Here is a 72,089-nt window from a genome sequence, read left to right as displayed (position 1 = left end):
AAGTCTTTCCAGATTCTTCTGAAATCATGTTACTAGTTATATAACAATGGGCAAAGACACTTCACTTCTCTGAGAATCATCATCATTATGATCATCATATTCATTATCATTATGACTGCTCCTCAGGTCTCAGGTTCATATGTGAGCATCTCTTTCTCTCCTTTAGAAACCTACTACCTAGGGACATTTTCCTCACCAAACTTTCTCTACTGAGTGCCAATCCGGTTTCACATGAACCTTATTTTTTCAACTCTTGGAATTCCTGTTAAAATTAACAGGCTTTTCATACCTGCGAGCTCCTAGAGGCATAAGGAAAGTAAGACCATTATACCACTTTTTTGTCTTTTAAAAAAAAATTATTTTTTTTAAGGCCAGACCGCAAAGAATATTGGCCTCAGTGGTTAAAGCTCAGACAGCTCCAGTTTAGATGGGACAGATCCCAAAAAGTTCAGATGCTTTCCTGAACTTATCCAAACCTCGGGCGGTCTCTGGCTTTTCCTCAAGGAACTTGAACAGTGGAGGATACATCAAGTATAAAACACTCTCTGAAAGTCTCGTCAGGAAATCTTTCATCCTGAAAAAAGGGTGAAACTTTTAAGACTTCATTGAACACTGCCAGAGTCCTTGTCTTTTGGAAGAATCTTTGAAGGACCTCGCTCCTGGGAAAATGAAATTCCAATCACAAGAGGGAGTATAAGAAATTTGTGTCTGGTCACACTATCCCCAAACTGCAGAAATCAAGGAAGCATGATTGGTGAAAAGGGCTCTGGATTAGGAACAAGAGACTTGAGTTTTAATCTTGGCCCTGTTATTAATTATGTGACCTGAACTAAGTTACTTGTGTTATTTAGAGAGTGACTTCTCCTCTCTGTGCCTCAGTTTCCCCTTTCTGCAAAATGAGTGGATTGAATTAGATCATCTCTTAGATCTCTTTTGGTTATGAATCACATAAGGCTAATCAGCTTCATCAGAAATTATATTCTCAGGTTGTGGGTTTTTACCTCTTTGCTGGAAGTATCTTCTCATCAATTCCAAAATCACGGGGTGGCAGACAACAAGGCTGGCAGGCATTTCTCATTCTCATATGGCAAACACAGGCCTGCGGCAGTCAGCCTGCTAGGGCATAGGTCACTGGGCTTCAGGCCAAGTGACTGAAGTTAATGAGCTCCGAGAAAAAAGAGAACCACTGACTGGTTGGGCTCTCTGACAGCCCCATCAGTAAAGTTTTGACAAGATAGACTACAGTTTAAATTCATGGATGACCTTGGTAATCAGAAATAAATCAGGAAGAAAATCAAAATTGATGCCTGTGCCAATTCCATAAAATTTATATACTAGAACCTCATAGAATCACTTGCAAAGCACTATAACTTGGGGCTTAGAGGAGGTTGTGGTCCCTTTGCTGTAGTAATTTAAGCCTGACTATTTACTTTGGCTTCTGTCTGCTCAATGACTTGGCCTAATCAAAATGCTTTGATGATACGTACAAAAGGAATTTTTTTTTCAAATGATAGAAAACCAGAGGGTAATATCTTGGTTTAGGACAACTGTGAACATGAACTGTAATCCTTGGCTAGACCAGAGGGAATATACAAGGCTGAATTCAGCAAAGTCTTAGAAAGGCATTTCTCAGTTCTCAGATTGGTTCTAAATGCACCAGACTACTATTTTTCAAAAAACAACATATTTCTATGTATCTGCCTCTTATAGCTGCTATGGGCTGTTAAGTGCACATTTAACATTTAAAATCACATGTCCACTCCATGCCAGATCTTCTCTCTCAGTCCCTATCATTAGTAGTCTGAACTCATCATTAAAATAAGATAAATTGTTAGATTCTGTTTTTGGATTATCCAGATCAAAGTCAGTCAGCAAGCCATTATTAAAGTGCCTACTATGTGCCAGACAGCTGGCTAAGCCAAGAGGATATAAAAATAGGCAAAAACAAGAAGCTCACCTACAAAATGTGTATCCTACACATAGAGATGGATGTGTTTAATTCCCAGCATGGACTGTTTATGTGTCTGAACCGCACAGCAAGTCTCTCTCTCAAGGGGACCACGTCATGCCTACTCTTTTAACTCCTCATTCCCGTAGTTCTTAGGAGAAAAGGTGCCAAATGCTGGAAAGCAGATGAATAGTGAGGGCAGAAGAGCTCCTCCACAAGGCTTCCTCAGGGCTATTGATAAAGATGTTAAAACGCAGGATAAACCCAACAGAAAATGCAGCTTCTGCCCATCTCAGCAGCCCACCTGTAGGCTACCAGCTCTAAAGCTGAGGACTCTGGGGTGTTCTTTTTATGACAGTATGGACTGTCAGCCAACACTTCAGAGTACAGAAAGGAGGATACCCTTCTTCTTCCCAAATCCTTAAATTTCAGGGTCAGATCAGGCCAGTTTCAATCAGCATGTTATTTTATTTGTTATTTTCATCCAAAAGGCAGCATGGTTCAGTAGAAAGATCAGACCTTTCTCTAAAAGCAGGATCCAGGTTCAAATCCCACGCCTGAGGCTAACTAGCCATGTGAACTTGAGCAGATCTCTTCACTTTTCTGGTCCTCATTTTCCTTATCAGTAACATGGGGCAGGTGGCCTAGTCAAGGGGTTCTTAGTATTCTTTTGTCATGGAAACCTTTGGTAGTCTAGTGAAGCCTATGGACTTTATATCAAAATAACATTAAGTGAACAAGCATTTATTTAACACTTACTGTAGGCCAGGCACTGTACTAAGTGCTGGGAATAAAAAAATACATGCAGGAAGAAAGACAGATCCTGCCTTCAGGGAACTTACATTCTGATTTGGGTAAAATACACATAAAAGGAAGCTGAAAAACAAGATGTTATGGAATGGGGAAGAGAGGAGAAGATAATCAAGAGGCAAAGTTGTAAAATGGCCAGAGAGTTAGGAGCTGGGACTGGAAAGGAATGAATAAGTGAACATGGATGGCTTCTGCTCTTCCTTAAAATGGAAGCACTGGGAGGAAGTGACCAATCGGAGGAAGGTGCCAAGGGATCTTCCAGAGTGAGGAGGCTGCTGGATAGAAAAAGAAGTCAGGGGCAACTAGGTGGCACAGTGGGTAGAGCTCTGGCCTTGGAGTCAGGAGTATATGAGTTCAAATCCAGTCTCACACACATGACACTTACTAGCTGTGTGAACCTGGGCAAGTCACTTAACCCTGATTGCCTCACCAAAAAGCAAAATTTTTAAAAATTAATTTAAAAAAAATCAGAATGGTAATGCGGAGAGACACGAAGGAATGTTTTTAAAAGCACAAAATAAAAGGAATTACAATAGAAACCAATTATATTGTAATCAATTGTTTTTAAAGTTCCTAAAATCTCAGATTAACACCCCCACCCAGACTAGATGTTATCAAAAGTCCCTTCCGGTTCTAACTGTGTGATCCTATAAAGAGTAGATATGGGCAACTAGGTGGTGCAGTGGATGGAGCACCATGCTTGGAGTCAAGAAGACTCGAGTTCAAATCTGGCCTCAGACACTCACTAGCTGTGACCCTAGGCAAGTCACTTTACCCTGTTTGCCTCAGTTTCCTCACGTGTAAAATGAGCTGGAAAAGAAGATAGAAAAATACTCCAGTATCTTTGCCAAGAAAACCCCAAATGGGGTCACAGAGTCAAACATGACTGAAACAACTGAACAACAGTAACATAAAGAGTAGCTGGAATGTGATCCGTAAACAAATTATCAGAGAACATCAGAATAAAGAGTGACTTACAATGACATCCCTGTCCATTGCATCATCAAGTGTACACACTGTTGTTTAGATAGTCCAGTGTCTGAAGGGGTTTTACTGAATTTATTGAATATTTGCCTCATATTACACTGAAAAAATTGAGGATGCTCACCAAGAGCTCCCTCTTCTCCCCTCTTCCTTACCTCGTATCACCCAGATGCTTTCTGCCACTACCTGCTCCTTTACCCCTGTCTCACATGAAGAGATAGCTGTTTTCCTTGCTAAGGTAAACCCCTGTACATGCACAAGTGATCCCATTCCAACTAGTCTTTCCCAGGAAATTGTTCCCTCTACCACCCCCAGTGTCTTACTAATTTTCAATCTTTCTCTAAAAAACCTCACTTTAAAAAAACTCATATACATATATAATAATCATTGCTATTATTATTCTCTCCATTAGCCAGTGTCCTATATCTCTTCTTTTTGTGACTGACTGCTTGAGAAATCCACCTACAATCAGTGGTGCCTCTACTTTTTTTCTTTATACTATCTTCTTAACTCTCTGAAGTCTGGTTTCCACTTTAATTACTCAACTGAAACTGTTCTCTCCAAAATTACCAATAGTTTCTTAATTGCCAGTTTGAATGACTTTTTCTCAGTCCTCGTTCTTCTTAACCTCTCTTAACCTTCCTTGAGGGAAGGGGTGTCCACTCCAAGCATGTGAAGATTTCCCCCAGCAGAAGAGGCAGATGAGGACAATTTGTTACAATAGCCATGAAGGCAGCTGAAAGAGGTCCTGTGGAGTGCTTAGAGCCTGGTTAGACATCAAAGATGTCAAGGTCATCCATTGTATCCCAGGCTATCTCCATTCATCCTGACTTTTGTCTCACCACTGAACTTCAGAGTGAGACCCTGCCTCATTTAAATCCAATTCATGCAAGAGTCAAGACATCACCCTGCGATGTCATTGCTCCTCTTTGAAAATGAAGGTCGGGGTAGTTAGGTGGCACAGTGGATAGAGCACCAGCCCTGAAGTCAGGAGGACCTGAGCTCAAATTCTTTCCTGGTTCTCTGTTTGACCATTCTTTCTCAGTCTCCTTTGCTGGATATTCATCAAGTTATAGGTGTCCACCAAGGCTTTCTCCTGGGCCCTCTTTTCCTCTCCTATATTATCTTACTTATGATCTCATCAGCTCCCATGGATTCAATTATCATCTCTAAGTTTATGATTCTCAGATCTATACATCAAGCCCTAATCTCCAGTCTTCTCACCCCTCCAACTCTCTATTGGACTTATCAAATTTTAAGATATCCTATAGACCTTTTAAAGTGATCATGATCAAAACTCATTATTTTTCTCTCCAACCCCTTGCCTCTTCCATTGGGGTTATTAATATTCTCCAAGTCACAGAGGCCTACAATCCTGACACTTGACTATCTCCTCCTGCTCCCCCATATCCAATTTGTTGCCAAGTCCCACCAATTCTAACAGTTTTGACACTGCCACCAGACTGGCATCAGCTTTCATCATGTCATACTTGGAGTATTTTAACAGTCTTCTGGTTAGTTACCATTCTAGTCTAGTCAATCCTCCACACAGCTACCAAACTGATATTCCTAAAATATAGGTATGATCATGTAAATTACCCATTGCCACCCTCCTAGCCCCAACACACACACACTCAACAAATTCCAAGGACTCCCTTTTATCTTTAGGATCAAACATAAGGTTCTCTCTTTGGCATTTAAAGCCTTTCATAACCTTGCCCCTTCTACCTTTCCAGCTTTCTAACACTTTACCCTCTTCCATGTACTCGATGATTCCTTGACACCCGACCCCGCCTGTTCCTCCGCCAGATACGCCATCTCTAGACAGGACATTTTCACTGGTCCCCATACCTAGAATTCTCTTCCTCCTCCTCTCTGCTTCTTGGCTTCCCTATCTTCCTTCAATTCTCAGCTTCTGAAAAAAGCTTTTATGCTGGTTCCTTCCCTCTGGGATTACCTCTATGTATATACATATATATGTATGTATGTATATATATATACACACATACAAAAACACATATATAATGTATATATACATATACAACAATAATGGCTAACATTTATATCATACTTACTACATGCCAATAACAGTACAAAGTAATTTATAATTATTATTTCATTTTATCTTTTCAACAATTCTGGGAAGCAGGTGCTGTTATCATCCTTATCCCCATTTTACAGATGAGGAAACTGAGGCAAATGAAGGTTAAGTTACTTGACCAAGGTCACATAGTTGTTTGCATGTTGTCTTCCCCATTAGACTATAAGCTCCTTGAGAAAAAGGACTGTACTGTTTGTTTTTTATCTTTCTTTGCATTCCAAACACTTAACACAATTCATGACACACAGTAAATACTTAATAAATGCTTATTGACTGAATGATTGGCAGAGGCTTATATGTTGCTTCTGAGAAGATGTTGAGAAGCATTTGGCTTGAGATGCGGAAGTCCTGTTGGGGCACAAGGAAGAACCAGACAAGCATTGTTGAGGCCAGGTGGGGGAGCCAGGGAGGAGGTTGCCCATCCCTTTCCCCACCCTGTGCCCAGCCATGTTGCCCCCCCCAGCATCTCTTACTGCATGATCACATGTAGCCTGTCAATGAGAATAAGCTGATCAAAGGTCAAGATAGAGTCACCGCCCAGGAAAATCCTTCAGGTTTTACCAGAAAACATTCAGGTTAGAAGAAAGAATGTTTTTTTCCTTGCTCATATCTGTGAGACAATTGCTGGGAAAGTGGGAAGTCTTGTGATCAGAAAAGCTGAACAAATGCTGAAAGTCTGAAGTTTTCAGAAGTTAATGTTTATCTTTCAAGCTTCCGGGGGAAGAAGCTGGTGTCACTGTTGTTGTTGCCATTTAGGATGATGTAAAAACACATTGTGAAGAATTTCACACTGCAGAGGACCCTCCTCCCATGTTGGATGTAATCTCTTTGGTGCTGCCTTACTGATTTAGGTCAAGCTGCTGATCTTTGGTGACTCCAAACCAACCACCAATTACCAATGAATGTGTTGAGCCGGCATGCACTTGGAGTAAGTCTCCCTAGCTTGAACAGACTCTTGGAGCACATGCACACAGGGAGAATGGATCTTTAGCAGTTCAAACTCTGGTCATGCTCAGGCTTGCTCTTAGTGCCATAAGTTTCTGGCAGCCTGTCAATTCATTGAGCAGGAGGCTTGGCTGGGTCATAGCATTTTTTCTGTCTGAAGGATGACCTTATTAGCAAAGGACAAATCCTGGAGCTCCCAAGAAAATACTTAAGTTCTTGGACCCCTTTCCCCAAACAAAACCCCGCGTGAGGTTTTCTGGAGCAACCTCAGTGGCCTGTGTTCCACAGGCCAAGAAGCAAGATATACCATGTTCATCCGCCATCCAAGTTCTCCCCATAAATAGCAACTATTTCTGGTCCACCAAAAAAAAAATTAGTTTTAATAATGTACTTTATGACATTAGTCAGGTGACGGTTAGAAATAAAAATAGCAAATGCAAGAGTTGGGCCAAAGGTGAGGTCAGAGTAGGCCTGGTTATTGCCGCTGACCAAAAGCAGTGGTTGTGAGATAGAAGCAGAAGAGTACAATGCTTCATTAAGCCAGACAATTTCAAACTATTTGCAAGAATTTATTCTGATTCTTCAATTGTCTGATTGAAAGCATTACTCACTGTGGGAATTAAGCCCCAGATATGAGAACCCTGGGAACAGAAGGAAGAAAAAAAGAAGATAGAAAAGGAATATCTGGTTCTGCCACCGGCTCTTCTATACCTTAACGGATACTACAAATTATCAAAAATGAGCTCCCAAAGAATCTCTTAAGAATCAAAGCTGCCCCAAAATGCAGTGGGCTGCAGAATTGTCCAGATGGCAAGAAACATCACCCTGAAACATCCCTCTGCCATCCTGGCCTCTTTCTTCCACTGGTAAATTACTCCTGGTGCCTTCATTTCGAGGAATGGCCCAGCCCAGCCAACCTTCATTTCCCTCCCAGATTTCAAACCCCTTCCCCCAGTGTCTAGTTCTCCTTTGTTTGTTGTCTTTCCCCATTAGACTATAAGCCTCTTAGGGTAGGGATTGTCTTTCTTTTTAACTTGTATTTGTAATCCCAGTGTTTAGCACAGTGCTTGGAACAGAGTGTTTAGTAAATCCTCCTTGCCTTTGCTTGAGAGGCTGGGTGGAGATAATGTTTTGAGGCCATAGAGGAAAATGTAGGTTAGCCCTCTAACCATCCTTCTAATGAGATAGTTTGTTGTTGTCATTACAAAAACAACAACGAGATAAGGAGTATGAAGCACTTTGTAAAGCTCAATGTGCTATATGTCAGCTAATAACGTATTACTACCACTTTAACTTCCAACAAAATAGACAATTACTAGAAAAATCCATACCTAATCCCTAAAATCCCACTGGGTGAGAATTATGGGAAATCACTTATTGGAAATTTCAATCAACTCAGAAACATTGTCCTTTCAAATCTTTTTTCTTTCTTTTTTTTTTTTTGGAAATTGATCCAGAAAAAAAAAAGAGGTAATACTATCTCTTGAATCTGGAATATTGTGCTAAGTTCTGGGCACTGATTTTTAAGAAAAATATTGATAAGCTAGAGAACATCAGGAAGGACTGTGACTAGCATGGTAAGAGGACTCAAAACCAAGTCATATGAGACGCCATTGAAAGAACTCAGGATGTTTATCTTGAAAAGAGAAGATGTACTGGTGCCTGTGTTGGGGGGTGGGATTGGGAAGGGGCTGAAGGACATGGTAGCTGTCCTAAGTGTTTGAAGGGTTGTCATATAGAAGAGATAAACAAGAGAGATTGCACTTATGTTGTTTGACCTCAGGGGGCAGAATTAAGAACAATGACTAGAAGTTGTGGACAGGCACATTATTGCTTGATAGGAGGTAAAAATGTTTCAACAATTAGCTCTGTCCAAAAGTGGAATGGATTGCCTCAGGAGGTGTGGGGGAGGGGAGGTCCTCTTCATTAGAGGTCTTTAAGTAAAGACCATACTTTGAAGAGATCAAAGAAAGAGGAAATGTATATGTATATACACAAAAATATTTTTAGCAGTTCTTTTTTTTGTGGTGGCAGAAAACTGAAAACTATGAGAGTGTCCATTAGTTGAGAAATGGCTGAAAAAATAGTGGTTTATGAATGTTATGGAATATTTTTGTGTCATAAGGAATAAGGAAAAAGCATTTCAAAGAAACATGGTAAGACACATGAAATTATGCAGAATGAAGTGAACACAATCAGAAGAAAAATTTGTACCATAACATCAATATTATAAAAACAAACAATTTTGAATGACCTAAAAAGACTGATCCATTGAAAAATTAACCTTGATTATACAGAGGATTGATTTTAAAAAAAAAGAATCCTCTCCACCTCATGAGAGGGAGAGAGATGATGCACTAATATACAGAATAAGAAAATGCATTTTTGGACATTACCATTGCAGGAATGTGTTTTGCTTTTGCTGTATTAGATGATACAAAGCTTCTGCATTCTTTCCTTCCTTGCTTGCTTGCTTCCTCCCTTCCTCCCTCCTTCCCTCCTTTCCTCACTTCCTTCCCTCTTTTCATCCTTCCTTCCTTCCTTCCTTCCTTCCTTCCTTCCTTCTTTCCTTCCTTCGTTCCTTTCTTCCTTCCTTCCTTCCTTCTTTCCTTTCTTTCTTTCTTCCTTCCTTCCTTTCTTTCTATCTGTCTCCCTCCCTCCCTCCCTTTTTCTTTCCTTCCTTCTTTTCTTTCTTCCTTTCTTTCTCAATGGGCAAGGGAGCTAAGAGAAGAAAAACACAAATGCTTGATTATTGAAAAAATAAAACATTTTTTTAAAAATAAAAGACAATGCAATAATCTTTCTCATTATACATACTCAGAGAGAGTAAGAAGAAGACTCCAAATAGGACACAAAAATGACTTTAAAGTGTTATTTTTTAAAAAATGAGTGACTGTGACTATTTAATATCATTTCTACCAACTCATCACAAAACTAATTATTATAATATCTAGTACAAAACAACAACACTCAGGTGTAATTTATAGGGTAGAGTTTTTTTTTTCATTTTAAAAGCTTAAATTTACAGATTTTTCTATTAACAAAATTGCACTAATGGTATTAACCTTCTTCCTAGAGTTGCGGCAACAATGAATAAAATTAAAGAAAAAATAAAGATTAGATAACTGCTTGTCCAAGAATGCTTTAGAAAGAGCTACTCAGGATGTAGGAGTTATATCAGATGGTCTCTGAGGACATTCTGCAGTTCTAAGGCACCACATGAATGGGTGTGCGCTTTCCTCTACTTCATTTGGAGGGAATCTGGTGTTTGTAAAGACAATTAGGTGCTTAAAATGTCTTTCTTCCAGATGATGTGATTTGTTACATAGACTGTCAAGCAACTATTAACCACACCTGCCTCAAGCCTAAATTTCAGTAAGCATCTTCATAAAAAATTAGAAATTTCTTTACATTTCTATGAATGGATGAAAAATCATTTATTAATCATTTACTATAAGCCAAGAAATATGCTAAGCACTGGGGATACAAATAGAAAAAACAGGATAGTCCCTGATCTCCAGGCACTCACCCTTTATTTGAGGGAGATAATACATAGAAGAAAGTACAGCTGCAGGGCAGATGGAAAGACCCAGAAATCCTAGGAGTATACCAGTGGTGGATAGCAAGGCTCAGAGATCTTTAGGTTACATCATAAGACGATAAGGCCTAGAGGATCATGGTATGCTGATAGTAAGATGGTAAAGCCTCATGTTACTCATCTAATCAGAAGAAATGTGGACAATGAAGCAGCCAGGTAAAAGGAAAAGATATGATGGGAGGGTGTTCTGGATTGAGGCGGATCTTTCCATTCCCGGGCCAACCAGATGGCTTCTAAGAGAACCTGAGATTTGGAAAGGGGAGTGTGGCACTCCCAGTGATGGCGGCAGAGCCATTGAGCCATCCCAGACTCTACATCAGTTGGAGATGGGTGTCCCAATGGACTGCTAACATTATATAGCTTCATTGCTTCAAAAGTCTGGGCCACTGAGTCCCTTCTTAAACTTCCAGAATTTTGAGGTCATGATAAAAAACATTACCTAGGTAGTCTAATGTATACACATCAAGAAAAGCAGATGAGAGAGAAAGGAAAAATAATTTATTCATTTCCTTTTAAAATTATATACACAGAACAAGTTAAACTTTTGTCAGACTTTCAGGGAAAAGGAGCGGAGGGAGGAGGGGAGAGAGAGAGAACAGGGCAAGAGGATGAATTGGGGGAGAGGATCAAGAAGGGAGGAGAAGACTTAAGCATTAAGCAAGTGATGTAACCTAAACTGTGGGGATTTATTGGTTAGGAACAAGGCCCTCCATACTTTACAGTCTCTTCTAACCCAAAGATTGATAATTTAGGATGAGTCAAGTTTTAGCCCAGAAGAAATAAATCAACAGCAGGGCAAAGGGTTTAGAGGGAAGGAAAAAAAAAAGCATCATTCCGAGCATGCAATGCACTCCACATCCAAAGTTTCTGGGTCAAATAAAATGAGGAACTAATGTGGGAATGGGAAAGAAACAAACTGTGGCTTTACGGTTCTGTCTGTTGTGTGAGACTCAACAAATCTCCCCCCCATCTGCTGGTCTCCTCCCAGGCACTGTCCAAGCCTCCAACAAATTATCCCCTTAAGAGACAGAACCTCAAATTTCCCCTCCCTAACTCTGTTGAGGAGGGGATTTCTTGAGTCTTATCCATCGTTTAATCTAGGAGATACTGATCTTTTCTAGGATAAAAACAGCAAGAGGGAGGATGAAACCAGCAAGGGGCTCCTGCATTGCATGAGGAAGCTGCAGGGACTAGAATGCTCAATTCTTGTTTGCTCACTGCAGCTCTGAGTAATTTAAAGGGGAGGGGAAAACCCAAGAAAATAATTGATTACATGCCAATTCACATAGCTCTCCTTGTCTGCTTTTTATTATCAGTGTTTCTTTAAAAGGCTAATAGATCCTATTCTTGACAAGCATGAAGCCAGGAGGTGGGATCTTATCCAGTGTTTGCATTTTTCAGCCCACAAGAGGCAATGATTAGATCTTAATATTGTATGCACAAACCACACTCACTGTGTGAAGTTTCTTGAGATGGCTCCCAACTTCAGGATAAAAAAGGAGTTTTTATCAGAATGATTATAAAAGGAAGGGGGGAGGGAGCCCTTCTGGTCCCTCTAGGCCAACTGATTAGAGATGAGTTAATTTTCTTATAAATATTGTAAGGCTATTCTCCCTGTGCAAAGGGAAACCTGAGAAGTCTGGATTTCAGTGATTTGATTCCATAGCTAAGAATAGCTAAACCTAAGTGGGGAAGGGGAGGAGAGAAGAGGAGTAAAAGCCAACCAGAATTAAAGGAACATTTGCAAATTAGAGTCTTTTGTACCTTAGCTAATAATTGGGATCAGAATTTCTCCCCTCCATATCCCATAAACTAGAAATGAACTTAGTAAAACATGCTGACAGATACTCTCTACATATTACATGATCTTTCAAAAGGACGATGAACAAAACAGGATTAAAGCTTGCTTGCCAGAACTAAGTTTATGTGACCATGCCTCAATATTTAGTATCATCAAATGCGCAGGTTTGAGTTATTCATTGCAGTGTGGCCAAGGGGACATGGCCAACATTTTGTGCCTCTCTTCAAATACGGTATCTATGAGGTGCTGTGCAGACAGTCACTATAGACTCTCCTCACTCCTTCCTGATTAATGATTGGATGAGTTGATTAGATTGTCCCTGCTGTGCCAGGGATTATTAACATCCTTATAAATAGCATCACTTTCTCCTGGTTTATCAAGGGAAGAGATGATTCCTAGGCCCTTTCTCTCAGAAGCAAAAACACCCATCCCTGTGTTCTCTGTAGTGATCTAGGCCTGGGGTTAGCTCTCAAGAGACCCTGGCACCTCCTAGTTATAAAATCTATCTATAAAGTGATAGAATTCACAGGTCAAAGAGGCTTAGGAGATCATCTGGTTTGTTATTGTCATTGTTGTGGTTGTTGTTTTTGAGTCATGTCCAACTCCTTGTGACCCCATTTGGGGTTTTCTTAGCAAAGATACTAGAGTGGTTTGCCATTTCTTTCTCCAGCTCATTTTAGGAAACTGAGGCAAATACGGTTAAGTGACTTGCCCAGAGTCACACAACTAGGAAGTGCCTGAGGCCAGATTTAAAGTCAGGAAGATGAGTCTTCTTGACTCCAGGCCTGGGATTATCCACTGTGCCATCTAGCTGCCCCAACAATCACATCTACCCTTACCCTTTAACACTCTGAGTCTACTCCTTGCCTCACCTTTGTAATCTCCCAAGCTTTACCTACCCCACTTTCTGAACCATTATTTTTCACTCATGATATTTATAGCCTAATCACTACCTAATCCCATAGCAATAGCTGCATGGGAGCAATTGAAAAAATTCTCCTCCACGTTCATCTCCTGGTAGGTAAGTACCCCTGATCAAGTTAAGCTCTGTGCCTTGGGCAGTCGTGGGTAAGTAAGAGCCCTGTCTGCTGTCATAAAGTTTTGAATGGGACAGAATGAACTGAACAGGATGGGCAGGCTTAGATAGATTGTGATCTGCATCATAGATCATACTGTGTGATCTTTCTCCCCAAACCCATCCCTCCAGTCACCCAGATCTGTAACCTTGGTATCATCCTTGACTCCTCATTCTTCCTCACCCTGCACATCCAATCATTTAGTTACCAAATCTTGTAATTTCTATCTTCAGAACATCTCTCTTCATCTGTCACCTTCTCTCCATTCACATGACCACTACACTAATTCAGTTCCTAATTATCTCTCACCTAATTGATCTCCCTGCCTTAAGTTTCTTCTCTCTCTAATTCATCCTTCACATAGCTGTCAAAGGGGCTTTTCTAAAAGCTTAGGTCTGACCCTATCATTCCCCAGCTCAATAAACACCTCCAGTGGCTTCCTATTGATTTTAGGACAATCTGTTATTTTATCTTTATCTTATCCTTTTAAAATTTCTATTTTTGTATAAGTTTTATGATGTATATAATTACTACTACAGTGATACATGTGTATAATTTGTAAACAAGAAAACACATATATGTTAGGGATTTGTGCTTAAAAATTTCTGACTGATAGGGGATACCCAGCCAAAACATTCTGTAGACCATCAAGTTAGCCTTTGCCACACTGTCTCTGACAAATTTTTACCTTTAGTTGCTTGAAGTCAGGTAAAACTGGAAGATCAAGGCTGAAAAGAAGAAATCATAGAAGAGAACAAGGGTGATGCCATCTTCCCCATCTTTTCAAGCATTAGTTGACTATGGAATAATTCCTTTCCCTAAACATTGAAGGGCAGTTTAGAAGTCAGAGAAGGAATAAATTCCACTGGAAAAGGCTACAGGCTTTTGAGCCTTGACAAAGGTGTGCATATAACTAAAGCACAATCATACGTAAAACCCACATTATTATGCTTTGCCTCCCGTGTTTCTCCTATGGCTCTTAAAATAAAAACTCTTCAGTCCATTTCTTATCCTATTGTGACCCAACAGAATGCTTATTTTTATAAATTAGTATGAATTTTGGAAAGGTAACTTTTATACACTAAACTTTTAACTAGAGCTAAGTTTAAATAAGTTTAGCAGCACCTACTCTCTCTTTCTCTGAGGGGAAGGGAAGGGAATAAGCATTTACACAGCACCTATTATGTACCTAGCACTGAGCTAAGTGTGTTTAAACAAGTATCTTATTTGATCCTTACAGCAACTCTGTGAGGTGAATGCTATTATTTCCCCCATTTTACAGTCAAGAAAACTGAGGCAAACAGAGATTAAATGACTTGCTCAGGGTCACACAGCTATAAAATGTCTGAGGCTGGATTTGAACTCAGGTGTTCCTAATTCTAGGCTCAGTAGTTTATCTACTTGCCACCTAGTTGCCTATGTCTTAATATGTATGTATGTATGTGTGTGTGTGTGTGTGTGTGTGTGTGTGTATATACATCCATATATCTTACAGAGAGAGGATACATTTATGTGATGTATGTTAAACACATATTTATGCATATTATATATAGGATATCCCAAAAGTCTTAGTACAGCTTTAAATGATTAAAGCTTAAAATATCTATTTAAGCTATTAAAGCTATTAAGCTAAGACTTTTGGGACACCCTATATATCTATATTCAATAATTCAATTCAATACATATTCGTTGCTGTTCTTTAATCAATTAGTCAAGTCCAACTTTGACTCCATTTTTTTTCAAAGTTACTAGAGTGTTTGCCATTTCCTTCTCCAGCTCATTTTACAGATGAGAAACTGAGGCAAACAAGGTTAAGTGACTTGCCCAGGGTCATACACCCAGTAAGCGTCCATGCCGCACATTCTATCCACTGTACCACCTAGCTGCCCTAGTGAGTGCTCATAGACAGTTATCTAGGCAATGAGTAACAATAGTCACTAGGCAATGAGTGACAGTGAGGGGGTGCTAGATGTCTTTAAGCAGAGTCTGGGTGGACACTTGTTATAGATGTTTGAGAGGGGATAGTTTTTTAGATGCAGGTTGTAATACATGGATTTGGAGGTCCCTTCCAATTCTGAGATTCATTGGCACTAATGTCATGCCAAGAAAGTTCAAGGAAAGCCCCAGCCCATTGGGCTGACTGAGTGGGAGAATGTTGGTGACATTTGCTTAGGCTGAGATAGCATCAATAAGTTGTGATCTGCATCCCTGGAGGAAGTGCTAACATCAATAAGATCACAGATCTATTGCACCAAAATCCAAGTATCAAAGCCGATTAAGAAAAAAAAAGGTGCTCAACAGTTTAGAATAAGGATTTGCCCAAACCAAAACAAGTAGAATATCATGTAGCCTGTTGTTTCTGATGGCTGTCAGCTATCAGAGATGCTTAATACTTCTAGACAATAAGATCCTTCAGGGTGTTTTTGCTTTAGGAAAAATCAGCATGGTTGCACTGGGGTCATAAAAAGCTGCTAATGTGTTTTCTCATGGCACTGAGCCATGACATGAGTCTCTGCACTGTGATACTCTATACTGCCAGTAATCATAAACAAATGTATTACATGAGCAGATGAGATGTTATATGAGAAAGTGCTATAGGTTATAGCTTGGTCTTGAAGTCAGATAGAAGGCTAGTCCCACTATACTCAAGACACCAGATGCCATGGACAATGACAGTGCTGGGGAGGCTCCAAAAGCAGATGAGGTCAGAGAGAAAAATAAATCAGAAACTCTGGTCTTCTGTTGTCTGAATGAAGAATAATACAGAATAATGCAGACATATGAGGAGACTCCTTCAGAAAGAGGTAAGATCAGGGCAGCTAGGTGGTGCAGTGGATAGGGCATCAGCCCTGAAGTCAGAAGGACCTGAGTTCAATTCCAGCCTCAGACCAAACACTTGACGCTTATTAGCTGTGTGATCCTGGGCAAGTCACTTAATCCCAACTGCCTAAAAAAAAAAACCAAAAAGAAAAAAAGAAAGAGGTAGGATCAATGGTCCTCACAGCGGCTATTGATGCCGCCAGTGAGTCAGGAGATGATACTACCACCAGACAGCCAGTAAAACAGGCTGTCTGCTTCTCCTATCTGATAATTTTGATGCTAAGTGATAGATGATGATACAGTTTCCTTTAAAAAGAGATTTTGTTGTTACCTTCTCTTCTTACATTGCCTCATATTTCTCCCCCTTTCCTCTTCCTTCCCAGATAGCCATCCTTTACACAGAAATTTTTTTTAAAGAAAGAAAAGAAAAAAAATCAGCAAAATAAATTAACATTTAAAAAAACCCTGATGTTATATCTGATGTTCCACATTCATGGACTCCCAGTTCTGCAGAGAAGTACAGGATGGTGGAAGACATAGCTTATTAGCTGTTATTAACTTATTAACTAAGATGGCCTTTGAGGTCTCCTGCAGGGATATATGATCCTATAGATAGAGGCAGAGAGATGGCACAGTAAATAACATCTGGGCCTGGAGTTAGTAAGATCTGAGTTCAAATTTGGCCTTAGACACTCACTAGCTGTGTGACCTCAGGCAAGGCATTTAACCTCTGTTTGCCTCAGTTCCTCCAAATATTATTATCTATCTCTATCCATCTATCATTGTGACATCAAGGAAATATGAACCCTATGGAAATTTTTCCAATCGTGCTCTATGTATTTGCCTTGGTCATTTATAAAATGGGGATAGTAACAGCACCTATCTCCCAGGGTTGTTGTGAGGATCAAATGAAATAATGTTTATAAAACTCTTAGCATGGTGCCTGGCACATAGCAGGCACTATATAAAAGCTAACGATTAGTATAATTTTTTTGTAAAACTTTACCATCACCCCAAATTTGGGGGTCTGTTTCAGAGACATGATGTTTCATGGTACCAGGTGATGCCAATATGCCTCAGGTACTGTTCTGAAAATGCAGTCTTACTCAAAAGAAAGATATTTCATCTCTTAGCCTCCCCAAGGAATCTGTTTCCTGACATCTTTGTGTAAATTAAGCCAGTTACACACAAGCAGTCTTCAACACTAGCACTGAATGTTGTTTAACTAAGATAATGCTGGGTTATGACAAGCAGCAGGATGACATTCTAGCCTTCAGGGTTGTCAGGGATGAAGCAATGTACATAACAGCCAACAAGATCCATAGGTCAAATGATTGACAATGATCGATTCTAATGCATAGAGCAATGAGCAAAACGTATCTATTACAATGTTATCTAAATGATGCTCCAGAACTAAAAAAAGTGTGGTTTGAGGGACTCACCCAAGTGTTTATGTATGACCCATTCTCACCATAGCTGTCTCTCCATATGATAATCCTTCAGAAGCTCATTGGTCATTCATAGACTATAATGTGACCAGAACCAGGTGAGCTGGTCAGGCAGCTGGAACAAGAGATAAGCAACGGCCATCCTGTGTGTTGCCATGCCAACAGATCCAGAAGACCACCACTGAGTTGGTACCATGTCAAGAGATGGTGAGAAAGGTCACCACCACGTTGGGTAGATATCTGTGGAGGACAAACAATAGTCACGAAATGAGAAGGTGTGGATAGGTTGTTATCTGTCCCTTTGGAGGGCATACCACAATGATGAAATTGCAAATACAAATAAAGAAAGAGGGTTTAAGGATGGGAAAGATGATCAATAATTACACCCTGGGGATACTCAGGCCAAACCAACCAGAAAATTTAAAGGAGTCATAGATTCATAGATTTAGACATGGAAGGGACCTTAGATGCCTTAATGCCTTAGATGCCATCTCATTTTATAGATAAGGAAACTGAGACATGGAAAGTTAAGTGACTTGCTATAGGTCACTTAATTCCAGACCAAGAGCTGTGCTCATTGACTTTTCTTTAGTAATATCCCATCACCTTGTTTTCTTGATATTTTTGAACCTTTTTTTTTTTACTACGTATACCCTTAGCAGCTAAGTGGCACAGTGGATAGAGCACCAGGTTTGGAATCAGGAAGACTCTTCCTGAGTTCAAATCAGGCCTCAGATACTTATAAGTTCTTTGACCCTGGGCAACTTATTTAACCCTGTTGCCTCAGTTTCTTCACCTGTAAAGTGAGCTGGAGAAGGAAATGGCAAACCACTCCAGTATCTATGCTCAAAAAAACACCAAATCATGTCATAAAGAGTTGTGAATAGCTAAAATGATTGAACCACACCACTATGTACACTATATAAATTTGTTGCCATTATTGTTATCTTTATATAGTTTTAGCCAGTGTATACTATTATCCTGGTTTTGCTTTCTTTACTTCGCACCATTTCGTGTAAGTCTTCCTCTATTTCTTTGAATTATTCATATCTGTAGTTTCTAATGGCATAAAAATATTCCATTTCATTCATAGACCATAATCCATTCAGAGTATGAGGAATAGGAGGACACTCAGTTTATTTCTACTTTTTTTGCTATTATAAACATTGCTGCTAGGAATATTTTTATCAGGATAAGTCTTTTACTCCTTGCCCCTCCCCTCATAAGCTTCTTGGAGTATAATCCCGGTAGTAAGACTGCTAGGTCAAAGAGTATGCATATTGTATAGTTCCATTTTGCTTTCTAAAACTTTTTAAAGTGTTTTATAATTTTTAAATAAATTTTTACAAATTTTAAATTTAAATAGTGTACTTGTTTTACTATAGTCACGCCAGCACTAAACGCTGTCCTCTTTTAGTATCACTGCAAATTTGATAGGTATCGGGTAGACTGTCCAATTATTTTAATTTGTGTGATTATTAGAGATTTTGAACATTTTTTTCTACGTGGTAGTTGATGATTTTCATTTCCTCTTTCAGGAACTTTCAAGATTCATACCCTTTGACCACTTAACTTCTGCAGAGTGACTCTTTTCTTACAAATTTGGTTTAATTTGTTATGAATTTTTGATAATGGACTTTTATAGAACTCTTTGTTTCATGTTTTATTATTATAAAATCATTGTTTTCTTCCCTTCCTTTCAAAAACTGCTCCTGATGTCTTTGTCTCATGCCAACTTCAAATGATGGCCACACTGTGATCCTGTGAGATTTCCCACCCACAAGCAAAAACTTCAGGTTGGAGCTCAAAGCTAGTGCCTCACATCTTGCCTTGCACCTTAGTAGACACTCAAGAATGTATTGAATGAGTGGGTAAATGATCTGACCAAGAGTAGTAAATGAATCAAGTACATAGTAATCCTGTAAACTAACATTCTTTATTTCTCTTTACAGTTTTTATTTCCTCATATTGGGATCCCTTCAAAGCGAGAAGAAATCTTTCTTCACCCCATGGTTTTACTTGGATGGGAGGGGAAAGCGGTAATTTCTTTCTTCCACTTCTTGACTTTTTCTGTGTTTTAAAATTCCTTATTTTAATTGATAGGGCAGCTAGGTGGTAAAGTAGATAGGATGCCTGGCCGGGAATCAAGAAGACCTGAATTCAAATCCAGTCTCAGACAATTAGTAGCTGTGTGACCCTGGGTAAATCACTTAACCCTGTTTGCCTCAGTTTCCTCATCTGTAAAATGAGTTGGAGAAGGAAATGGCAAACCACTGCAGTATTTTTTCAAAGAGAACTCCAAAGAGGTCATGGAGAGTCAGATACAACCAATAACAACTGAACAACAACAACAATTTCATTGATAGAATGGACTCAATTGCTCTCTAATCAATTACCAAGCCACACTCAGAGAAGATACAAGAATTGAATGATGTTCAGCCAGTTTCCCAAAGTTACAGTTTTTAGCCATTTTAATTCTCAAAGTACATAAGCCCCGAAACATTACAATATCCCAGAATATTTAAGCAGCATCTTCTCATGATGTGTTTTGGGTTTTAGTTTCATTGGAGTCACATAAATATAGTCAAAAGGCAAGTTAGTAGTATGGAGAGAGCATTGATTTATATTTAGAAGATTTGGGTTCAGATTCCATCTGTATTATTTATTACCCATGTGACCTTAGGCAAATAACTTAATCTTTCCAGGCCTCCATTTCCCCATCTACAAAATGAGAGGGTCAGTAGGTGCTTAATAAGTGATTATTTCTTTAATTCATTGGTTGATTCAGGAAAAACAGATGAAAGTAACAATCTGATTACAAATCATACAGAATTTGTATTCTATTGATAGGCAGGATAAAATAATTTATTGTTGTATTAGTTATCAAATGGTGGGTTTACTTGGGTCCTTATTGGAAGATTCCCAATCATCTATCACAAATGATTATTTACTGTTGCCAGTCTCTGGCTTCTGCCTGTTTCCGGTATTCCAACCTTACCTTTCCTGAGTGCCTTCAGTGACTCACCTACTACCTAACTTTGTCTGCAGGGACAAATGTTTAATGAATTAAATATACTTTCTGTGAACCATGCCTGGAAAACTGTCCCTCCTCATTTCCACACCCTGGCTTCCACTTCCCTGGCTTCTTAAAGTCCCATCTTCTACAAGAAAACTTTCCTGTTCCCCTTAACATTAGTGCCTTCCCTCTTTTAATTCTTTCCAATTAATCCTGTATATATCTCATTTATACATAGTTTGCATGTTGTTTCTCCAAGTAGAGTATGAGGTCCTCGAGAACAGGGACTGTCTTTGCCTTTCTTTGTGTCTCCATGGTTTAGCACAATTGTTCAGTCGTTTCAATCATGTCCAACTCTTTGTGACCACGTTTGGGATTTTCTTGGCAAAGACATTGGAGGGTTTGCCATTTCCTTCTCCAGTTCTACAGATGAGGAACTGAGGCAAACAGGGTTGAGTGACTTGCTCAGAGTCACATAGCTAGTGTCTGAGGCAGGATTTGAACTCGGAGATGAGTCTCCTGACTCAAGGCTGGACACTCTAAGCACTGCATCACCTAGCTGCCCACTTAGCACAATGCACGATACAAAATAAATGCTTTTGGACTGACTATACTACATTACATGAAAAACTTATGGCCTTATTCATTCTGGCCAAGTGCACAGGGGTAGATGGCTAGTTTGTTTTCTTTTCAAAACATGGAGTAACAACAACAACAACAACAACAACAAAAGTCTTAGTTTACCCATTAATTTAAGTGGGTAGGTAAGAAAATGTCTAAAGGTATATGAAGCAATAACCCCAATCAGTGAATTTCAGTTTATATTGGACATTTGAGATATGAGTTTTATTCTATCCGTGACCTTCAGCAATAGCACTGATAACAGGAACATTGCTTTGGAAAACCAGAAGGTTAAACATTAACCAGAAAAATAATTCATTTTCTTCTCCCTACCCTGAATTAGCAAGACAAACATTTTGAGCATTTGTTTTTAAAAAAAAATAAGAGATGTGTATTTGGTTATAACATGTCACCCCTTTTCTGTTGCCTCCTGCCTTGCTCTTGGTAACATGATAGCTCAGGTTACATTAGAACTTCCAAAGAAAACTTGCTCCTCACATTCTTCCCGACAGTAATGGGTAAACCTCAGCAAGTTCAGAGATTCAGAGAATCCAAAGTTGCCAATTATCTGGCCCTCTTGGGTGTCTGGTGTCAAGCTGAAAATTTCACAAGGACAATTTCACAAGCAGTTTTTCAAGTAGTTCCTGTTAGTGGCAGGAAATGATACAAAATGAACATGGTTTCACCCCATGATGTGGGATTCCTACTATCTTTCTGTGTCTGGATTAAGGCATTTGAAAAATTTTTAAATATGAGTAAGGTGTCTAGATTTGCTAAATGTATAAAAGAGAAAGGATAAGCTACCCCATTATAGATTTGCCTCCCAGTGTGACACAGCTCTAATTTCATAAGACATTTCCTAGTACAAGTCCAAAACTAATAACTACATTAGCCTATGAAGAAGTATCCCTTCCACCATGAATTCAAAATCTAACATTCCTGGAAATATGGCAAGTGATTCTTTTTCCTAAGCCTACAATTCAATCACTCAGTCATTTCAGTAGAGTCCGACTCTTTGTGGCCCCATTTGGGGTTTTCTTGGCAAAGATACTAGAGTGATTAACCATATCCTTCTCCAGCTCATTTTACAGATGAAGAAACTGAGGCAAACAGGTTTAAGTGGCTTGCCCAGGGTCACACAGCTAGTAAGTGTCTGAGGTCAGATACAAACTCAGGAAGATGAGTCTTCCTGACTCCAGGCCCAACACTATGCACTTCACCACCTAGCTGCCCAAGCCCAAAATTAAAGAAAGACGACTGGGCCAAAAAAGATTAAAAAAAAAAAAAGACAAGACTCTTTGGACAGCCCAACACTTCAGATATGAAAGATATACTATAAAGGAAATGTAAGTGCCTTTGCATTCTAAAACAAAGTCAACTCTGAGCACCAGTCTTTGATGGGTAGGTAGATAACATTTTAATACAAAATTGTTATTGTTGTTTTACAATGTTATAAATTTTCTCTGAAAACAGTTCAGTAAAATTGCTGATTGACCTTTTTTTGTTGTTGTTATTGTTGACCTTTACAAAATTCAAATAAAAATCTCCACACAATACACGTTAATTTAAATCAAACAATATATCTTAACCGTATAACTACTTTGACAAAAATAAATAAATAAACCAGGTGACAAGCTATCCACAAGCTTTGCTTTAAACACCAATTTTTTTTGTTTAGAACAAAAGCATCTAGCCAGCAAATAGTCAGTGTAACATAGTACTCATCGTAGTTGATATACACATTGGCATCTAAAAAATTCTATTCAAAAATTAGCATTTATACAATGCTTTAAGGTTTGCAAAGCAGTTTCTAAATATTTCTTTGGTCCTTGCCACAATCTTACAAAGTAGGTGCTATTATTATCTTCATTTTACATATGGGGAAATTGAAGTAGACAGAGGTTAGGTAACATGCCCAGGGCCACAGAGCTTGTAGGTATCTCAGGCTGGATTTGAACTCAGGTCTTCCTGACTTCTGGTCTAGCATTCAACCCTCTGTGCCACCTCATTGCTAACAAATCATCATTCCACTCTTCAACAGACCTACCACTTCATTAGTATTTCATCTGGTGGGTTCTCTATTCTCTGTTGGAATAGATCACATTTCCCCTGTGCCTTAGCAAATAGTCTTCATGATTTCTTGTGGCCAAAAAAAATATATCATCACTTGGTGGCCAACTTTGTGATGACTAATATTTCCAATCTGAAAGAGGCTGGCTCTTGATTGACAGATTGCTCAAACCATTTCCGGGCTCTTACTTGAACCTTTTCTGGCTTAGTAGAAATTGTCAGCATCTGTGCAAGTTTGTCATAGTCCTTTAGATCCCAGAGCCAATTCTACATGCATGGGTGGAGAACTTAAGTGGAAAAATACATAATAGATCCATGGAATTTTTCATCTGGCAGGAACCTTAGAGACCTTAGGTAGTTAAGAAATTATAGACAATGGCCAGTATGGTCTTTTTTACTTCATATTCCATCATCACATCCTCTTTCCCCTTCTTCCTTTGACTTCTCTTTTCTCCTTATTTAATCGATCTTTATTTTCATAACTCTTTCCTTCTTATCTTTATTTGTCACTTTCATTCTTGCCATATTCCATCTCTTCTTATGTGTTTTTCCTTTATTTTCTTCCTTTCATCTTTGATTTTTTTCCGTATTATTTTTGCACATCTATCCTTTTGTTTTGTCACTCTACCTTTTTTTTTACTTTGAATTGAATTTTCTGATCTATTAGGCCATATTGATATGACTTCAGTCATGTATATAGATAGCCATGCTAGAGTTGGTGGCAATAGTTGGTGGTAGGGGTAGGGCTGGAAGACAGAAAGAGTTCTGTGTTTCACCTTATCTATTATACACATATATATGTACACACATAAACACACATACATGTACACACCTAGATATTTGTGTACATATATGTATGTATATGAGTGTATGTATACATACATATATGTACACACACATACACACGTATTATGCTTCTGTATATATCTAAGTATGCGTGTATGTATGTCTGTATATGTGTGTGTATTTGTATGGATGTATTCCTTCTCTGCAAATTCCATTTCACACTCTACACCACCCCAAAAATGTGGAACTGTGCTATTATTTGCTCTTGCTTAACTTTCCCTAACTAAATGACTAAGAGAAAATTAGTGAGTCAGATCTAAAGATAGAAAAGAACTTTGCAATCCTCTAGTCCAGGAGTGTCATGGAGGACTCCTTTGGCAGGCTGGGGAAGCCTATGGGCTCATCCACAAAATAATTTTTTCAATATATTTAATAAAATACATAGGATTAGAAAAGAAATAAATTCTAATGCGATATAATAAGAATATTTTTAAAAACAAGTTCATGGATTCCAGATTCAGAACCCTTGATCTAATCCAAATTCTTCATTTTTCAAAGATGAGTGGGAGAGAGGTCTAGAAGAAATCTTTAAACAATTGAAAAGTTGACCTGCAGTTTATTAAAATCAAGGATAAAATTAGCTTTTCATGGTAGTATATTCCAAGTTTCCATCATCCTCATTAAAAATGTAAGTACTTTGAAGACAAAGGAAGTTTAATCCTTTAGGGAATCCTATAAATTCATAAAAATAATTTTTCTTGGGTGCTTAGCTTCTTTCAGAACAAGTTTGAGAATTATCTGTTGCAATACCTGGAAATACCATTAACAAATGTTTTATCTAAGAATACTCAAGACCTTGACTATTTGTGTCTTGGCTACTCTTTATTTAGTTGTATGAGAAGTGTCTCAGTATTGATTAAATACAGTCATGATCATGGTTATCATCATGCATTCAATTAAGTACCTACTTGTGGTCAATATTCAATGAGTTGTATACAAAGAAAACTGCACTGATCTGGGCCCTGGTCTAGAGGAGTTTATAGTGTAGGTACTAACTACCTGTGGCTGACACTCATCTTACAACTATCATAAGACAAACTTAAACCCAGAGCCAAAGGAATTTACGATTATCTAGAGAAACAGAGCATTTACTCTGACAGCTTTATGTGGTTATAAGCCACAGCCAGGCAACTGTCTGAAGTTTCATCTTTGTTGAGAGTAGGCCCTCTGATGTAAGCCCCTGTTCTACATTCTTGGTCCCAGAGAAGTTAAAGATGTTGACTCACAAAACGAATTTTAAAAATAGAATAAAACAGAACAAATACAAACTTTCTCTCTTTAGTGCTCTACATCTTCCTAGTAAGTAATACAAAATAATGCAGTAGACAAATACCCTTTCCAACTTATCAAGTTCATGTTCTGGGGGGTCACTTGCATAGAGCACTAACATATCATAGTAGTTCTGTTCTTAAGCTTCAAAATTCCTTCTAGGGATCCCAAACCCCTAAATAAAAATAATGGCCTCCTTATCCCATCATACTAAGTGATCCTTCCCATTTTCACATAATTCTAGCATACACACCACTCATTAGCTAATTTTTCAAAATCCAAGTTCTCTAGTACTAATATAGCACAGCCAATTCTTACAGTCAAAACAAAGAAAGGAACCTACCCAGACACCCTGAAATAATAACTACTTTATACTTTTTAAGCATCTACATACTTGAGACTCTCAGAGGGCCTTTGCAGCTCTAAGTTATGAATTTTCTACTTGCGGATTTTTTTTAATAGGAGGATGAGGAGATTTTTTGAGAGGTGGGAGGATTTTTGAGAGGTATTTGAGAGGTGGGATTACAATCTCCATTTATTAGCTGGTAGCTCATAGAATCAACCAAAGAGAACACAATCCATCAGTGACAAAAAAAGAAAAGTCCCAGATTGGAGATAGAGTAAGAAGAGCTCTGGTCTAGGAGTCAGGCAACAAGACATGTTGTCCCAGTTTTGTCTTTAACCACCTGTTTCCTTAGGGAGGGAAGGAAATAAGCATTTATTAAGTGCCTGCTATCGGCCAGACATATGCTTTAAGAGTATTATGTTATTTGATCCTCACAACAACCCTGAGAGCTAGTGCCTTTCTTATTCCCCTTTTATAGTGGAGTAAGCTGAGGTTAAATGACTTGCCCAGGGTCATGCAGCTAGTCCTCATCTGAGGCTGTATTTGAACTCAGATCTTCCTGTGCCAAACCCAATACTCTGTGCACCATGGAGCCACCTAGCTACCCTTGGGGAAATGACTTAATTTCTCTGAATTTTCCTTATCTGCAAAATGAAGGCATTAAACTACACTAGATGATCTACGAAATTCATTCCATCTTCAAAATCCTATGATTTTTACTTCCATTCTTCTGCCCCTTAGTTCTAGGCAGTCCAAGGGCATAAATGAAGGACATTTTTTATAATAGTTTATTTTTTCCCCAATTATGTGTTAAAACAATTTAAAAATATTTTTAAAAAAAATTTTGAGTTCCAAATTCTATCCCTCCCTTCCTCCTTCCCTTCCTCCCTCCCTGAGACTGTAAGCAACCTGATATAGGTTATATATGTACAATCATGTAAAACATTTCCATTTTAATCATTTTATATGAAAAGAAAGAAAGAAAGAAAGAAAGAGAAAGAAAGAAAGAAAGAAAGAAAGAAAGAGAGAGAGAGAGAAAGAAAGAAAGAAAGAAAGAAAGAAAGAAAGAAAGAAAGAAAGAAAGAAAGAAAGAAAGAAAGAAAGAAAGAAAGAAAGAAAGAAAGAAAGAAAGAAAGAAAGAAAGAAAGAACAGAGAAAGAAAAAGAAAATAGCATGCTTCAGTCTGTATTCAGACAGTATCAGTTCTTTCTCTGGAGGCAGATACTATGCTTCATCATTAGTCCTTTGGGATTGTCCTGGATCATTGTATTGCTGAAAAGGAGCTCAATCAAGAAAGGTCTCATTTCAAGAAGGTAGTATGGCCTCATGAAAACAGTGTTGGAGGTAGCCCTGGGAAGGCCTGGGTTCAGAGCTTCCCTCTGACACATACTAGCTGTGTGACCATGGGCAACTCATTGAACCTCTCTGAGACTCACTTTCCTTATCTGTAAAGTGAGGATGATAATAACTATCGTGTCAACTCCCAGAGTTGATATGAGGATCAAGTGGACTAATGTATACCAGATGCTTTCAGAGCTTTTATAATGCCATATAAATGTCAGTTATGGTTATTTCTACTATAGAAAGTCCCATCAACTGTTCTTCAGGTTGACATACAAAAGTCACATATTCATTAGTTTAAATCTCTATTTCCCCACTTTACGTATTAGTAAGGTAGCAACTAGCTACGAGTTTTGTGCTCCATCTCTAACCCCCACCCCAACAAAAAAACCCCACCTTGTCCTACCAACTGACTTGCTGACTGCCATTTGATCATTAGTATGTCATGCTGTCCCATGAAAAAGATCAGATACGTTTATGTGAACTGTAAGAGGCAGCTCGTTCATTTTCATCCATCATTGAAGCCCCTCTTTCAATGACGTTATCAGATCTTTCCCCAAGGACTAATTTTGGTAGCAAGAATAGCTAGAAAGAATCTTAGAACAGTCGGTCCGAAGGATAGGGAGTCCCATCTAGGAAGAATCATGTATGCTTAAGAGCACGAGAGTCAGACTACCTGCGTCTGGATCCTGCTTTTGTCACTTTGTAGTGAAATGTGGTCCTGAATGAGTTTTCTGTGCCTCAGCTTCCTAATTTTAAAATGAGGTGGTTAAGATCAATTAGTAGCCTCTAGGAGTTCTAGACATTCTATGATACTAAGAAAGGGAAAAAATGAAAGGGGTCTAAATTCACCTCCTTTCCAGTTCTGCCCAATGTCCTCTCTGCCTCCCACTTCTCTTCCCCCAATAACCTTTCAAGGATCACAAGAATACAGCTCTCAGTTTCTAAATGTAGACATTTAAAAACCAAAAAGCAACAAAGCAACATGTGTGTGTGTGTGTGTGTGTGTGTGTGTGTGTGTGTGTGTGTGTATTTCACACCAGCCATTGGAGAGAAAGCCCCACACTAGGGCCTACTCCAGGGTCTTGTGTGTTTGCTTTATGGGTCTTTGTTGTCTCTGAGAATGGAGGAGCCAGGGGAATGTGATGTCACTGTATAAACAGGAGGAAGGGTGGGGGGTGAAAGGAGCCAAGGAAGGAGAAGAGGGGGAGATGGAAGAAGTGGTGGGAGGATGGGGGTGGGGAGCAGAGATGAAAAAAAAAATGGGGCCCTAGACTGGGGGTCGAGGCGGGCGGCACTGGGAGAGCAATAAAGGGAAAGAGACTTTTCAGGCCAGATAAAGAAACATAATGGAATTGTCAGTAAAGTCCCTAGCCTGGGAGCAGGGAGGGGACGGGCCCCCATGAGAAGGGCTTTGGGGAAAACAATCCCGCCCTTAGCTAATTCCCCTGATTAAAACTGCATTAGTTTGGAGGTGTCAGGGACACGCAGCTGTTTTCAAGGAAACTGGCTCCAAAAGGTCGTCCCATGCAGGGCAGCTGGCCTGCGCTATCTGGAGGTAAATGTCAGGGAGACACACGTCCTCTCCCTGACAGGGCCCTGGCCAATGTCCTGCTGCTGAGGGTCGCGGTAATTTACATCCACTCTGTGTACATTAACTTATCTACAGCTGAGCTGGCTGGGCTCTTTCAGTCAGCCTGTCTCCTCGGCAGGCTGCGAGACTTCCCTGACTGAGGGACTGACTGAAGTGGGAACTGGCTGGCCTGCTCCTGCCAAGTTCCTGATCGAGCCCTGTGAATAACAACAAACACAACTCAAGGAGCCCCGGCCATGCCAGACCTGGCTGGGCCCTGTAGCTTTAGATGGGGACTGGAGGCTGCAGTGGCTTCAGAGGCTGAAGGGATAGAGGACGGGGCTGGGGCTATGGGCTGTGGCTCTACAAGGGCTAGGGGCTGATGCTGGGTCTGGGCCTGGGGACTATAGGAGCAAGGATTGGAGATGGGGCTGGGGACCAGGAATTATATATGTATGGGCAGGAATTATAGCTGGAAGCAAGATCTGCAATGGTGGATGGGGAAGAAGGAGACGGGGCAGCTCTGGGAAGGGAAGAAAACTGAGTGAGGGCTATGGGGAGACAAGGAGAGGCCAGACTGGCCAGTGGCTAGAAATGAAATACTAGAGTCGCTAATTCATGACTCATGACTCATTTTGGGTTACTCTTCCAGTGACAGGCAGGACAGTTACTGGTTAGTTGTAGTTCTCTGGCTTTCATTCTGCTGTAATTAAGCAGTCAGATGGAGGTCATTTAATAGCAGCCACAGGTCCCTGTGTTCTAATGATGTTTAAGTTTCTGTAGGGTAACTGGGCGAGGGGTGGGGGCTGGCAGGGGAGAAGAGGAGTGATGGGGAGGAGGGCAAGAATATATATCTATATGTGCACTTTTCATAACTCTTTCCATGACAGGCTAGGGGAATTAGGCGGGGGGCAGGAAAGGAGAGGTAGAGTTTCTCTGAGATGCCCAATCTGTTTGATTGCTCATAGACCAGATTCTTCTTTCCTGACACTAGTAGTCTTCTTGTGAGAAGTCTAGTGGCTCTTGAGTCGTACATTGGATTTTCTTCTTTCTCTCATTTAACACCAAACTAATCATTGCCTTTCATGGCTCCAGTGTTTTAATGAGCCCAAGAAGGTATTTATGGAGTCGTCTATTCCTCTGACTTTAAAATTCGATAAATTGCTTATCAAGTGAGTTTGAAAGAACCAAAGACTCAAGGAAGGAATTGTGAATAAAATAGAGACTGTGAGAATACCAAACAAAGTTTACCATGTATACTCTATCTCCTCCATGAAGCCTTTCATGACTGCTCCCAGTCAGAAGTGGAACATGGTGCTCACTTTCACATTCTACCTTCTGCTATATAATTAGTTACATCACACTGCCACTATTAGGCATATCCTCCATGAAATCTGCATCCTTCCTTATATCCTGGCATAACCGAGCCCATTTCTTTGATGTATTAAGTCCACAATAAATGTATGTTGAACTGAATGAAATGAGAAAAAATGGAATATTGAAATCCTGTATGATAGAGAAACACTTTGTAGATAGTGTTCAATACATGGGATTCAATAATATGAAACACAATATGTATAAAATATATGACATTTCTCTGGTCGTGATTCTTGATTTTCTACTTGGTTCATTTATTCCTTTGATTTCTCCACACAAGTTTTAATGCTGCTTCCACAGTAGTTCCTCTTCTGTGGAGAGCCCTTTGTCACCAGCAAAAGAATGAATGAATCAGGTATGTTAATGGGACTACTGACAATTTATTTTGAGTCCATCATTTAGATGATAGCTTTTTAAAACTAAAGTACACGCTATCAAAACTAAGATAGCTGTGATTTTGAAGTCTTTTGTTTTATCCATAATTCCTCTTTCCAAGAGAAAATCCCAGAAACAATTAGATTCACTTTGCTCAAATTATTATTCCACCTGTACTAACAGCCCTCTACTGTACTTTCTCTCTGATAGTCCTTAATACAGAAAGAACTCACTCCTATTCTTTGATACATCTACCATGTCATCAATGGGTACCCACTCCAATGGTGTAAAAGGGTTGGGGAACCTGTGGCTTCGAGGCCACATGTGGCCTTCTAGGTCCTTGGGTTTGGCCTTTTGACTGAGTGCAAGTTTTACAGAACAAATCCCTTTATTAAAGAGATTTGTTCTGTGAAGTCTGGATTCAGGCAAAGGGCCATACTTGAGGACCTAGAGGGTCACATGTGGCCTCGAGACCACAGGTTCCCCACCCCTGGTGTAAAACACAACCCACCAATGTCTTTTCATCCTCTGCCACTCTGGTTCATGTCCTCTTCCAAATTCTCCATGAGGGGAGGGGATGTCAGGTCCACACATGGGGTGCCTTCCGTTAGAACTCTTGACATGGTCTGACTACCAATAAAAGATGTGGGCTTTCCATGACATAAATCATAAGCAACACTTGTTACAGCACTCCTCTTCAGCTCATATAGCTTTCTGATGATTCCCTTTATGCTGTTTCTCCCCTATAATTCTTTGTTTATAGAATGTTGAAGCCTATTCATGTCCACAATGCATCTCACTACTATCTTTTGGGAGAATCCACAATTTTAACTCTTCAGGGACAATATCATATCAATTGACTTCATTAAAAATGAAGCCAGAAGCCAGCCTTGCAGCTGAATGCAAGGATGGCTCAAAAATTCTCTTCAGAGAAGCAAATTAAGGAATTGAAAGAATTTATATTATTAATTGGGCAGCTAGGTGGTACAGTAAATAGAACACTGGGCTTGGAGTCAAGAAGACTCCTCTTCCTGAGTTCAAATCCAGCCTCAGACACTTACTAGCTGTGTGACCCTGGTCAAGTCATTTAACCCTGTTTGCCTCAGTTTCTCATCTATAAAATGAGCTGGAGAAGAAAATGGCAAACCACTGCAGTACCTTTGCCAAGAAAACCTCAAAATGGGTCATGAAGAGTCAGCCACAACTGAAACGACTCAACAACAACGTATTGTTAATTATCTAAAGCCAACAATCTCATTTTGTGGGCATTTGGCTATAACTTGCAGCGATCGTGATAAGCATTTACCAAAAGGACCTCTGTGAAAATAATTGTAGCTTATGCATCGGTATCTGTTGCAGGGGTTGAATAGATAGATAAATTTTACAAAGAGTTCAATAAGATCCTCCAAATTAAATTAATGAATGCTTTTATTTTCAGTGACTTCGATGCAGAGGTGGACTTACAGGTCTTTCCTGATTCTTTTCACTGTCCATACTTTATGCACCTCTCTCTCCGCCCCTCCCCCCATCCAATGGTCTTGTGCTTCTTTTCTCTCTATTTACGTACATGTCTTTTGTCTCCCCTGACAGAAGGCAAACTCCTTAACTTTTTCATTTTGCTTTGTACTGTTCCTGGCACATGTGATTGTTGTTGCCCAGTTGTTTCAGTCCTGTCTGACTCTTCCTGACCCCATCTGGAGTTTTCTTGGCAAAGATACTGGAGTGGTTTGCCATTTCCTTTTCTAGCTCATTTTACAGAAGAAGAAACTGAGGCAAACAGGGTTAAGTGACTTGCCCAGGGTCACACAGCTACTAAGTGTCTGAGGCTGGATTTGAACTCAGGAAGAGGAGTCTTCTATCCACTTTGACACCTAGCTGCCCCCTGGCATGTAGCAGGTGTTTAATAAATGCTTGTTGATTAATTGTTTTAGACTGGAGATAGTTGGTGAAAAGGCCTTTGGAAACATGATTCAGGATTAAGAAAGACTTAGAGACTAAAGATATGGAGGGTGCTTAATGTAAATATGGTTATGGCAAAAGCCAGTGCATTAGATTAATACACATAAAGAGAAAACCAAACTATCTGGAAGTGAAACTAAACTAGCCAATTTGGTTTTTATATATGAAATGCATAAAGGGTTAAGAAACCTCAGTTTCTGTGTTTATAAAATGAGGGGGATGGAATAGGTGATTTCTAAGGTTCCTTCCCACTGAAACATTCCATGAGTCTTCTCGAAGCATCAAGGACCTCATTCCTGAGCCATTTCAGTTTTTGTACAAGCTATGCAAGCACAAAAAACCCTGTGGTATTATTGATGCAACTACAGATTGTTTATTAAAATAATAGGCTCATTGGTAAGTCAGTCAAGAAACATCTAAGCACCTACTATGTGCCAGGCACTCTACTAAGTGCTGAAGATACAAAGGCAAAAAGAGAGCTAGTCCCTGCTTTCAAAGAGCTCACAGACAGCATTCAAACTACTATGGACAAATAAGACATATACAGGGTAAATCACTGACAGCCAGCAGAACGCGCTAGCATCAAAGTGGACCAGGTAAGGCTTTTCATAGAAAGGAGGACTTTGACTGGGACCTGAAAGAAACCCAGAAAGTTAGGAGGCAGAAATGAGAAGAGAGAGAATTCCAGGCGTGGGGGACAGCTAGTGAAAATGCCTGGAGTTGGGAGAAGTAATGTCTTGTGTGAGAAACAGCGAGGAGGCCAGTGTCATTGGATTTTATGGTCTGTGTGGGTGAGGAAGTGTAATGTATAAGCAGACTGGAAAGGTGGGGGAGGGATAAGGGAGGGGAAAGGGCTGGTTATGAAGGCTTTGGATGACTAACAGGAAGATTTTATATTTGATTCTAGAGGTGATAGAGAGCCACTGGAGTTTATTGAGTGAGTGAATGTGTGTGTGTGTGTGTGTGTGTGTGTGTGTGTGTGTGTTTTAGGAAAATCAATTTGACACCTGAGCAGAGGATGAACTAAGTAAGGAGAGACTTTGTGGCAAGGAAATCAACCAGCAGACTATTCTAATAGGATGGTGGTAATGTTAGAGAGAGGCAGCTAGGTGGTACAGTAGTTGGAATGGCAGATCTGGAGTCTAAGAAGACTCCTCTTCATGAGTTCAAATCCAGACAATTTCTAGCTGTGTGACCCTGGGTAAGTCACTTAACCCTTTTTGCCTTAGTTTTCTTATCTGTAAAATGAGTTGGAGAAGGAAATAGCAAACTGCTCTAGTATGTTTGCCAAGAAAACCCCAAATGGGGGCACGTAAAGTCAAACACAACTGAAACAACTCAACAACAACAACAAATGGCAGAAAAGAGGAGGAGTAGATGAAAGATGCAACAAAGGTAAAACTGACAGCCTTGGCCACAGATTGTTTATGGGGGGAGAGAGAGAGAGAGAGAGAGAGAGAGAGAGAGAGAGAGAGAGAGAGTGAGAGAGTGAGGAGTTGAGGATGATATCCAGGTTGCTCGGTGACTGGGAGGTTGGCAGTGCTCTTGATAGTAAAGAGAAGTTAGGAAGAAGAGAGAGTTTTAGGGAAAAAGATGAGATCAGTTTTGTACATGTTGACCATTCATTCCACAAATATTTACTGAGTGCCTACTGTGTGTGTGTGTGTGTGTGTGTGTGTGTGTGTGTGTGTGTGCTGAGCTATTTTTCAGTCATGTTCAACTCGTCATGACCCCATTTAGGGTTTTCTCAGCAAAGATATTGGAGTGGTTTGTCATTTCCTTTTTCAGCTCATTTTACAGATGAGGAAACTGAGGCAAAGAGGGTTAAATGACTCACCCAGGGTCACACAGCTAGTAAGCATCTGAGGCCAGATTTGAACTCACAAAGAGGAGTCTTCCTGTTTGTAAGCCCAGTGGCCCATCCACTGTACTGCTCTCTTGCACTGTTGGGAAATACAAAAGATAGCAAATGAAAAAGAGACAGACACACAGAGACAAGAAGACATGTAGGTAAAACTTTTCTTAAGCATTTGCTATGTGTCAGGAATTGTGCTAAGGCCCAAAGATACAATACAAGATGGCAAGACAATCCTTGCCTTCAAGGAGTTTATGTTCAAATGGGAAGACAACACATAAAGAGGGGCTAAAAGGGGTGGGGGGAGGCAGGGGCACCTGCACAGAATGATGAAGAGTATAGAGTCCTGATCCCTGGGAACATAAGATGAACTCTCATTATCAGAACCTGGGGGAAAGTCCAAGATTCAGATGGGAGGGAGATGAGAATGATGGATGGAGAAAAGCTAGCCAGGGTGAGCAAACTCTGCCGTAATGAGGGGACATAGTGTAACACTTAATCCCTAGCTCAAGGAGTTTATAATCTGGTTTTTAAAGTAAGCTCTCAATATTTCAATCTGAGTAGCATGTAAAGGTTATAAACAAAACTCATAATGGACTGAAAAGCTCAGTTCTCCAGTCAGGCCCTCCTTTCCAAAAGCTGATAACTACATTTTGTGGAATGTTTAAGGAATATCCCAGAGCCTTATGAAAAGCCTCACTAAACAAAGACCTCACCAGACATTGTTAGAGAAGAATGTAAATATGAAAGCATCCAAGGTATTTAAAAACTACCGTATAATTCCCTAAATAATCTGTCTGCCCCCACTGCATGGGTATCCAATGGTTTTATATATCAATAATCCAAAGTTCTAGATCCACATTCTATCCAAGATTCTAAGACTACAAATCAGCAGTGTAATCTCATATGCCTCTTCTAATCATATTAATCTTTAAGAAATATATTCTTTGAATATTCTAAAGTAACTTACAACTTTAACTCAGAATTTTGCTATATGGTTCTATTTTCAAGATGGAAAAACCAACCAACTTATGCAATAGCTCACTGAAACTCACCCCCAAAGCCCATGACAGTACGAAGAAAAGAACCCAGATCTTTCAGAAGCAGTTTTCCTTCTCTTCAAGTACCTTTTCCTCTCAGATAGTATGTTAGATATTCTTCCAATTTAAAATAACTCGATTTAAAGATTTTATGGACTAGATGAAGGAGGTTTCATGGATGAGGTTGGGGAGAGAAAGAGAGAGAGAGAGAGAGAGAGAGAGAGAGAGAGAGAGAGAGAGAGAGAGAGAGAGAGAGAAAGTGAGAGAGAGAGAGACAGAGAGAGACAGAGGCAGAGACAGAAAGACAGAGACAGAGAAAGTGAGTGAGAAGAGACAGAGAGACACAGAGAGACACAGAGAGAGAAATCCTTTTTGTGTGAAGAAGTCTACAGAATTTTTCCCTAGGAAATTCACAAAAGAAAAGTTCTACCATTTAGGTGGGTAAGTTTGAATGAGGAACACTCAAGCCTTTGGAATGTTCTTGGGTGGCACTGCCGTCTACTGGCTGGAGCCACCCATGCCCAAGTGCATGTAACTGTCTCCCTCTAGTGGAAGACATATGATAATAATTAGCAATCACTCGTGGCACAAGGATAAATGTCTTTCATGAATGGCTTATCTGTGAAATAGCAGATGCCAGCTGAGACTGATCAAGCACTGCCCCATCTTGGACACATTTCCCAATGGGATGGGTGGTCCTGAGTTGTTCTCTCTATTGGCACTTCATTGTTTTTTGCTGAACCCACTTTCTCTGCTTCCTGTTGGTATGATGGAATTTCCAGGAACAGCCCTGGTTTCCTAGCAGAAAATTCCTTCTATTTAGATACCCCAGGCATAGAGTTCATGTTTCATTTCTTCACGTTGGCCCGAAGCGCTTTCTTTGCTTTCATCGTAAGTGTCTGTGATGGCGCTTACTAGGGAATATAGATCTTACTTGTAGCAGAGAAAGCCCAGGATTTGAAATCAGAGGTTCTGGATTCATAGGATAATAGCAACAGAACTAGAAAGGACTTCAGAAGCCATCTGGTTTCTCATCCTCATTTTTACAGATGAGGACACTAAGGTCCAAGCAGGCTAATTGCCCAAGATCATATATGCAAGATTTGAACCCAGGTTTTTTTTTTGTCTCCAATACCAATTGTGGTTTTCATTGTATGGCTTGGTTCAAATCCTGACTGTGTTATTTTACACCTCTGTAACCTTGGTCAAGCCAGTTCTTTGGGCCTGAGATTCTTTATCTGAAAAATGGGGGAGTCAGACTAGGGAATTCTAAAATATACTTTATCTCTAAATGGATAATCTAGAATAGATCTCGAGATTCCTTTGAAACTCTAATTTTATATGATTCTAAGATCCTATGTTTTAGGAGTCCCAAGTTAGATGACCTGACCAAACCAGGGAAGTTGATGTTAGATGATCATCACAGCAGCATTAAATGTTGTGAGCCATTAATGTTGGCTGGTAAATGTTCTCCTTATTAAAAGGATTACCTACAGGAAGCAAGGATGGTGTTTATTTAGTATCTTGAGATGCATCCTGCATATTGTTAAAACCTCTGCACCATATATTAGTAACCACAATTATTTGAAGGATTATTAAGTTTAGCTTAGATTCTATCCACATGATACTCCTCAGAACTGGAAATCATGATCCTCAAATAACCATGTTCTCAAGAAACCAATGTGTTGAGTTGGTGTTGGATTTCTTTACTGATGTCAGTTTTCTATGGAAGATGACTTCTAGGTACAGGAAATGCTCCACATTCTCAAGAGTCTTACCAATCATCTGAATTTTTGGAATTTACATTTACTCAGTGGGAGTTTGTTCAAAGAAGACCTTGGTCTTAGCATTAAACCTCATTTTCATTTTTTCATATAGATATATGTGATTTTCCTTAAGAACTGTTTCTTTCTTAACAGATTGAAGCTGAATGATCAGAGTAAGGCAGGATGATCTTGGTTCAGGATGGAATTGGTTAAATTGGAAAAATCATAGAAATGTTAATGCTAGAAAGAATCCTGGAGGTCCTCAAATTCAATCCCATAATTTTGCAGATGATGAAACTGAGGGAGCAGATAACCTGCCAGTCCCCTTGGTAGTTGAGCGAGTGAGACCAGAGACCAGAATGAGACCTTCATGAGGTAAAGTGATATGATCGAAGTTAGGAAAAGAACCAGGACTAGAACGTAGGTCTCTTATCTACCAGTACCATGTCTTTTCTCCTCGGAAATGAAAAACGAGTCAGTGGTTGCAGAGGAAATGCTGTATAACTGTTGTTGTTGTTGTTGTTGTTTAAGCCAAAACTCTTTTTCTATTATTCAACGCTGTTTAAAAGAGTTCAGAGGTGGCAAACATAAATCCTTTTTATAAACTAAAAGCAGGTTTACCAGAAACCAGAAGTTGGTTGAAAATAAATGGCTGAGCATCAATAGGTTAATTAAAAATCATCTTAAACTATTTTATGTCAAATAACTTTTAGACCAAAGTCAAGCAGATCAATGGGCAGTCTTATGACTTACCTTTGATGAGAGACAGCATGACATAATGATTAGGAAGCTGACTTTGTGATCATATAGGGCTGTGTTCAAATCCCTTACTAGCTGTGGCCTTGAGCAAGTAAGTCACTTACTCTTTCTAATCCTTAGTCTCCTTGTTTATAAAAAGGGAACAATTATAGCACCTACCCCAGAGAGTCATTTTGAGGCCCAGATGTGTTTAAATTACTTTGCAAACCTTTGAGAGCTATATAAATGTCAGTTATGATTGGTTGCCACTGGCCATGAAAAATTCAAATATTTCAAGGTTCCATGTTGCTTTTTTGGTGTCTTTTCCATTGGCCATGTATGACATGCTTCATCGAGAAAGAGAGAAATAGACAAGGTTCTCGTCAGAGGTGGGGGACTATGGCTGTGGCACACCGCACATAATGGCAATGTTTTCCAATACTTTAAATTGATTTTAATAAGTTTTTATTGATAAATTTTCATGGACACATGAACAGGTATCAATAAGCACATTTATGAGTTGCACATATATGATGTGATATTATATATGTTGTATGTATATATTATATTCATTATATATGCATATGCATATACATTGCTACATGGATATATGCATGTGCATACACAGAAATCTGCACATATGTGTATGCATGTATGTGTGTCTATATACACGTGTGAATGTGTGCATATATATCAAATAAGAACCTAACTAGAGGAGCTAGGATAAATTCTAATTAAAGGGTAAGGAAACAAGCATTTATTAAGAGCCTACTATGTGCCAAGCATGATTTGGTGTAAAGAGCACTGTAATTAGAGTTGGAGGAGCTGGATTCAAATCATGATTTGGTTACTTAACTGTCACTTAATCTTTCTATACAGAATGGAAATAATAATACATTTCTAACCTTCCTCACAAGGTTCCTATGAGAATCAAATGAAGCAATGGATTTCAAGTTTCATGTAAAAGTGATTGAGTAATAACCATAATGGAATGTTATTGTGTAATCAGAAATAATGAGTATGAGGAATTTATAGAAACCCTGGCAGCTAGGTGGTACAATAGATTGAGCTCTGGGTCTAGAAGCAGGAAGATGTTCAAATTTGGCTTCAAATACTTACTAGCTGTGTGACCCTTAAACACTGGCTTCCTCAGTTTCCTCATTTGTAAAATGAGGATAATAATGACACTTGCCTCCCAGGGTTACTGTGAGAATCAAGTGAGATAATATTTGTAAAACACTTTACAAACCTTAAAACATCATATAAATGCTAGCTATTGCCAACTATTTTGCATGCAAAAATGAAAGTGAAATAAGCAGACCCAAAAGGACAACATAAATAATGATTACAATAATGTGATTTTTAAAATTATTCAATAGTCTAAGTCTAAATAATTGTAATCAGTTTGGGCTGATAGGGCATACTTTCTTGTTTGGAGATGACAGAAAATGGAAAATACTTCCCTCCTCATGGCACAGAAGTTGGGTACTACAAAGGAAGAATGTTGCCTAAATCATCAAACGTGGTCACTTTTTCACTTACTTTTGTTTTGCTCTTTTTCTTTGTGTTGAGAAGGGTACAATTCTAGAGTGGGGTAGGTACCTGTATACAGAAATTACTGTGATTTTTAAATATTATTTTATTTTTCTAATTACATGTAAATAAAGTTGTTAACATTCACTATCATAAAGTTTTGAATTCCAAATTTTTTATCCCTCCTTCCCTCCCCTCTCCCTTCCCCAAGATGGCAAGCAATTGGGATAGGCTATACATGTACAATCACATTGAACATATTTCCACATTAGTCGTGTTGTAAAAGAAGAATCAGAACAAAAGGAAAAAAAAACAAGAGAGGAAAAAGGAATAACAAAAAAAGGTAAAAATAGTATGCTTCCATCAGCATTCAGACTCCATAGTTCTTTCTCCAGATGTGGATAGTATTTTCCAACATGAGTCTTTTGGAATTGTCTTAGAGCAATTAATGTGATTTAAAAAAAAAGAATTATTAAAACAGTTTTAAAAACATGTTCTTTATATCATACAAATTAAACTTTAAAATACATCATGTGCACTCTTTTTTTTTTTTGAGAACTGGTAGTTAAACATTTACCAATATACCTCTGTATATATAGGATAGCTTTTATAAAACATTTTGACACCTGAAGTCGGAAGAGAAGGTCAAAGTGGCAAGCGTTCCTGCTGACTACTGACACTTTTATGATGCCTCCCAAGCCTGAAGTCTTGTAGTGAGTAGCCACAAAAACAGACCCAGGAAAGGATTCAGAATGGAAGGAAAAATATTTTCTGCTTTTCCCTGGTGAATAAAACATATCTGTGCACATCTACATTCTCCTGTGGTACCACTTTCCTCCAGGAACGTACAAGCTCCTGATTCGCAGGGAGTGTTCCATTTTTGCTACTGTTGTTGTTGTATCCTTACTGGGTAACATAGTACCTTGTGCATAGATTTGTTGAGTTAAGCTGGAAAAAAAAAAACATTTTAAAACTGTAGCTTGCGCATAGCTGAAACTTAATGAATGTTGAAATTTAGATGGGGAAGGTGCCAGGTTCCACTTGAATCGCCAAGTGAAGGGCCCTTTAAATCTTGGCCCAAGTGGACCATCTCTGGCTCAAATGAAGAGATCATCAGACACAGTTGTAAAGCAATTTCTCAACTGCTCCTGTCCTCTACTGTTTCTGCTGAGATCTGACACGGACATCCCTCAAAATGGACTTTGGCCAACACTTTGATCTTAACTCTGGCTCTTCCCAACTGTGGCTTTGACTCTGCCCTGGTAATGTGTTGATACTTGGCTTATCTCTGACTTCCTGTGTGCCATCCATGAGTGCTAACCCCGTCTGCTTCTTCCTTGTCCCCCTTTTTCTTTCCCAATGCTCCACTCCTTGGTATTCCTGTCCATAGCTCCCTCCCTCCCAGGTTGTTCAACCAACCACTTCCTTATGAATCGCCCGGTTCTGACTTTTCTTTTTCCCATCCGTACCTAGGATTTCAGATGCCCTCTGAAATTACTCTTCCCCACTAGGATACAGGTAATCCCATTTCCCCACTGGGAACAGAGATTAACTCTTGGTATTTGGGGAAGACCTTTTATATATGTATAAATACACTTTCAAAAACTGGAAGAGACTTCAGGGCATGCCTGAGTAGGCATTCACTCTGCAACATTCCCAAAAAGTGATCCTTTAGCCTTTGCTTGAAGACCTTGATTAATGGGAAACATTATCTCCACAGGAACCCCATTCTCCTGTTGAATGACTATAATATTAGGGAATTTTTCATTGTTTAAAGTTAAAATCTATGCCTTTTATAACTTCTATTTACTGACCCTGGCACTGCTTCATTATGAGGCTAAGTAAAACAGGCCTAATAACATCATTTTCATGAATGTCCTGCAAATACTTGAAGAAAGATGTCAGACTTCCCTCTCCAATCTGTCATCAGTCAACTAGCATTGACTAAGTGTCTGTTATGTGCCAGCCTCTGGCCTGCTCTGAAGGAGCTCCCTGTCTAATGCAGAAGACATCTTCTCTTTGCTTGTTGGACATTCCCAATTCCTCCATCCTTGTATGGTTTTCTTTCAAGTCCCCTTATCATTCTGGTCTCCTGCCTAAGGACCCCTTTCAGTTTCTTGATAACTTTGTAAAATGTGATGCCCAAAATTTAATACAAATTTTCCAAACACGGTGTGACAAAGATATAATACAACAGGACAACAGCATCTCTCAGGCTGGAAATGGATTCTATTACTATCAATGTAGCCTAAAATCAGATACTTAGGTGACACAGTGGATAGAGTCAAGCCCGGAGTCAGGAATACTCATTGTCTTGAGTTCAAATCTGGCCTGAAGACCTTTACTAGCTATGTGACCTGAGCAAGTCAATTAGCCCTGTTTTCCTCAATTTCCTCATCCGTAAAATGAGCTGGAGAAGGAAATGGCAAACCACTCTGGTATTTTTGCCAAAAAAACCTCAAATGGGGTCATGAAGAGTTGGACAGGACTGAAAATGACTGAACAATAGTACCCTACTATCGCATAAAGACCTTGGTTCACATTCTTCTCTTTGACACATAGTAATCTAGTGATCATTTAATAACTGTTGACTGATTGATTGACATGTACTGGCTGCGTCCTTTAACCACTTAGCTCTTTAAGCAGCTTTCTAAGATTATAAATTACAGAGAAGGGCAAGGGAGTTTCTTCATTCAAGAGTTGCCCACATTAATTAAATTAGGTCTGGTTACTATCCCTAATATCTTATTGATCACATTAGCTTTTTTTTTTGGAGGGAGGGGTAGGCTGTGATATTGTTGTTGATTCTTCTTGAGCTCACAATCCACTAAAAGAAAATTTACATCTCTTTCACTTATCTAGAAATGTACTTTCTATCCTGTATTTGTGAAGTGGGTGAGGGGGGGAAGATGTTGTATACAAGTGTACTCTCTCTATATATAGATATATACATACATAGATATCTATAATATATGTATATATTTACATTTATATGTATATTACATATATATGTGGAGAAAGAGAGAATGAGGGAATTTAATCTTACTAGATTTGACTCATCAAAACCAGTTCAGATTTTTTTTATCCTAAAGGCTCAAGGTTTGTGAGATGTTTTCTTCACAAGACCTCGTGAAGTTTATATTAGCATTATGATCCCCATTCTCCACATGAGAAAATGGCAGTTCTGAAATACTAATCAATTCTCCTATGATGATACGGGTAAAAAGTATTTGAGGCAGAATTCAAAACCAGATTCCAACTCCAACATAGTATACAGTAGGATGCTTACTTAGCTGACAAATTATTCATCCCTCCCAGATTTAGGCCATCCACAAATCTGATAAGCTCACCATATTGTGCCTTCATTCAATTCAATTGAGCCAGCATTCATTAAATACTTGCTATATGCAAGGAATTATCATTTATTTAAATGTAAAATTCAGACGGGGGTGGGGGGGGAGAGAGAGAGAGAGAGAGAGAGAGAGAGAGAGAGAGAGAGAGAGAGAGAGAGAGAGTGGGAGGGAGAGAGAGAGGGAGAGAGGGAGAGAGAGAGGGAGAGGGAGAGGGAGAGAGAAGCAGAAGTGAAGGTCCAATGCTATTCCTTTGACTAAGCCCTGTGAAAATACAACATTGAGGATGAGATTTTCAGGTTAGCTTGGAACTGATGCAAAGGACCTTTGAAGTCATCCAATGCAGCCTCTTCATTTTATAAATAAGAGAATCTGCTAGATCCACAGAGGTGAAACAACCTGTCCATGGATCCCACATCTAGTAGCAGAGGTAATGTTAGAATCCAGACTCGACTCTCAGGTTTGGGCTCTAATCATCAATAACACCCATTTATTGGGCACCCTGTGCATGGATGCTACAAAATGACTACAGCAAACTCCTAGGATATTTAAGTTTAATAATAACACTCCAGAAAGGACAAATGGTCACATTTTCTGTTGAGGAAGGAAGAAAAAGATAAGCTTATGAGAGTATTGACTCAAAAAGAGAATCTGACAAGGGGTATATAGTTTAGTCTTTTAACAGGTTGTGTATCCTGTTTTTTTTAGAGAGGGAATTTCTCTCACTGCTAATCCAATAGGAATTCATTTCTGCCCACATTGTATGATGAATTTTATTGGGATTAGGTTGTGGCTATAAATTAAATAGAGTTCCATTTAAAAAAATAAAAGGAAAATGTGAGGGAAAATAACATTTCCTCTTTGGTTTGGAATTCCCCAACTGGAAAAATCACAACATACCACAAATCCTTCAGTCTAAATGGTCATTTGCTCCCATAACAATAAATATATCATGAGGATGGCGTAGTGATTATCAGAGTCCAAGGTTCAAGCCCTGTCTCTTATACACACTGACTGAGAGATTCTAGCCAAGTCACTTAACTTCTCAGTATCTCAGGCAACTATCTCTCTAAGACAGATAATAAGTTTGCAGAGCAAAGGAACCTGTGAGGATAGAGAATTCCCTCACTAGGAATTGCATACAATAAGAGTACAAGTCCTAGACAAAAAAAGTGGCAGTTTACAGAACAAAAACAATGGAAGTTCTCTCTGCTCCACCTTCTGCCCCATAGTCTGCTTATGCCTCAGAGAGAATGAATGCTTTGACCACAGGACTTAGGGATTGTCACATTTTTTTCAGATGACTCTTACAGGTAATGATGCACTCATTGATCTTGCAGAGGAGTGAGACTAAATGGAGAGATGAAGACCATAGGAATAAAAGGGTTGAAAGAGAAAAAAACAGAAGGATTCCCAGGGCAGAATAAAGGAAAAGAACCTGCTCCCATCTTATCTGTCAGTCAGTCAGTAACATTTATTAAATACCTATTAAGTGCCAGGAGCTGTGCTAAGCACTATGGATACAAAGATGCAAAAGACAGTCTCTGTGCTTAAGGAGCTCAAAGTCTAATGGGGGAGACAAAAAAACAAACAAATGTGTATTAACAAGCCATATACATGACAAATAAGTAAATAAGAGAGGGAAGGCATTAGAATTAAGAGGGGTTGAGAAAGACTTTCTGTAGGAGATGGACTTTAGTTGGAACTCAGAGGAAGTGAGGGAAGTCAGTAGGTGGTGAGGAAGAGAAAGAGAGAACATTCTAGCCATGGAGCACAGGGAAGATCTGGAAATAACAAGATCATGGGTAACTTTGGAGAGATCGGTTTGGGTGAAATGATGAGGTCAGAAGCCAGACTATAAAGTGTTAAGAAGAGAGTGAAAGGAGAGAAAGTAGAGGCATTCACTCTAGATGGCCTTTTCTAGTTTAGCTACAAAGAGAGAAAGATATAGGACAATACTTAGTTGGAATGAACAGGTCAAGTGAGGTGTTTTTTGAAGGTAGGGAGACAGGAGTGTGTTCATAGGCAGTAGGAAATGAGCCAGTAGACAGGGAGAGATTGAAAATAAATCAGAGTGGGGATCACAAGGGGGCAATCTGTTGGAGGAGATGGGATGGGATGGGATCACTTGAACAGGTTGAGGGGCTATCCTTGGTAAGGAGGAAGGTCACCTTATCATTGAGATAAGGGTGAAGAGGGAGATAGTCACAGAAGGTGTGCGAATGATATGAGATGAGGGAGTGGGGAAAAGAGGGAGCTAATAGCAAATGACCTCAATTTTTTTTCTGTAAAACTACAAGTTTCTCAGCTGAGAGAGTTGGGGGAAGAGGAGTCATGACAAGTTTGAGGGATGAAAAGGTTTGGAAGAGCCACGTTTAGTGAGTGGGATAGCGTGAGTTGATGAAGAAGGTATAGTGAGATTGCCTAGCGGCAGTGAGGGCCCAGTTGAGGTAAAAAAAAAATCTGTAGTGTACCCAGTCAGGATGGTTGCATGATTTTCTCCACCTTTGTTCAGCAGCACAAGAGCAGGAGTGAAGGTGGCAGATGGCAAGCGTGACCCGAGGCTTGGTAGGGAGTAATTGGCAAAAGCGTAAGGGCCTAGGGATTCAAGAGACAAAGACAGTGTAGAGTGAAATTGGTTCATCAAGGGATCAAGATGGGGAAAAGAGGAGACAGTGGCTAGTGCAGGGGAGATGGCCTGGGAGAGAAGTGAGGGGTCAAGGGATTAGAGTCATGACATGGACAAGTATGTTAGGTAAAGGAAGGCAAAGAGAGAGGTGGAAAGCTATTATCAGTGGTTGGGAGGTAAAGGGAAAATCCCAAGTTAAGGTCACAGAAAGAGTACTGAACTTATCGTCAGATTTAGTTTTAATAATAATAATAATAATAATAGCTATTCATATAACACTTTGAAGTTTGCAAAGATCTTCGCAAATATTAACTCATTTCATTTTAAGGTTTTGAGCCATTGTTCTTCCACCTATCGGCTGTGTGATCTTGGGCAAGTCACTCTTCCTCTCTTGAATCAGTTCCCCCATTTGTAAAATATGACAGCTGGAATAGCTGACCCCTAAGGTCCCTTCCAGCTCTAATATTCCGTGGCTCCTCATTTCCCACTGCTGTTGCTCCTGGACTCTCCCACAAAATGAAGCACTTTGATCCCAGCTCTTTCTTTTTTCTCACAATCTCTTATTTTGAAACTGGGTCTGTGGCTAAGTTGGATGCACTTTTGTGTGTGTGCCATGTACTGAAGTTGATTATTAGTTTTAAATTTATTAACAAGCCCATTTTCCCTTCACTGCCCAGATGCATTTTTTCCCAGGCTCACATAAGTCTTCCAAGCAGTTCTTGCCTCCTTGCCTGAAACTGATTCAAAATGACAATGGAAGATCAAAAGGGCTGAGGGTCTAGGGCCTGTCAGATGATCTGAATGTGCAAACATGATGCAAACAGTAGATGTGTCATGCTAGAGGAATGCCCCGTACTCAGTCTGGTTTTCCACTGGGGTGTGAATGACATGTAATTTATGAGGCACTTCAGGGAGTCACAGAGAATCCCACATCATCTCCACACACTGAAAGAGGGCTCTGGGGTCATTTAGCTTCTCTGTTCACGATCCCCTTTTGGGTGGATTAACAAGTCCCATTGAATCCTAGGCTAGAATTTGCTTCATACTTTGTTATGCAAAAGCATTGAAAATAGGAATGAAAGATATAAGAAGAAAAATGAATAAAGTATTTTTACACCAAGGTGTTTTCCATCCTAGGTTCATTTCCTATAATTTAATCTCCTTACCGGCTACCAAAATAATTTAGGGCCTTGGCCAGAGCAAATACCAGCTGCTGCAGAGAGGCAAATAAGACCAAAAACTCTTAGAAGAGCATTGCCTCACCGCCCCACGCTCCAGACCCCTAGTGCTGATGCTATCTCAGCACATAACCATCATCCAGGGGAGCAACCCCATGGGAATATCAACAGGCAGCTGCCTCTGAAGATATTTCAGTCCCTGCCACAGCTGTTGAACACCTGGAAAAGAATGCTCACCATCCAAATCCTTGGCATAGTTAAATGACTCAAAATCAGAAATAGATGTCATCCCATCAATCCAAAGGACACTAAAGGAAAGGAATTACTCTTTACTCTGCTGCTGCACCCCAAGGACCTCTGGATCTTTTCAGGGGCACTACAGCTGAATCTTCCTTTACGTACCTTCTCCCCCTATCAGAATATGAACTCCTTAAGAATAAGGACTGACTTGCTTTTGCATTGAGAACCTTACTGCTTAGCACAGTGCTTTGTATATAATACACATTTAATAAATGCTTTACCACTTGTTATCTGCTAGCTATGCGACCCTTGGCAAGTCAGCCCATGATCCCCTGGGAGTATCAGTTTCTTACTTTGTGAAAAAGGTATAATTTCACAGTAGTACCTATTTTAGAAAATTGGTGTGAGACTCCAATGAGGTAATTGATATAAAAGACTTTGCAAACTTTGTGTTAGCAATATAAAAGTCAGTTGTTATTATGTACATGTGAAAAGTCTTTATCGCATTTACATTTTAAAGGGAAAAATTGGATCTTCTCTTTTTTAAAAAAATCCCAAGCTAAAAAGTATTGTTTTGAGAAAATAGTATGTTATGTTAAAAGGTTTTGAGTTCCTCTTTTAAAAATAATAAGCATTTTGCTCTTTAAACACACACACACACACACACACACACAAGCCACATGTTGCCAACAGTAAACAAACTTCCAACAACTCAAGTTGATTGGAAACTCGGAACCCCTAGGGTTTGCACAGCTTCTAAATTTGGCAAAATCCACTCCCTTAAACCCAGCCTAATTGTTGGATTGGTTACAATCCAATTCTTTCCATGGCAACAAACCATGATGTCACAAACATTAGATGATGGTCACTAAAGGATCCAGCAGTTGGAGTAGCTGCTGAACTATGAGAAGGAGAGATAAAATCTTATTAAAAACATACAAGTTGGAACAGACATAGCAGAGGGTGGATGGGGACATACTGGTAGAAAGATTTGCATTTTGACTAAATATTCCCTTTTTCACTTGGTCTCAATGGGATAATTCCCTGCTTAGTGACAGTCAATATAGTTTCATGCTTGCCTTCCTTGGAAGATAGAAATAGGAATCACTGCCTACTAGGGCCAGCTTTAACAAGTAGAGGGAGTAGGAAGTAGTTCAAATGATTTGTCTTTCTCTGGTAGCTCACTGCCTGAAATTCCACCATTAAAGATTCCTTTCCTCCAGTTAAACATTTTTTTCTCTCCTTTTGAAATCCAAACATTACTGGGTCCTTTCCCTCTTTTTAAAAAAATCTCATGAGGGTATATGCTTGATGTTTTTGATTGCTGATTTTTCACAGGTTAGTGGCTTTGGGAGTTTAGCTCCAAATTGCTTTCCAGAATGGTCAGACCAATTTTGCAGCTCCACCAACAATGCATAAGTTTTCCTGTCCTTCTACATCCCTTCCAAAATAGCTATATTTCTTTTTTTTTTTTGACATCTTTATGAATCAAATGGGTATAAATTGGAACCTCATATTTGGCTAAATTTGTATTAATGATTTAAGACATTTTTATATGGTATTTCTTCCCTTACGGATGGGCTGTTCATGTATGTTCTAATGGAGAGTGGTTCTTGTTCCTATCTGTTTGATTTAATTCTTTGTTATACATCTTGGTTATCAGACCTTAATCAGAGAAATTTGCACCAAAGATTTTCTCCTCCAGTGATTTTTCTTCCCTTCCAATTCTAATTGAATTGCTTTTGTTTTTGCAAAGCTTTTCAATTTTGTGTAAATAAAACTGTCTATTTTATTTTTTGTGACTGTTTATCCCTTGTTTAAGAAATCTTTCTTTATCAATAGCAGTGAAAGGTATCTCATTTCATTCTCTTCTAATTTATATGACCTTTTATATGTAGGTCATGCAGTTGGATATGGAATATAGTTAGACTAGAGACTAGAGACTATTCTAGGATAGATCATCCCAAGCCTAATTTCTCAAAGACTACTTTCCAATATTACCAGTAGTCCCCCCACCCCAAATAGTGAGTCCTTACACTAGTAGTTTGTGTCCTTGGATTTATCAAACACTATGCTATTGTATTCACTTACTTCAGGATTTGGGGCACCTAATCTATTCCAGTGATTAGCTTTTCTATTTCTAAACAGTACCAAATTGCTTTGGTGATCACTGTTTTGTGGTGAAGTTCTGAGATTTAGTACAGCTAAGTTTCCTTCCTTCTCTCCCTTTTTTTTCCTCTTCTGGCACTTGAGATTCTTGACCTTTTGTTCCTCCAGAAGAATTTTTAAATAATTTTGTCTAGTCCTACAAAGTAATCCTTTGGTAGTTTAATATAATTGGTTTGGAACTGAATCTGTAAATCAGTTTAAGTAGTTTTATCATTTTTGGCCCAACCATGAACAACTAATTCCTCTTGATTGTTTCCAACCCCCTCATTTTATGGCTGAGGAAACTGAAACCCAAAGAGATGAAATGATTTGTCCAAGAATATATAAATAAGTAGCAGTGCAAGGATTTGAACTCACACCCTCTCAAAATCAACACTCTTACCACTATATCATAACCTCTAAAATCCTGATCATATAGGCAACAGAACTCTTCAACATTAAATCCATGATCCTATAGGCAACAGAAGGTCATATAGATTGTCTTTGAAGATATCTAGGCCATGGTACGCCCAATGTTATTGAACATTCACTCAACTCTAGATCAGGATGTCAACCACATTTTCCCTTTAATATAGTAACCATAACCTCCCTTTATTTTTAATTCACTTAGCATTCTAACTGTTCTTCCATGTCTTTTTTTGAGTACCTACTGTTTTTGAGTACCTACTTTGTACTGAGTTCTATATGAAGCTATACAAAAAATTATAAGAAGAAGTCTGTATCTTCAAGAAGTTTAAAGTCTAACTTAAGCAGCCAGGTTATGTATTTTGGAAACAGTCAAGTAAAAATGCAAGGCAATGTTTTAAGTACAAAAATGAAAATGGTTGGTAGAAGTAATAGCTGATAGAAATAAGAGATTGTTATGGGCCCTTAATCTCCAGGACAGCCCAATTTTCATTATTATATAATTAATTACAGAGGGAAGATTATAAAAGAAACTAAAACATAAACCTGTCTCCTCTCTATTTTTCTTATAAACAACCACAAAGAGATATCATGATCAAATGGATGGAGTACTAGACCTGGAATCAGGAAAACCTGGCTTAAGATTCCAATTCTGACATTCACTAGCTGTGTGACCATGAGTTAGCCACTTAAATCCTCCGAACTTCTGGCAAATAAATTATGTACAGGCTGTGATCTTCCACACCAACCTAAGCAACAATGGTCAAAGGTTGAATGATTATATCTAATAGACAAAATATTTGTGTGTTTGAATGATGAAGTTTATGTCTGTGCTCCCTTGTGACCAGAGATGTAAGGTTAACTGTGTATTAATAAATCAGAAAGCAAATTTAATATTGTGAAAAACTATGGAATATGAAGTGGGCAATGGACAGTTCAAGTGTTGTGTCTATATACAAAGGATATAAAAAGAATGAGAACATATCCTCTAGCACTTTGGATAGGTCAAAGAGGCTTAAATATACAATGATAGATATTCTCATCAGTAATTTCAGTGTTCCACTGAAATATTAAAACACAACAAGCCTATGGCACTCATTATCGCTTGAGTGATTTGCAAATATGTGAAGGATCTACGATCTTGTCAGCTTGAGGAACTCAATGTGTGGGAAATTAGAGTGGTGTATGGCAAAGCTTAGACAGCACAACATTATACAACCTCAGGTAGAGGGTTGCTTTTGGATGGCTAAGGGACAGGAAAAGATGCTTTCAGGTATCAGCAGGAAGGAAAAGCAAGCATCTTTCTTATTTTTCCCAAAATGTTTTTTATGGAGTCAATAATTCAATTTAAGAATCATTGTGTCCAGCACTGTGCTAGTATCTCAGAATTTAGACACAAAAATGAAATAGTCTTTTCCCTCAGTGAGCTTACATTCTACTGTAATAAAGCCTTTTGAAACAGGAGAAACTGACATAACTGATACTAACTGATTTGGGAGAGAGAACACCCCAACTTATCAGAGTTGTTGCAACCCTAAATCTATTGGGGATGGCCTAGAATTCTGAGATTTTTTTGGACTTGGTTTTGCCTGGTAAAACTGAACCTCCAAAATAACTTCACAGTCATGCTCTAAAGAAAAAAAGGAAGAGAGACAGGCATAGAGATAGAGAAACAGAAGCAGACAGAGACAAAGGCAGAGAGAGATAGAAACATATGGGAGAGAGAAAGAGAGGTAAAGAGAAAGAGAGGTAGAGAGACAGAGACAGAGGCAGAGAAAAGAGAGACAAAGATGGAGACCCTGAGGCAGAAACAGAAAAGGCTACAAACTCAGGCCTCTGCTTCTCAGCCCAGCTCCAGATCAGCGTAGACTCAGGTGGGCAAAACAAGAGCCAGAGGGAGGCCAAGAGTTTTCCTGGGTCACTAGAAGGAAAGGGAAGTAGAGCAGGAGTAGTTATCAGGCTTCAGCAGCATCTAAGAGGACAAAGGTAGCAGCCTTTGGAAACATCAAATCTTTGCTCCTTTCACTAGCTGTCAGGCAAGAAAGCAGAAGCAGGAGTTGACTGAGTCCTTCCCCACACTCACCACATAGACAAGATTTTTCTCCTGAGTGGACCATTATGAATGTTCAGGGCTCTTCTCTGAATGAAACCTTTGCCATAGTAACTAACTACATGAATAAGGTTTCTCTCCTGTGATAGATCCATTGATGACATGTCAGATGGACTTTCTGGTCAAACCTTTTGTCACAATGATCGCATTCCTGGGATTTTTCCCCCTTGATAGATTTTATGGTGGATATGAAGAATTTCTTGATACATACATGCTTTATTATACATATCACATTCAGAAGGTTGCTCCCCTGTGTACAACCTCTGATGCTTAGATAATTGATCCACCAACTCTTCTTCCATATTGATTGCATTTATAGTTTCTCTATGGGCACTTTCCAATATCTAGGCAAACTTGATTGGAATCTGAATTCTCTTCCACACTGTTCATATTTAAAGGATTTCTCCCCCCCCCATGTGCTTTTTCTCTGGTGACATGAAGTCACCCAATTAATCCAGGACTCATTGTGGAATGTTTCTCTACTGGCAAAAGCCAGGTAGGGAAGGGATAGGCCCTTCTACTGGCCTTCTTCCCATTTATCTATCTAGAAGGCATCATTTACTATGATATTGGGAGGGATAGTGGAATTGGGAACCTTATAACATTTCACCCCTAATTACAACCATATTATCAAGAAAAAGAGAAACTGTAAGGCAATCAAGTTGGGGATACCTCATAATTCTGGGGTTTGAATGAAGACTGGGTTTTATTTTTTTTTGTTTCTACAAAGTCTCTAGAAATAGCCCCAAATTTGCACATTTGATTTTATTCAGAATCAATTCAGAGCACCTAGAAAATTAAGTACAACCAGGAATATCATAGATGAGGGTTTTTGTTTGTTTGCTTGCTTATTTGTTTGGGGTTAATATCATTATAATCTAGTGGGCCACTTGTGGTCAAATTGAATTTCTGAGAGAAAGGGATGTATCTTGTGAAGCCATCCGAAATTCAAGAACTCTCCCAGTGTGTGCCCTTTGCTGTCCCAGAGACCGTGTCAATTCTTTGAAGCAGACTGTATTTTGATGGGCAAGACACCAAAGGGTGATGTAAACCTCAAAGGCTAATTGGGTTCCAGTTCCAGTTTATTCTCAGAAAATGTCTCACAAAATCTGTAGAGTGGTTGCTTTGTCTAGCAAGTGTGACCCTTACTGGCTACAAAGGGGCAAGAATTTAATAACCGGACCAAAAACTAAGCTAACATCTTTGTTACCATAGAATGAATGTTAGAGAAAACTCAAAATTCCCAGTTAATTTTGGGGGGAAATGACAAATTACCCCAAATTATTTAAGTTGCTATGTTTTGTGTATCTGAGTTTATACCAAGTAAAAACAATATCTAGCATTTATATAGCACTTTAAGGTCTGCAAAGTACTTTACAAATATTTCATTTGCTTTTTACAACAACTCTGGGAGGTAGATGTTCTTATTATCCCCATTTTACAGATGGGGAATTGAAGCAAACAGAGGTTAGATGATTTGCCCAGACTCATACAGCAAGTAGGTGACTTAGGCTGGATTTGAATTAAGGTCTTCCTGACTCCAGGTCTAACATGCTATCTACTGTGCCACTTATATACTATATTAAATGCAGGATATAGAAAATACTCCCAATTTTTTTCAACTCTAATTCATAAGTATATATCAAAATGGAATTAATATATCTTGGGTACCCAAGTGGTAAATGACTATAGTAGAATGGAGGCAAAAGTCCCTTGAGTTGAGGTTAAGAAACTCTGAGAAAAGGCTTTGGCAAGCAATGAGCTCTTGTGGAAGTCTGTCTGTATGAGGATGAAGGTAGAGGTGAAAAATTTGAGTCGGCTGCTAAAATCCTAGAGAAAGGCGAGAGGAGGGAAGACATTCATTGGTACTAGTGACAAGGATAAGGAGATAATAGTATAGTGAGATGGGATAAACTTCAAAGGAGAGGCACCTTGGCTGAATGAAAGAGCCTAATTGCTTCAGTTGGTGCCAGACTGTCAATCTTGAGATTTGAGGGGTTTTTTTTATTGCATTCAAGGTATTAAAACAAGTACGAAACAACTTTGAAACCAGGATACCACCATACCAATCCACAAAAAATAATGTTGAAGTTTTATGGCAAGTATAAAGAATTTTTACAAATGACTAGATACTAAACTAAGGCAGAAATTTTTAAAAAGCCCATGTAACATGAAATAAGTTGAAGTTTTGTGTGGTTGATTATCTGTGTGTGTGTTCAATGTAGATTCCCAAACTAGCCAAAGTGGGACAGTTACCATACTTTAAATATGCATAACCACCACAACTTGAAAGAAAAGGCATCTTATAGTATTACTGTGAACATAATTATCAGGGCCCACTGCTTCTATTTAAGAGCCTTTGCCATGACATGCCTAACTCCCTTTTTCGGCTTGAAGAAAGTATAACTTTTAAATAATTTCTTTATTAAAAGAGAAGGAAAAAATTGCAATCCACAAAAATTCTGGAGATACAAAGTCAAAAGTGACTGTCTCAAGTCTCACAAGAATTTATATTCTATGAAGGGAGACAAGATATACTTATAAATGTGTACAAAATACATACAAAATGGGGAAGCCAACTGGCACAGTGGATAGAACACTAGACCCGAAGTCAGGAAGACTTGAGTTCAAATCTGGCCTCAGACACTTACTAGCTGTGTGGCTCTGGGCAAGTCACTTAAGCCCGTAATAATAAGTGGCCTCAGTTTTCTCACCTGTAAAATGAGCTGGAGGAGAAAACTGCAAACCCCTCCAGTATCTTTGCCAAGAAAACCCCAAAGGAGTCACAAAGTGTTGAACATGACTGAACAGCAACAAATATACAAAATGAATACTAAGTTGTATTGGGAGAAGGTATTAGCAGAATCAGCAAAGTTTTTATATAGACAATCTCTCAGGGCTTAAGTTTTATCATGTGTAGTAACATGTGGTGGACTGGATGCTTTCTAAGGTCTCTTTCTATGAGCTCTATGATCCGATGAGAGATGAAGTGATGGTAGCAGATGAAGGGTCTGGAAGTGGCAGTGGGATGAAGGAATACACCGACTTCACTTCCAGGCCTTGTGAAATAGAGAATGGGAAAAGGAATGAGCAACACTAGGAATGAGCAGGTAGAGCTGTGTTCCCAGACAAAAGCCAGACTTCACTTAATTTAAAGAGATAGTGAGAAGAATATGGGAGAAAAATAAAGGAGCAGAAAATAAGGAGGTTGTGTTAACAATGAAGCAGAAGTCACAAAGGGCATAATGGAAAGGGTGGGCTGGGGAGGATGGAGGAAGGGAGAAGGAAACAGAACTGCAAGGAATACTGATGTACCAGAAAGGTTCAATGATAAGTTACTTAATGTTCTATAGGGACAGGGACTGGAAACGTGATTTCATTTTATTCATTTCATTTATCTCATGATAAAGAGAATATCCAGGTGAGGAAATTTCCTCTATGAATGAAGGCTGGCATCTCTGAAACTTACAGACCAAGAGACAGTAGTAGTCTAGAGCACATAGAGGTTAATCAATTTGTCCAGGGTCACACAGCTGACATGTGTAAGAGGCAAAATTTGAACCCAGGTGTTCTGGCTTTGAGACCTGCCTTATATTGACGCTATCACACTAATGAGGTACACCCTGCCTTTCTAATGTTCAACATTCTGTTTACAGGTAAGGTACCTTACCTGTTTTCCCAGTTCAGTTCTTTCAATCATGTCTGACTCTCTGTGACCCTATTTGGGGGTTTTCTTGGCAAAGATACTAGAGTGATTTAACATTTTCTTCTCCAGCTAATATTACAAATGAGGAAACTGAGGCAAACAGGGTTAAGTGACTTGCCCAGGGTCACACAGCTAATAAGTGTCTGAGATAAGATTTGAACTCAGGAAGATAAGTCTTCTTTGTTCCCAGCCTAGTACCCTATCCACTGCACCACCTAGCTGCTCCTACCTGTTTACAGGTAATGTCAAAAAAGCCTAATGTCATATGCAATATCCCACAACCATGGTGTTCCCATATTAGTAGGAATAAAAAAAAAATCCAAGAAGCCAAAAACTGACTTTCTCTTTGTTACTTACATCAAGAGAAAGAGTATATCAGAGCAGAGATTACTGGTCTTAGCATCAGGAAGATCTGAATTCAAATCCTACCTTAGATACTTACTACTGTGTAATAATGAAAAAGTAATTTAACCGCTCTGAGGTTCAGTTTCCTTATCTTTAAAGTCTAGGCCTAACAGTATCTCTCTCAGCAAGGCTTGTGAGATAATGTATGTAAAGTGTTTTGCAAATCTTCAAGTCCCATATAAATGTCAGCTGCGATTTTTATTAAGTTGGCAAAGAGATGGGCAAAAATCATTGAAGTCCGTAAAAACAAAACCAAGTAAAACAATTGGAGGCCATTGAAAATGAAAAGGCAGCCAATCTGGCAATATCATTTCTACATTCCAGGAGAATTATAGCAAAGATTACATCTGTATACAGCACCTTCTTCTGGTCTGTTACACAGAAGGCAATAAAAACATTCCTGAGAGGTACAAATTAAGAAAGAAAGGTATCATGTGAAATCCTGCTTGCATCATCTTGCAAACAAGGAGCAGCATGAACCTCCACATAGAGATGGGCAGTCCCATCTGTAATGCACTGGATTGGGTTGGGTTGCATGACACAGTTTTATTTCAACCTGTCAGGCAACTCTCATTTCTGTGAGGAAATCCAGGCAGAAAGAAACATGACTTTAAAATAGGAAAGAAATGCAATGCTGGAAATGTAATCAATGTTATAGTAAAGTGTCAGTTCAGTATAATTCGACATCACTGTAGATAGAAGGGAATTAGAGGTAGCTGAATCTTCTGAAGGAAACATTCTTGAACGGGCTACCTTTCTTAAAGACTAATCAGAGCAGCAGGAGCTATCCAGGTGAGGCAAATTCAGAAGAACCTGTAGTAAAGGGCTAGCTCTGCCTTAGCTGGGCGTGACAGCCTGGACCCACACAAATGGGTTGCAGCAGACTGGAAGAATTCTTTGCTATAATTTGTTTTTGATCTTGCTTCTATTCTGTTATCAATCCCTTCTGTGACCCTATGATTCCATGACCTATATGCCAATTTCGAACACTGGCTTTTATCCTTAAAAAAATTTTTTTAATGTCTTTGTTGAATTCTTTTTTTTTTAACATCACCTTAATTAATTTTTTTTTTCTCTACTTCCTTTCAGAAAGCCTTTGGTCAGAATAAAGAAATTAAAGTTCTGCAAGACTAACCAATGTGTTTTTAAAAAATGTTATATTTCGTTTCCCATGACCTGGTACTCCATTTCTACAAATGAATAGGGAAAACTGTTTTCTCCTATCTTTTCTTTTGAGACCAAGTTTGGTCATTATAATTTCATAGTATTCACTTCAGATCATTTTGTCATTTGTTTTTTCTTCTATTGTTGTAGTTACTGTGTATATTGTCTTGCTGGTTCTGCTTATTTCACTCTGCATCAATTGATATAATGATTTGTAGGTTTCTTTGTATTCATCATATCCATCACCTCTTATAGCACAGTAATATCCCATTACATTCATATGCCACAATTTGTTTAGTCATTCTCCAATCAACCTGTACCTTTGATTCCAATTCTTTACCATCAAAAGTGCTACTATAAATATTTTATTGCATATAGGGGTCTTGCTTTTTTGATACTAACCTTCTGGGATTTATGCCTAGCAGTAAAAGCAGCCATAGCAGATTCAAAGGGAATGGACATGTTAGTCACTTTCTTTGCATAATTCTAGATTGCTTTCCAGAATGGTTGTACCAAGGTACCATTCCACAAACCATGCATTCATGTGCCTGTTTCTACAACCCCTCCAATACGGACAAATCCCATCTTTTGTCATATTGTCCAGACACTGGCTTTTAAACATAAATCTTTAGACTCCTATCTGCAGAGAATATGCAGAGACCTGGCATACTATCTATGTCACTTCCCTACTGCCAACACTGGAAGACTTAAATCATTACCATGGAAAAGGTAAGTGGCACAGTAGATAGAGTGCTGGGTCTGGAGTCAGGAAAATTCATCTTCCTGAGTTCAAATCTGGCCTTAGACACTTACTAGCTGTGAGACCCTGGGTAAGTCACTTAATCCTGTTTGCTTCAGTTTCTCATCTGTAAAATGAGCTGGAGAAGGAAATCTTTGCCAATAAAATCTCATCAGAGAATAGGTCACATGTATGTATTTATTGTCCTGGTTAATAGTATTTTAACTAGTATTTTTCAGAATATGTAATCAAATGAAGGCTACTGAACCAGTTGTTAGCATACTGAAGCTTCAGGATTTTAATGGTAAGCTCCAAAATTGACTCCAAGTAGAACTAGATGTGGGGTAGCTAGGAGGCGCAGTGGGTAGAGCGCCCGCCCTGGAATCAGGAGGACCTGAATTCAAATTTGGCCTTGGACACTTGATACTTGCTAGTTCCGTGACCCTGGGCAAGTCACTTAACCCCATTGCCTAGCCAAACAAAACAAAAAAAGACAGAAACAAGAACTATATGTTTACTTTTTGTATCAGGGTTAGAAGATTGTAATAACCGAGTGACTTGTTCCTTTCCATAGAATGATACCATGTGTTATACATCTCCTTATTTTAACATCTTTACAACCTCATCATCGTGGGTATACTCTCCACCAGTCCAGATCACATCTATCCATGCCTCCTCGTTTGTCCAATTCTTGTTCGTTTGTTTCCCATAACCCTCCATAATAGATCTACTCAATGCTATAAGCCATCCTCTGGGTCTTTCCACCTGCCCATCAGCTATTTTTTGTCCTTGCTACATGACTAGCACAACTCATTTTTAGGTCACATATATCCTTGATGTTGTCTGTTATTCTCACATGCATATAAGTCATAATTGTTAGCAAGTTACACTCTCCTTTTGTCCCCCAACCCCCTCATGTTTTCTCTACTTTTTAAGGTGCTTTACTATTCATTTTGATTTTCCCCCCTGAAATCATGGGTAGTTGGTCATTCAACAAGCATTTATTATATACTTACTACACATGTAAAGCAGTGTGCTAAGTGCCCTGCCCTCAAGGAGCTTACATTCCAGTTGGAAGAGATAATACTTAAAAAGGAGCTAGAAAGTCAGTGAGGTAGAAAGAGGTAAATGTACCCATGCAAAGTCATGGTGGAAAAGTCCAAAGAGTGAGAAGCAGAGCCAGGAGAGAAATGAAGGGTGGGCAGCCTAGGCCCTTTCTCAAAATGGAGGCTCTGCAAGGAACTCACCAGTAAGAGAAGAGGACTAGAGGGGTGGTGAGATTTTCCAGGGTGGGAAGGTAGCTAGAGGCAGAGTAGCAAATTCTTAAGAATCAGAAGAGGAAATGGTGTATCAGAATTGCACAGAAGTAGAGGAGACTTAATTGGATTGGAGAAATTGTGCAGCACTTTCAAGGATCCCAAACTTCTCTATCACAAAAGCCCTTCTTTTAAATACCAAAATCCCTGCAGTGATGCTATAGGGCTATACATCCATGTAGCTATAACCTCAGAGAGTTTGATGGATTAGTGATTTCACCTAGGCTAGTGCTTCCTCTAATGGTGTAGCTCCCAATCCATCCATGCTTTCTCATTCTGAACAGTTCTTACCTATGTGCTCCTATAAATTCTTTACAAGGGGTCTACTACAGGGAATCTCTTTGACATGCTTGGGGTATTCTTCTGGCTTTCTTGACATTTCATGGACACGAAGAGAGCCTGTGGGCTGTTCATCACTTATCCCTCGTTCTCATTACATGACTGAACCACCTCCTTTTCTAGTCATACCTCCCTCTTATGACATGCTTTATGCCAGTGCAGGAGAGAGAAGAAGGCTATGTCAGGTTCAAAAATTAGTAAGTATGACAAAATTCACAATAGTCAAGATTATCCTTGAAAACCCCTTACATCATCCATAAAGTACATTCTATTATCTTTACAATTGTACTCAGAAAAGGGTTTTGGTTTTTAGTCATTTTCAGTTGTGTCTGACTCTTTGGGACCCCTTTTGGGGGTTTCTTGGCAAAAATGCTGGAGTGGTTTGCCATTTCCTTCTCCTGCTCATTTTATAGGTGAGAAAACTGAGGCAAACAGGGTTAAGTGACTTCCCCAGGGTAAGAAAGGGGTTATGGATTATTTAAAACAGGAATTCTCAATCTTCTTTGTGTCCATGGATCCCTCTGACAGCCCAATGAATCCTATAAATCATTTCTTAGAAAAAAAAAGGTTTTGAATGAATAAGATAAAATGCATAAGATTGCAAAAGACACCTGTTGTATTTAAATACAATTATAAAAGTATTCAAAGTTTCAAGATTAGTGAGCCCCCCCCTTGAAATCTATCCATAGATCCCCCTTTCCCTCTTGTGAGGGGCCTGTGGACCCCAGGTCAAGAACTCCTTAGTTAAAAGAATGCAGTCTATGCTAGAGAACAGATTCTGAATCTGCGATAGTTGCTATTGCAACAAATAAATATATACATTTTATTTTTCACAATACCTAGTTAAAGTATAGATCAGGAGAAATGAATGAGGACTTCTGCTTAAGGAGAAGAATACCAATCAGGTCAAAACTTAGCTCGAAGGAAAGCTGATGATTAGGGAAGAAATACTCTTCAACGGATTTCCTGCATGAGGGTGATTATGTTCAAGGGCGACCACGTGACCACATTTCTTCTTGTTTCACCATGAGGAAAGAGTATACAAGGAAGTCAAAATAGAACCCAGCTAGAGCTGGCAAAAAAAAAAATGCTAAAAAGATCAACTAAACCTATTTACATGTACTCATGTACATGATGTCTCCCTTGTGATGTTGCCAGCTATTTGAGAATGGAGTCTATGACATTTTTAAAAAACTTATTTTATTTTTAATTTATGGAATAAAACAAGCATTTCTATAACATACTATACTAAAAAAGATGATTGCACATGAAAGTGCAAATCAACTGTGTATAAGTTGCTATTCCTTTTAAATATACAACAAAGTTACCATGTAAATTTCTTTTTTTCTTTTTGTATATTTAAAAACAATAGCAAGCTATACATAGATTTGTAGTTTCATGTGCGATCATTTTTTTATTTTACTATGTTATAGAAATGCTTGTTTTATTCCATAAATAAAAAAATTTTAAAAAGAGAATACAGCCTATGATATCCATTTTTATATATCCTACAAAATGCCAAGTATGGTGCCTTGTATGTCACAGGAGTGTAATAAGTGCTTGCTGAACGAATTTGTTACTTGAAATAGTTATGATAGGGCAGCTAGGTGGCAAAATGGATAGAGCATTGGCCCTGAAGTCAGGAGGACCTGAGTTCAAATCTGGCCTCAGACCAAACACTTGACACTTACTAGCTGTGCGACCCTGGACAAGTCACTTAACCCCAATTGCCTTAAAAGGAAAAAAAAACTGCAAAAAAAAAAAATAAATAGTTATGAGAGTTACCTGAAAATCAAAGAAAATTTTTTAAACTATCCTTCAAGATTGCTGGGAGAAAAGGACAAAAAACTACTTGAAATAATAAACAACTTAGCAAAGTTGCAAGCTATAAAATAAACTCACGTAAATCATTGGCATTTCTATATATAACCAACAAAGCCCAACAGCAAGAGATAGAAAGAGAAATCCCATTTAAAGTTACTGTAGACATTATAAAAATATTTAGGAGTCTACCTCCTGAAACAATCCCAGGAACTATAGGAATACAATTACAAAACACTTTTCAGACAAAGTCAGATCTAAATAACTGGAAAAACATCAGTTGCTTATGAGTAGGCTGAGATAATATAATAAAAAAGACAATACTACCTAAGCTAATTTACTTATTCAGCACCATATCAATAAAACTACCAAAAATTATTTTATAGAGTTAGAAAATATAATAACAAAATTCACTGGGAAGAACAAAAGGTCCAGAATATCAAGGGAACTAATGAAAAGTAATGCAGGGGAAGGTGACCTAGCCATTCCAGATCTTAAATTATATTATAAAGCAGCAATCATCAAAACTGCTTGGTATTGGCTAAGAAATAGAGTGGTGAATCAATGGAATAGATTAAGTATACAAGACATAGTAGTCAATGACTATAGTAATCTATTATTCGATAAGCCCAAAGACCCCAGCTTCTGGGATAAGAACTCACTCTGACAAAAACTGCTGGGAAAACTGGAAAAGATATGACAGAAACTAGGCATAGATCAAAAATCTCACACCATATACCAAAATAAAGTCAAAATGGGTTCATGATTTAGATATAAAGGCTGATACTATAAACAAACTGGGAGAGCAAGGAATAGTTTACTTATTAGATTTATGGAGAACAGAAGAATTCATGACCAAACAGGAGACAGAGAACATTATGAAAAGCAAAATGGATAACTTTGATTACATTAAATTGAGAAGTTTTTGTACAAACAAAAGCCAATGCAACCAAGATTAGAAGGAAGGTAGAAAATTGGGAAAGAATTTTTATAACCAGTCTTTCTGATAAGCCTTATTTCTAAAATATATAGAGAATTAAGTCAAATTTGTAAGAATACAAGTCATTCCCCAATTGATAAATGGTCAAAGGATATGAACAAGTAATTCTCAAATGAAGAAATTAAAGCTATCTATAGTCATATGAAAAAATGCTCTAAATCACTATTGATTAGAAAAATGCAAATCAAAACAACTCTGAGGTACCACATCACACCTATCAGATTGGCCAACATGACAAAACAGGAAAATAATAAATGTTGGAGAAGATGTGGGAAAATTGGAACACTAATGCATTGTTGGTAGAATTGTGAAATGATCCAACCATTTTGGAGAGCAATTTGGAACTATGCCCAAAGGGCTATAAAAATGTGCATACCATTTGACCCAGCAATAGCACTTCTAGTGCTATATCCCAGAGATATCGTATAAATGGGAAAAGGACCCACATGTATAATAATATTTATAGCAGCTGTTTTTATGATGACAAAGAATTGGAAATTGAGAAGATGCCCACCAATTGGGGAATGGCTGAACAAGTTGTGGTATATGAATGTAATGGAATACTATTGTGCTATAAGAAATGATGAACAGGCTGACTTCAGAAAAACCTGGAAAGACTTCTTTGGTCTGGTGCTGAGTGAAGTGAGCAGAACCAGGAGAACATTGTACACAGTAACAGCCACATTTTGCAATGACTAATGTTGATAGACTTAACCCTTCTCAGTGATACAAGGATCTAAGACATCTCCAAGGGCCTCATGATGGAAAATGCTACCCACAAAGAAGAAAGAATTATGGAGTTTGAATGCAAATCGAAGCATACTATTTGCTATTTTTTTCTTTTGTTATGTTTTGTCTCCTCTTTCTGGTGGTTCCTTTTATTGACTCTAATTCTTACTCACAACATCACTAATATGAAAATATGTTTAATAGGAATGTGTGTGCATAACCTATATCAGATTGCGTGCTGTCTTGGGGAGGGTGGTGTGGAGGGAGAGGGAGAAAAATTTGAAGCTCAGAAGCTTATGGAAGCAATTGTTGATAATTCAAAATAAATTAATTTAAAAAATAAATAAATTTTAAACCATCCTTCAAGATTGTTAGGAGAAAAGGACATAAGAAATTGCAAAGTACACTATAAATGTGAGTTATCACTATTATTGCTATTACTAAGAGAGAGAAAAAAAGCCTTTGGGACATGAATTATACAAATTTACTGACTTTGCAGATAAAATTATTCAGCTATCCCTCAGTTTTCCACTTTAATTTGCCTATGCCATGTTAAAAGTTGCTAAGTAAAACATTTGATACCTTTTTTGTCTATGACCAATGCTATGACCAAATATCTGTGTCTAATGGATGGTAAAGTGTATTTGTGCATCTATAATGAAGGACCCAGGAGAAAATGGTGATAAACAGATTTCCCAATCAGTGAGGCAGTACTTGATGATTCTATTACCTCATCTTGGGTAACTCCTTGGAAGAGAAAGATCTATTATGCCTTAACCTGTTCTTTGTCACCCCTGTTGTTTCAATGTCAAGGCAAAGAATGTCTCCAGACCTGTTATAATATCAATCATCGTAACAGACTGATGTGAACAAACATAGTTAGGTTGTGGTAATCAAAAACCTAGTAGGAAATGTTTAGGCAGATCGAAAGATTACATATTCAGACAAGAAAGCCACACAGAAGCAGTCACATTATCGTTGAAATCCACAAACAGGACTAATATATTACTCTTGCCTAAAGTGTTGGGAGATTTCTTTAGCAAGTCCTCAGCTCATGTTATATGTTTAGTTAACAGAAGAGACAGTAAAACAAAACAAAATAAAAATCCTTATCCTTTAAATAGGTAAAATTCCTCATTTGCTGGATTCAGGACAAGGGCAACATTATCACACTCATGTTTTTAATGCAACTCTTTGCAGCTATTTTTTTTTTTGGCTGGGTAAGGATCTAGGGGAGAAAGGAAGAAGATGAAGTCATTTGTAGGTAAGGGCTTGGAGGCTTTATAAATCAGAATGTTGAACCTGGAATAAACTTTAAAGATGATCTTGTCCACCTCTGCATTCTATTATGCATTCCTAACTCCTACACCATGTCAGTGCTTGTGACACATAATGCCACTTTAAATGGAAACAAAATTAAGTGATTTCTTCAGGATATCTATTGTTTCCTTAAATACAGTCCTATTTTGTTGGCATCTAATATCTCTGGCAAAACAATTCTTCTGCTGTACCTTGACTTAGGGTCCCTGAATGTCTCTCTAATCTCCCAGTTCCATTCTGGTTTTACTTCCCTCTCTTACCTAGGGCCTGGATCTCATGGTCAGACATCTCAATAATGCCATAAATGGCACCTTGAATCACTTTGCCACTTATCTTCCTGCTTGTCTGCCATTCCAGTCCCCAAATTTGGGCCTATATTCATTCTTAACTTTTTCCTCTTTTACTCTCATATTTCCAAGCATTATTGCTAGAGAAAGTCAAGAGACCTTGCTAATCAGACCCACTAAAAATTCATGATCCAAATCAGGGATTCTTAATCTGGAATCCATGAATATCTACGTATGTACATGTATATAAAACCATAATTAAATATGATTTGGTTTCCTTTGCAATCCTATTATTTTATTTTATGCATTAAAAAACATTATTCTGAGAAGGGGCCCATAAATTTCACCAGACTGCCAAAAGGATTTGTGATACAAAAAAGATTAATGGTCCCTCATCTAAATTGAACTGGCCCTTGTTGATGCTCAGCAACTTTGTGATGTGTCTCTTATTGAGTTCCCATTGCACTCTCCATGGCTATTCCAAATTTTCCCATAATCCTAAAGGCCCCAAATCTACCTTGGCCTCTCTCACTCTAAAGAGAAGACCTCACCTTCTACTTTACTGGAAAAATAAGGCTATTTCTATGCATCTCAAGCATCTTCCCCATCTTTACCCTTTCCACTTTCAGAGGAAGAAGGATTGCCTCAGACTTTCCAGGGCTAACCCCTCCACCTATACTCGTATTCCTAGTCCTCACTGTCTCTTCAGTGCTTGGCTGCATCAATTATCTCCTCTCTTGAATTTTAATCATGTCCTAACTAGGGGTTCTTTCTTCTCTGCCTACAAGGCACTTAGGTCTCCTCCAAATGAGATAACAACAGAAACAACAGCTTGATTTCAACCCTGATACCCCTTCAAGCTACTCTGTAGTCTCTCCTTCCCCACCTAATTTCTTGAAAGAGTACTATTACACCCACTTATTCTTCAATCCCTTGTAATCTTACAAACGTGGAAATCTTGATTGCTCTCATCACTCTACAGAAACTACTCTCATCAATGATCTAATCACCTAATCTAATGGGCTTTTTCTCAGAAAAATCATCTTTGGATTCATTTCAGCTTTTGACACTGAGAACACCCCCTTATGCTTGAAATTATCTTCTCCCTTGGCTTCCAAGATACACACACACACACACACACACACACAAATGCTGAGCCTCTGTTGTCAGTTGGAAAATATTGGATAGCAATAAAGCTACACAAATACTATTCCTTTTTTTTTTCCTTAAAGGAAAAGCATATATTCATCAAACTGTAGACTGACTGCATTCCAAGCAAAGTTCTAAAATATTGCTAAGGAGGTAGTTTGTGACTATTTGGGAAAGGAAGTAGTAATCACCGAATATTACCCTGGTTCCTTCAAGAACAGATCATTTCAGACTAAAGTCATTTTCTTTTTTTTTTTTTTTTGACAGCCTAACTAATCTGGTTAATGAAAAGAATGCTAAAGACATCATAGATCATTTGACAAAGGCATTTGACACAAAGTCTTCTATAATATCCTTGTGATGGAGAAATTTTGGCTAAATAAATGTCTTGAAATACTCGAATGGATCTGTGAACTCGTTGATTCAGGGGTTCCCTCCAGTAATACAGATTTCTTCCTGTTCCTACTGTGTAACTCTCATTTATTTCTCCGAAGATGTACCTCAGATGTTCCACCCAATATTCTGGAGGCCTTCCTCCTTTTCCCTTGGATTTTTAGCCTGGAGGAGTTTTAGAAGAACATGATAGATGTCTTCAAGTATTTGAAGGACTGTCATAAAGAAGAAGGGTACCTAGGTGGCCCAGTGGATAGACACTGGCCCAGACATAAGAATCTGTGTCCAAATCTGATCTCAGATACTTACTAGCTGTGTGACTCTGGGCAAGTCACTTACCCCTGTTTACCTCAGTTTCCTCATCTGTAAAATGAGCTGGAGAAGGAAATGGCAAACCACTCCAGTATCTTTGCCAAGAAAACCCCAAATGAAGTCACCGAGAGTCAGACATGACTGAAATTACTCAACAACAATAACAACATATGAAAGAAAGATTAGATTTTTTCTGCTTAACTTCAGAGAACAGAACTAGAAAGCAAAAGATAAAATTTGCAGAGGAAGAGACAGCTCAATTTCAGAAAGAATTTCCTAACAATTAGAGGTCTGCAAAATTGTAATGGGCTGCTTCACAAGTTAGTGGGTTTTCCCATAACTAAAGATCTTCAAGTGGATACGGGATTACCAGAATAATGTAGAGAAGTAAAATTCCTCATGCATAGCCTTCATGTGTGGGTTAGACCAGATAGCCTCTACAATTCCTTCTTATTCTGAGATTCTATAAGTCTACACAATTCTATTTAACCTTTTCCCTACCATTGATCACCCTTTCTTACTCTTCTTTGTGGATTCCATTTCCTTCTCCAAGCCCCTAAATATAGATGTTTCCCAAGTTTCCATCTTTAGGCCTTTTTTCTTCTATACTGGCAAACAGTACATTTCATGGTCAAAATAGAAGCAGAAGCAGACTTAGCAAGTAGCTGTGACTTAGGCTCAGAAGAGGTCTCAAATAAATAAACAAACAAACAAACAAACAAATAAAGAATAGCTAGCATTTATAGGGTTCTTTAAGGTTTGCAAAGTGCTGTACCTATGTTATCTCCTCTGATCTTCACAATGATCCTGCAATCACAATGATCTTCTTTTTACAGATGAGGAAACTGAGGCAAGGAGAGATTAAGTTACTTGCTTAGGGTTACGCAGCTAATAAGCGTCTAAAGTAGGATTAAAATCTCTTGACTCCAAGTCCAGAGTTCTAACCACTGTGCCATTTAGCTGCTTCATAAATACATTTATGGCACTGAAGTTCACTATCAAGAAATATAGAAAGGTGATGGAGTTTTGCTGAGAAGGAACCCACAAACCAATGGATAAATGGAGACCTCCTCTCTATAAATGATCCAAGGAATTTTGAGCATCAGGGGGCAGAACTCACTGCCTTTTGGGTTTTCTAACTGCTTGGCACTGCTCCCATTACCCTCTAGTGTTATTCTATAAACTGGAGCTAGGGAATATTAATAATAATAACATTCTTTCCTTTTTAAATTAAGCTCCGAACTCTAACTCTCTCCCACTCCTCCTCTATCCAATGCAAAGGAAAACAAAATAATAGCCATTATATATGTGAAATCATGCACAACATATTTCCATATTCCTTGGCTCATTCTTTTTGTTTGTTTTGGTTTGGTTTTTTGCTAGGTAATGGGGTTAAGTGACTTGTCCAGGGTCACACAGTTAGTAAGTGTCAAGAGTCTGAGGCCGGATTTGAACCCCAGACTCTGTCTACTGAGCTACCTGGCTGCCTCACCTTGGCTCATTCTTAATGAGCCCTCCTTCTGCCATCATAACACCTACCACCTGCCACCACCACCACCACTGTCTCCATAATCAAGTCAAAATAGTAAGAATGTTCTCTTCCTGTCCCACTGTGTGATTTTTCTTCTTTTTCAAGGCTGCTTTCAAAATTAATTTTAACCTGATCCTTCCTCTACATGTGATGAAGTGAAGAATGAGGTGATATGTTGGGGTCTTTGTCAATGTGCTACAGCAGAAAGAGTATTGGATTTGAACTTTGGAATAGACATCCGGGTTCAAATTCTGATTCTAACATTTATTAGCTATGTTACCATTAATTATCACAACCTCTCTGAGCCTCATTATCCTTATCTGTAAAATGAAGTCCATGATACTCATACTACCTGCTTCAGAGGGTTATTACGAGGACATGACTTTGTAAATCTTAAAGTATTATAGAAATATGTGTTATTATTAATTATTATTATTATTATTCCCTAGCTCTAAAACACCTTTAAGGAAAGTCCAGGGCTACAAAGAGGTAAGGGATTGGGAGACAGAATGTTTACATGATGCATTGAACTTTTCAAAGAAAAGGCAATAGATTTGAGGTGATTTTTATTTAGAAGATTTTGGTGTGGGGGTTGTCTCTTCTCAGATAGTATTCATTAAAACATACAAATTCATTCCCACGCAGGGGCCCAACACTAAGGTAAGTTGAATAGTTATAGTGATGAGGGCTAGTCTACTAGTTGAGGTGAGATTGATTAGTCAAAGGTCATTTCTTCAGGATTTCCCAGCACCAAGGATACTGCAAGCAATCTTTCTTCTCTGAGATCAAACTGGCATGCAGCCATAATAAACATCAAATCTCCCTCACAGGGAGGAAAGATTAAATATCTGATTAAAATTTCTGGCTGCTAATTTATTGAACTTGGCCATGTGGACAATTTGGAGTCACGTGATTTTCACTGTGTGGTTGTTGTTGTTATTCCCAGTAACTGAAAGAGAAGGTCACAACTCAGTTGAAAAACAGGGAAACAGACTTGAGCACTCCAAGTGGAAAGTCCACTTCAACCATCTCTGAAATCTTGGGGCCCAGGATCACAAATCTTGAATGTTCTTTCCTTAGCCATGTCAGAAAGGTCGACTGTTTCTGTTTCAGCCTCTCACACTGTTCATCTGAATTTGTGGATTAGGTTCTTTTCTTTTCTTACCACCCCCGCCTATTGTTTTGAGCTGTCCTGCAAAAATGATGTCATGGGCGGCTTAAAAATGTACAGGAAGTCTTAAAAGCCAAATGATCCCATCCACTCTATTCCTTGTGCTCTGGCTGCCTGAAATCGATGAAAAAACATGCCATGCAGAGTTCAGGTGGGCAGTCACAGAGACAGCCCTTAGCTGCTACATGCCCTTGCCCCATTACCAATCCCCTGGCTTGGACAGTAGCCAGTACCAAGAAGAGGAGAGAAAGAGCACTAGGGGAAAAGGAAGGCTAGAGGAGTGAGAGGTCAAGGAGAGTTTCCTCAGAAAAAAACAGGAGTGAGAAAGTTCCATGAGAATGAAAGGATGATTTTCAGAGCTTTTGTGTCCTGAACTGCGAGCTAGCCAAGCAAACAGATTTTCTCGCCATGGCACTGTGCCCGAGGGAAGAGTATATACTGAAATCCATCAATAAATCTTCCCGCTTCCCCTGGTTATTGCATTTACGTTTGACAACACTGTTATCCCTTCCACATCACTGGGGTTAGGGGCACAGTGTCCCTGCAATCTGGAAAATCTGCGCAAAATTTTTTGGCTCTCCATACCAGAGAAGAAGTCTGATTTTTTTTCTTTTATGGGGTGTTTACAGTACCTTACTGTAAATTTTGGATTAATATTATACAATACTATACATATATTTTATGCATTTCTGAGTTTCTAAACTTTTTTTCTGTGTTGTCTGCTGGCCTTCCCATATCATCTGTAGCTTCCCCAAAGCTGCCCCAAAATTCCCATTTAATTTCTTATGCCTACCAGCGATATATGGAAACCATGATGGGGAAAGTCTCAATGTGGACAGGATAAATGTAATGCCGCCCAGTCTAGGTCAGGGCTGCAGTGAGTTTCTGGTACGACTCAGAAAGACTATCACAGAAGTCTTGTGTTATGATTCTGCATCCCTTTAAATTATCTCTGGGAGATGCTTTGAGTGGACTGACACATGTAGGTAGTTTGTGATTATTGTAAGGACTGTGTTCACAATGGAATCTTATCTGCCCCATTCTGTAAAAGATGGCCCCCGTGGGAGTCTAGTTTTTCCATGTCCCTTTATGTCACCATGCTGTGTCTTGTCACAGAGCTACACATTCTAATAATTCTAGAAGTATTCCTGGCTATTCAGCCAGGTTTAGAGAGCCAACTGTTAGACAGACTTGCTTTTATTGCTGTTATTAAGAACAGCTATCTCAATAATTCCATTCACTGCATGTGGTGTGGAGGAAAGATCACTGAATATGGAGTCAGACCACCACGCTCTGCCAGCTACTGCCTGTGTAACTTTGGGCAAGTTACTTTAGCTCTCTAGGGCTCAGTTTCCCCATCTTTAAAGTGGGGAGATTTAGGTCTCTTAGAGTTCTGGATCTATGATTCTAGATACTGATATTGATAACTATCTCTTCAGTTCATAGATCATAGACCATTGAGGACATCAAATTTAGCCCCATCATTTTACAAATGAGGAAACTGAGGCCTAGAACAGTTGAGTGACTTGCCAAGAGTCATATACCTAGTAAGGATCTGAGGCAGTATTCAAACTCTGGTCTTCCTGACTCCAAGTCACTATCCTATTTTTAGTACCACCATTGATTACTCCATTGACAGATGAAAGAAAGAAAGAAAGAAAGAAAGAAAGAAAGAAAGAAAGAAAGAAAGAAAGAAAGAAAGAAAGAAAGAAAGAAAGAAAGAAAGAAAGAGAAAAAGAAAAAGAAAAAGGAAGGAAGGAAAGAAGAGAGGGAGGGAGGGAAGGAGAGAGGAAAGGAGGGAGGGAAGAAGACAGACAAGGCTTCTCCAGACTTTCCTGATTTCTCCACTATGCCCTCACGTGGGTATCTTCTCTCCCTTCTCTCTGCTTGTCAGCTCACTTTTACATGATGTTTTATCCCATTAAAATTTAAACTGTTTGAGAATAGGGATTGTCTTTCTTCTTTGCTTGTATTTGTATTCTTAGCACTTAGCCCGGGGCCTGGCACACAGTAAACAATTAATAAATGCCTCATTTGTCTGTCTGTCTATCTATCTATATCTATCTATCTATCTATCTATCTATCTATCTATCTTTTCTTTCTTTCTATCTATCTATCTGTCTGTCTGTCTGTCTGTCTATCTATCTATCTGTTCTATCTATCTATCTATCTACCTACCTACCTATCATCTACCTGTCTATATATCTATCAATCATCTACCTATTTGTCTATCTACCATCTATCTACCTGTATGTCTCTTTCTCTCTATTTATCCATTTACTATCTATCTATCTATCACCTACTCTGCCTCATGTACTTAGTAGATTTATAATCTTAGATAACTCACTTAAAATCTCTAGGCCTCAGTTTACTTATCTACAATATTAAAATTATAATAGTTATACCTAGATTGACATGTTTTCCTTTATATCATGTTGTTTCTCTGGAGAACACCAAATGTCATTCTTTCTTAGGCGCCCTTCCTCTATGGGATATATCCAAAAGATCCAGAACTAATCCCCAAATTCATTGAGAGTCTCGTTGCCTGATCTACGTGAACCTAGGCAAGCAAAAATGTAGCAAAAATCATGCAACTGCTCTGACTGGTTCTACTACAAATTTATGCTACACAACCTTAACTGGACCCTTACTATTGTTGGGCAATCCTACATATCCCTAATTAACTCACTCCCTCCCTCAGCACAGCAGCTCTTCCAAAGTTTTTCATCCCTCCTCATCTTTCACAGCTATTGGTAGGAGATATATTCTTAATCAAATAAAGGCAATTACAAAAAGTAGAATATATAATTTCGATTACTTGAAATGGAAATGCTTCTGCACATACAAAATTAGCACCTAGGATAAGAAGGAAAGCAGGTGAATGGGGGGGAGGGAGAGAGAATCTTTGTACTGTATTTCTCTGATGAGACTTTGGCATCCAAGATATATGAACAATTAACACATGCATATGTGTGTATGTGTATATATATGTGTGTGTGCATATATATGTATGTATATATACACATAGTGTGTACATATATCTGTACATGTATTATATACATATATAATTAATAGCCATTCACCAATAGATAACTGGTCAAAGGATATTAAAAAAAGAAAACTTAAAAATACTTACAACCTCAAGAAAGAATGCTCCAATTACAAATAATGAGATAAATGCAAATCACAACAACCTTGAGGTTTCATAACGCACTCTGCAAATTGGCAGAGATGGCAAAAAATGGTAATAGTCAATACTAGAGAGGTTGTGGGATAATAAGCCATTAATGCATTGATGGTGGAGCTCTTAATTGGTGCAACCATTTTGGAAGGCAATTGGAATTAAGTAAAAAAGTAACTAAAATATCCA

Source organism: Phascolarctos cinereus, unplaced genomic scaffold (genome assembly GCF_003287225.1).
Source record: "Phascolarctos cinereus isolate Bilbo 61053 unplaced genomic scaffold, phaCin_HiC Scaffold_4;HRSCAF=312, whole genome shotgun sequence".
Classification (NCBI taxonomy): domain Eukaryota; kingdom Metazoa; phylum Chordata; class Mammalia; order Diprotodontia; family Phascolarctidae; genus Phascolarctos; species Phascolarctos cinereus.
This window is presented reverse-complemented; position numbering follows the sequence as displayed.